Here is a 72,089-nt window from a genome sequence, read left to right as displayed (position 1 = left end):
TGCTGAAGAAAAGCAGGCCCAAACCATGATGCTGCCACCACCATGTTTGACAGTGGGGATGGTGTGTTCAGGGTGATGAGCTGTGTTGCTTTTACGGCAAACATAAAGTTTTGCATTTTTGCCAAAAAGTTTGATTTTGGTTTCATCTGACCAGAGCACCTTCTTCCACATTTTTGGTGTGTCTCCCAGGTGGCTTGTGGCAAACTTTAAACAACACTTTTTATGGATATCTTTAAGAAAGGCTTTCTTCTTGCCACTCTTCCATAAAGGCCAGGTTTGTGCAGTATACGACTGATTGTTGTCCCATGGACAGAGTCTCCCACCTCAGCTGTAGATCTCTGCAGTTCATCCAGAGTGATCATGGGCCTCTTGGCTGCATCTCTGATCAGTCTTCTCCGTGTATGAGCTGAAAGTTTAGAGGGACGACCAGGTATTCGTAGATTTGCAGTGGTCTGATACTCCTTCCATTTCAATATTATCGCTTGCACAGTGCTCCTTGGGATGTTTAAAACTTGGGAAATCTTTTTGTATCCAAATCCGGCTTTAAACTTCTCCACAACAGTATCTCGGACCTGCCTGGTGTGTTCCTTGTTCTTCATGATGCTCTCTGCGCTTTAAATGGACCTCTGAGACTATCACAGTGCAGGTGCATTTATACAGAGACTTGATTACACACAGGTGGATTCTATTTATCATCATTTGTCATTTAGGTCAACATTGGATCATTCAGAGATCCTCACTGAACTTCTGGAGAGAGTTTGCTGCACTGAAAGTAAAGGGGCTTAATAATTTTGCACACCCAATTTTTCAGTTTTTTATTTGTTAACAAAGTTTGAAATATCCAATAAATTTCATTCCACTTCATGATTGTGTCCCACTTGTTGATTCTTCACAAAAAATTACAGTTTTATATCTTTATGTTTGAAGCCTGAAATGTGGCAAAAGGTCACAAAGTTCAAGGGGGCCGAATACTTTCGCAAGGCACTGTATCTTTTTACAGCATGTGTACTGTTTGTAGAAGTGACATAATCACAGGAAGTATGTTGGTAAATCCTTGCTTTGCATAAATATTTTACTGTTATTTGATTGCCCTTATCTGATTTTCAACAATATATAAAGGATGAGTGTGTAACAGTACCAGCTTATAACGAAGACCTGCTGAGAAAGACAGACATTGAACCTACTGTCTAGAGAGGTACATTCTTTAGGGACAAATTTTAATTTGGGGTGACGGGTTTTTAATTTGGGGTGATAAATTCATGATTTGTCATAAACTTAAAATTAAAAAGGCAATGCATTATTATATTCAATTAACGTTTATGTTTTTTTTTTTTTTTTTGCTACAGATCAACTGTTTTACGTGCTACCTAAACTTATATACAAGGTAAGTACCACAAATCCCAAAGTCTATTAGCTGCTGAGCTGAATATTGAGGTTTAATTTAATTTGATGTCCTTATTTAACAATGATATGTTTATTATTATTATTACTTAAAGAAAGATAAGGAGGATGTGAATGTTTTTTTACAGTCCTGGGGATTATAAAGGGAAGGGGGTAAGTTTAAAAATTCTCAAATGTTACATTTTTGTTTCTTCTTTATGTTTAATTTTTTCTTTTTACTTTTCAAAAGTAGAGGGATATACAATATTATTTATTTTTTTAATGATATTTATTAAAAACAAGCTGATTCAGTTAAAGCATTAGGTTACATTCATAAATCTAGTATGTATTATCACCTCAATAAAACCTCCCACCTTGCTAGCACTTTCTGAAGAGCCTGGTGCTATCAGCATTGGGTGCTTTGGAAAGGGAAACTGCTTTTTTGGGTGAACCACTTTCAGGCAGGCCATAGACAGATCGACATTTGGCCAATTCTGCAGGAACCGGACAAATTTTGATCCATCTATGGGCAGGCTGGTTGTATCAACATGGCAGAAGGATACCTGCTTGCTGCCTACTTGTACGTGTGTAATTTGCCCATCATTTCGGCTGTCACATTTAGCAGGTGCACATTAATCCTATTCAATATGAAAAAAGTGACCAGTAAAAATTTACTCTAAAACACAGGATACAGGTATACCAATGAATGGTTTTAACTAATCCTCATTGTATTCCTGACATTATAAATATGGTGGAAAAAAAGACCAAAACACCTGGGGTTAAAGATTATTTTTAGCCAAAATATTTGTTTTCTTTTTATTTGCATAGAGAAGAGAAAGGTTAGAACTTTTGTCTGGCAGAGTGCCTATTGACTTATTTCAACCCTCTATATTTATATCTATTCATCTTGGTGACCATTGTCACTGGGGCAGAAAATTAGGTATAATACAACCTTTCATCCTTGTCACTTGAACAGGAGGTAAGGAGAAATCTTCAAAAAGAGATACTTGTTCTGGGGACAACTGTCTATGGAGTACTTTCTCCTTGGGGAGATTTCCTTTTTCTTCTAGCTGTAATGTTGATTTACTAAAACTGGAGCGTTCCAAAATCTGGTGCAGCCGTGCATGGTAGCCAATCAGCTTCAAACTTCAGCTTGTTTAATTAAGCTTTGACAATAAAATGTTGAAGCCGATTGGTTTCTTTGCAGAGCTGCACCAGATTTTGCACTCTCCACTTTTAGTAAATCAACCCCATTATGTCTCTGAGACTGTAAGTTAAGAGAAATGTTACCAATGAAACATAAAAGTTTTAACATCAGAGTTTTAACCATTTTCTATGGGACAGTAGGCTGGATATCTTATTCTACTTCTCAACTAAAATTAATAGGCAGACACCTGTAATTTTGGAAAATAATTGGCCGCGGCCTTTATTATTGGTTTTAAATTCTTTAATAAATAGATAATAAAAACATACAACACTTTTAACAACCTAGCCACCATGGCTCAGGCTGCATAAATACATATTTCAAACAAAGCCATCACTTCCAAACATAAAGTAAAAACCGTCACCCTTTGCTAATGCAAAGGTGACCCACCACGTAACAACAGCCGCGACAAGGGAGGGGGGGGGATGGGGAACTCCACTGGTAAGTCTTCTGAGGCAAATGAGCCCCTCTGAAGCAATCCCCTCTTTATATAGGGTCTCCAGAGAGCTCTATAAGCTTCTACAGCTGATCTTTGTCCCTATAGGTGCTCTGACCCCTGCAAAGCTACGTGACCACCCACTCCAACTGTTTCCCTCAGGATAGCCCTCTTCTCCCGGACCCTTTTTTCCCTGAGGAAAAAAGGAGGGAAATACTAACGGACCTAAACCTAACCTTCTTCCCGCCACTCTCCCATGAGGAAAAGGGGGGCTATACAGTATATACAGTATTATATATATATAATATATATACATATATATTCTCTTAAATTCTGAAAGACTAAGGGCTCTTTCACACGGTCCGCCTCCATAGGCGGATCCGTGTTGCTCAGCGGGGATCGATCCGCGATCCCCGCTGAGCCGGGCGGATGACAGCTCCGTCTCCGCTCGCAGAGCGGAGAGGGAGGTGTCTCAGCACCCGCTGCCCTCTATGGGGGATCGGATGAGAGCGGACCGCCTGTCCGCTCTCATCAGATCCGCTCCGCTCCGATTACTGAACGGATGGAAAAATAGGGTTTCCATCCGTCCAGATTTCAGCACAGGATCGGATGCGGATGGCAGCGGGTGTCAGCGGAGGAGTCTCCGCTGACACCCGCTGCCCCATAGAGCTGCATGGAGGATCCGATCAGATCCGCCTAAAAAACTGACAGGCGGATCTGATCGGACCGCCCGTGTGAAAGAGCCCTTAGTTTCCCTTTGGGAAAAAAAATAAATGCACAGATTTTTGCAGAAAAAAGCCCTACAGTTTTCTGCCCAAATCTCTGTACCGGCTGTAAGTCTGAAAGCTGCAGGGTTGGTGAAGGGCTGGAGAATGAACTATAAGAGTGCTCACCAGCTTCCTCACATGTAATTGAGAACTAGAAGCCGTCTGCCACTGTGGTAGGTGGGACTTGTAGCTTTCTTATTCCCAGAATGCTCTCAATGAATGACGCGGAGCCTCGCACAGCCATGCCAATTTTGAAATGTGGCAGTGGGGGTGGAGAAAGGAACCCCCGCCTGCTGTCATAAGGAGGGGTTAGAATACCATGTGCTGGAGCATGTTACAAGTTATATACTAAATACCTATGAACTTATCCTTTAAAGATACTGTATAAATACACTTTAAGGGCTCATTTACACTTGTGTCACTTTTTGAAGAGGAAACTATAGTGGATTACTATTCCGAGAGCAGTGCAGGCATACAGGAGGCAATACTACCACTTCCTGAATGACTGTTTTTATTTGACAGCCAAATGCTTTTTAGATGGAAATTCCACACTACAACAGCAAGCCCAAAAATTGGGTCATGAAAATGGTGCAGACTCATTCACTTGAATGGCTCACGTTTGGTGGAGGTACTGGCTGCTGACCATGGCAGGGGGATACATTTTGCTACATAGCAAAGCATCACTGCTGTGGCATGTGTGCAACCCCATCCAGCTGTCTTTGCAGCTAAAGTAAGGGTATTACAAATGCATGTCATCTCCCTTTTTTTTTTTTTACTATCTACCATCTCCCAACTACGAGTGTAAACCCAGCCTAAGAGGCATATTTAGAAGGCAGGAAATATGACATTCACCAAACATGTGGAAGGTTCACACCAGCAAATAATGTAAGATTACAGTGAATACCAGATTGGTGAATTAATCAGATTCACTGCTTTAAAAGTGTGCTTCTTTCAATTATAGATGAAAGAGTAATGCATTTTTATTTAAACAAGTATTAAAAGTTTCTGTAGCAAAAAAAAAACACTAACCTTACTAATATACTTAGTGTTTATTGACACACATACAAAGACACACAAGCACAACTACCCCAAAATGTTTACATTCTCATTTCGTATGCTAATTTCCTTTTTGTAATTTCACATTATTATTTAGATTTTTCTTCATATTGCGAATTTTCCCTAGCTGTCAAAAAAAATGTCAATAAGAGGGACAAACGATGATACTGCCAGGGGGAATTAAGCAGTGTTGTTAGTTTATTTTTCCATTTTTTTTTTATAATGAAGACATAAACCAAGTGAAGAAATGGTGACCATAGCCAGCACCACTGACAATGCTTTAAAGGGATTGTAAAGGCAGAAGTTTTTTTTTTTTTTTTTTTTTTAACTTAATGCATTCTATTTAATAGGATTGTGTCATTATAACCAAACAAAAGGTAACAAAAAACAAGAATGGTACCCACATCCCTATTGAACTGATATAAATTAAGGACTAGTAAGTCCTACCAAAAGGGAACATGAGGGCTAGGGACTTTAATGGTACCCAATAACAGGTTTAAACCACAAACCTATAAAAAATATATAATCTTTATTTCATATAATTCATAAAACTGATGTGCATAAGACAAAGTACATACAAAGACATCAAGGACATTACATATAAAAACAATTGCGATCTCTCAACATAACTTTATTTGATAAGCCAATGCGGCTAAATCCAACAGACAGTGCCCGACATGTTTTGCTGTCGCTTCCTCAGGAGCAAATAGCTGTAATGATCTCTAGGATTGTACATTAGAATATAGACATAGTATTAATACATATAGAACATATTCCGCTAGGTGGATCACCAGCACCAATGACGTACCTATAAGATCTCCCCAGGGACGAGTGCGGGAGCAGGTATAGAGATATATAGTGCATAGAGTGTATAAAAAAGATATTAGTTGTGTTATAGAATACTACCTAGTATCCACATGAATATACCGGTAGACCCACTCCCTACAGAGCAAGGTGATAACTACCAATAAAGAAATGTTATAATTAAAGATTAATAGCAGCATACCTATTTTTGAAATAATACTTGAAACAGTCCTGCTTTCCCTGTGGTACATTTCTAAACTGTTTCAAGTATTATTTCAAAAATAGCTATGCTGCTATTAATCTTTAATATTTCTTTATTGGTAGTTATCACCTTTCTCTGTAGGGAGTGGGTCTACCGGTATATTCATGTGGATACTAGGTTGTATTCCATAACACAACTAATATCTTTTTTATACACTCTATGCACTATATATCTCTATACCTGTTCCTGCACTCGTCCCTGGGAAGATCTTATAATGCACGCCCTCCAGCTATTTGTTTTTTCCATTTGCTCACTGGTGGTGGTGGTTACTTGGTGTGTAGGTACGGTGTTAATACTTACCTGAGTTCATCTTTATCCAGCGTTGTTTCAGGAGTTTCTCATCTGCCCAAGACTCCTCTCCTCATTGGCTGAGGCAGCAGCGTGGCACGATTGGCTCCCGCTGCTGTCAATCAAAGTCAGTCAGCCAATCAGGAGAGGGAGGGGGTGGGGCCACGTCATGGATCTGTGTCTGAATGGACACAGGGAGCTGTTACTCGGCTCGTGTGCCCCCATAGCAAGATGGGCACTTAACAGGAGGGAGGGGCCAGGAGCACTAAAGTGGGACCTGAGAAGAGGAGGATCCGGGCCTCTCTGCAAAACCAACTGCACAGAGCAGGTAAGTATATCATGTTCGTTATTTTTTTTTTATTTTTTTAAAACAAGACTTTACAATCTCTTTAAGTTTGTTCTAGTCCCTGTTAATTTATGCTGGATACAATAATTTGCATATAAATGTGGACAAAGCCATATATATACTGTAAAGACAATAATATTAAAAAGTGAAATTCATATCCTAAATGTTTAAATCTACAGTACCTACATACAGTAATCATAATATTTGTGATAGTGATCTTTTAATAACTGATTATTCTGTCAGTTAGAGCTTGGAAATATCCCAGCTCATATTTACACAGAGCAGTATTAAAGTTTCAGGCAGATAAAAAAAGACAAATAATGCAGCTCTGTATTTATTAAATCATTTAGAATGTATTTTTTAAATGCAAGCATCCTTATTTCACTTGGTATTAGTCTCTTGCAGTCCCTGTACAGCAGAAAAGGGTAAAACAGTACAAGGAGTAAATTAGACATGTGCAATTCAGGCAGTGGGGTACAGATTCACTAGACAGAAATGTGGTCAGTAGTCTGGCCCGGGGTTGGTAACAGAGGCAGGCAGTAAATTTGAGCAAACAATGGTAATCCAAGAGCAAGGTCAGAGAAGAAGCTGGGTCAGTAACAGGATCTCAAGATGTGTATTAGGAACTGGATCACAGGAACAAGACTGAAGGCTAGTGAGCAAAGAACTAGTGTAGAGCTCCGGTTTAAATAGGCATCTTAGCAGCAGTGGATATGCACACACGCTCATACATGTAGGCCATGATGAATGTGCAGTCTGTCCTCTATGCCCATAGAAATATGCATCCCTATGCCTATGTGCGCAAGCGCATTTGCCAGACAGTGCGTCTTAGCCTGCTGGCTGGTACCAAGGTACCATGTTCCTACCAGACACTTATAGAGTAAACAGGCAGTGACAGGGCACATATGAGAACCAAAGCCTTGCTGGCCTGCTGGATGCTGATCTTGGTGAATAGGAGACACTGATTAAAGTGATTGTAAAGGCAGAAGGGTTTTTATCTTAATGCATTCTATGATATTAATGATATCTATGCATTAAGATAAAGAGCCTTCTGTGTGCAGCAGCCCCCTCAGCCCCCCTAATACTTACTTGAGCCCTATTTAGATTCAGAGATTCAGAGATGTTGTAGAAGTTTCTTGGCTGCCCGGGACTCCCCTCCCCATTGTCTGAGACTGCAGTATGGCGCCATGGGCTCCCGCTGCTGATAATCAAAGTCAGTCTGCCAATGAAGAGAGAAAGGGGGGCTGGGCTTTGGCTCCATGTCTAAATGGACACAGGGAGCTCCAGCTCAGCCCGGGTGCCCCCATAACAAGCTGCAGGAGTGAGGGGCCAGGAGCTTGAAGAGGGATCCGAGAAGAGGAGGATCTAGGCCGCTCTGTGCAAAACCACTGCACACAGCAGGTAAGTATGACATGTTTGTTATTTTTAACTAAAAAAAAAAGTGGCTTTACAATCACTTTAAGTCTGTGATGTGTGGAATTCCCCTGGAAGATGACAGGCAGTATAGTAATCACTGGAGCAGCAAATGTGATTGCCAAACACAGGATCAGCATACTGGGGAGCGGACAGGCTCATAGTGGGGCTACAGGCAGGTAAACAGATGAGATGCAAGAGCTCAAGGTTGGTTCATGGTCAAGTAGGACAGGTCAGCAACTGGTGGGTTGATCAAGTATGGAATTAGCAGCAGGTTCAAGGTCAGGTTTCAAGCCTTGCTTGATATCAGACAAGCAGATTTTGAGCAAAGGAGCCGGCAGAAGTATGGTCATGGCCAGAGGCATAACTAGAACCTTCAGGGCCTCTGTGCAAGAAACCATGAAGGGCCCCCGACCCTCCCTTAACTCTGAGCCCAGGGTCCTTTATTCCCATTGCCGGGAGGACCCTTGTATATGTTATGCAGTGGGTCCCATTCGTGACGTCTTTTTTTTGTAGTATACACTATACAAATATTTACATCTGAACCTGCAGAGTTCCCCTTTACATCAGAATCCGCAGAGTTTTCCTTACATTTCAACTTGCAGAGTTCACTTACACTGTTAGGGGGGATACTGCAGACTCTGATGTAAGAGTGAACTCTGGGGACTCTAATTTAAGGGGGAACACTGAGAACTCTGATGTATGAAGGGAACTCTGATGTAATGGGGAACACTGCAAGCTCTGGTGTAAAGGGGAACCAGTTCCCCCATTTACATCAGAGTTCCCAGAATTCCCTTTTAATCAGGGTTCCCAGAGCCCCCCAAGCTCTCCCTTACATCTGAGTCAATATAATTATCTCTTACATCAGAGTCCGTAGAGCCCCCCTTAGATCAGAATCTGCAGAGCCCCCCTTATGTCAGAATCCGCAGAGCCCTACTTACATCAAAGTCTGCTGAGCCCCCTTTACATCAGAGTTTGCAGAGTCCCCTTACATCAGAGTTCACAGAGTTTGCCCTTACATCAGAGTTAGCAGAGCCCCCTCTTACATTAGAGTTAGCAGAGCCCCCCTTACATCCAAGTCTGCAGACTTGTGAATGTAAAGGGGAACTTTGATGTAAGCGGTGCTCTGGGAACCCTGATTTAAGGGGGGACTTTGATGTAAGGGGGAATTCTGTGGACCCTGGTGTAAAGGAGAACTCTGATGTAACGGGGTCTCTGTGCACCAAAGCCCCACTTTCATCAGAGTCCACAGAGCACCCTTTACATCTAAATCCCCTTTACATTAGTGTACTCAGAGGCAGGAGAGAGAAGAGAGGGGGAGACTTCATTCACAGACAGGGGATGGAGGGTGAGCTCACTCACCCACAATGGAGGGCATTGGTTGTTGGCACCTTTCATCATCCAGCTGCGGGGCTTCAAACTTCCCACCCGCACATTCCCTTTTCTGAGGCACAGTACTGCTCGGTAATTGGAGTGGTGAGGCAGACACAGGAGGAGAGGGGAGGGAGAAGGAGGAGCAGATCAGCTCTCTCTCCTCTCCAATCTGTGCGAGGGAGGAGGGGGGATATGTCAGTGCTGGCTCTGGGCTGTGTAAGAGAGACACCCTCAGCTCAAAGCCCTGCAGCCAGAAACCCCACTGGGGAACTGGAGTCCAGGCTCCTGGAAACCTCAATGGTGGCGGAATTCCAGGGCCCAGTTGGAAGTGTGACCTTCCAACTGGGCCCTGGTAGTTCCTCCACTAGTCATGGCGCAAGCCAAGGTCAATAAAGGCAGATGAAAGGAGCAGGTCAAGACAAGCTGACTTGATATCAGGAAATAACGGACACAGGTTAATAGGTACTGCTGAAGACAAGTCAGTAACAGCCATGTGCAACAATATGGTTTAAATAGTTCACTTGCCACCAACAATAGCAGTATGTCTTTACACAGACTTTTGTGTATATGGTGGAGCACAAGCTAATTGGCACCTGTAAAACAATATAGGTGTAGCGCTTAGAATTTGATATAAAAAAGAACTACACAGTCCTTTGATTAAAACAGTCCACATATATAAATCATCTTGAATAAAAATTCTCTTCCAAAAAGGATGAAATATGTGCTCCCAAAGACACTCCAAAAATCGATGTCCCAGTGCAAGAAGTACCACCACCAAAAGTTGAGATTGGCCTCTTACCACAGATAATTGATCCCCATGACAGGGATCAAAATCAGCATGTATAAAAATCCACTGACAGGTCCTGCACCGGCTCCCTCACCGATCGTATCCACTCCTCTCAGAATACGTAAGGAAGGGAGACAACTACCATAGTGTAATACCGCTTAAAAGGCTTTATTAACATACACTAAAAGTGGCAACTCACATTTGGGTACAGTTTAAAAGCGTGTGTGTCTCGGAGTGTCCTCGAGGCACGATATCGAAACATGTGCCAGCCAACCTGTGCATTGATGCTCTTACAGATGCGTTTTTTTTTTATATATATATTTATAATATGTATATATGTATATTTATATGTATATTTTGTATACATTCTATATTCCTATTGAGCTGCAATTATGCTATAATAATATGAAACACTGTGTTTTATTTTGAATTTTACTGTGAGTTACTATGTTTTATTGCACATTTTGCTGCATTTTTGTGTATTTTGATAAATTATTCCAAAGTGATACATAGAATAAATATGTAGTAAATTCCATGCTATAGGGCAGGACAGCACATAAAAAAAGCTTTGCACTAAAATGCAACAATATGTAAACTACAAATGAGCAAACCAATTCATATAACTGCAACTTGATCTGCACAGGACAAAACATATGGTTGGAAAACAAACAGTACACACTATACGGGATGAGGATTCTTTGGTTGAGGCATTTAGATTACTTTTTTTCACCAGTCTGTTAATACCATATGCTGGCTGAATTAAAGTGGTTGTTAAGCCACTTTTTTCTTTTCATAGTTCCCTCTATTAGATAATATTGAGCTCCCCAGTGGATGACATTTATAAAAATATGCTGTATAAAACCTTATTTACAAGTGCCGCTCAGCGCTCATGTGACTGCTCACTGGTCTGATAGCTGCAGGGGGAGGTGCTGGGAATCCCCCGCTGACGTCAGCCAGGACAAGGAGGAGAGAGGAGGAGACCAGTGGGCAGTCACGTGAGCACCGAGCGGCACTCGTAAATAAGGTATTATACAGTATATATTTATAAATGACATCCACTGAGGAGCTTAATGTTATATAACAGAGGAAATTATAGAAAGCGCAAACAGTTTTTTTTTTTACAGCAGGGGGGGAGGATCGGGGAGCTGACAGGCAGGGAGGGGAGGAGGACACAAGAGAGCATAGAGGAGAACTGCAGCTGACAGAGCCACGTAAACTGACCATGGTGTCAGGGCTCAGCAGCCATGATATACTGTGGTCAGTTTACATAGGGGAGGGTATAGCCACTCAGGATCAGCCATGTACTACAGGTGTTACAAGGGTCCAAATGACACAGCACAAGCACTGTGCTGTATAACATGCTTTAAAGGAACAGGATCTAATTTTTTTTTTTTTAGGGTAACAAACACTTTCAATATCCACTCACTCATAGAATGGCTTTCCTTTTTCCACTCATGTGAATCCAGTGTGGTTTTGGTAAAATTCTTAGTGTTTAGAATTCAATAAAGCATCAGTAAGGAAGTTTTAAATACCAGTGCTTGCACAGTAAAATTTTCTGTCACTCATTTAATCCCATTTCAGGATATTTCTAAATGTGTTTCATGATCTGTTTGATATTCTATAATTGGCTGACATTCTGTAGCCTTCACCTGTATCTCTTCTCATTGCAGGATGATCTCAAAATTATCTTCACTCCTAATATTTTGTATCTTCCTCTGTGCTCTCCATTTGTCTGAATGCCAAAATTGGAGCTCATTTAGAGCAAAACACATTGCTCGTTCTTCAAACATTAATTGTACTAATGTCATGAATCAATACCCATTCAGAAATCAACACAGATGCAAGCAACTGAACACTTTCATTCATGCTCCTGCAAATGTAGTGAAAAATATTTGTAAAGATGTCATTCGAACCACAAACACAACAAGCACTGTACCCTTCAGGTATACCAACTGTGTCAACACTTCCCACCGTGGTCATCGTTGTATCTACAGTGCTAGAACTGGCAGAAATGTTATTTGTGTAACATGTGAGCATAGGGCACCTGTGCACTTCGTTAAAGTAGGCCGATGCTAACAAAGTTTTTTTGTATAACACATAATATACTCCCTACATACAGTATATTTTGTCTGTAAAAGTTGTCATGATGACACTTTTAATTCCTGTTACAATAAATTGCAACTTTTGAACATTATGTTCTGGAATCCATGTTTTTTTTTGTTGCCCCCAGAATTTGCCAACAAGTTATTTTAATGCAAATCACTAACATCAACTTCAATTTTAGTTTTTCAACAAAACAGAGTTCTTCATAGGGAGAAGAAAAAAAAAGATAAACAACAAAAAAGCCAAGCAATGCAACATTCCAAATATTAAAATAATATAAAAATGGCTACAATTTTAATTGAACGAACATGATACCAACTTAATTGCACAAAGTAAAGAAAACAAAATGTGTCAATATAAGGGCCTGTGTTGCCAGGACACACACAGCACAATGCTGTTTCACAGTACATCTGCTTTTCTTCCAATACAAGTCTATGAGAATATGAAGGCTTGAAGCAAGGCAAGTGCAGGTCAAATGCAAGTCAAATCCAGGTCAAATGCTCCTGTCAATGAATTCTGATGTCAAGAGCAAATTTATTAGCAAAATTAAAAAAAAAGCCCAAAGTCGATTATTACAAACACTTAAAAGGATTTTGTAACCTTAAAGGTTAACTTCATTCTCATAGAAAAATATAGCAAAGAAAAAAATAATATAGCATATACAATTGCTATATAAGTCATGTAATTTAATTAAAATTACCTTTTCTATCTGCAGCTACTGTAATGTTCTGTAAAATTCAATGCAATGTGCCAACCTGGAGGCGTTCTGTTTACTTTTGGTGCACCAAACATCCCCAGAAATGTTATTTTTCTGCTTGTGCGATTGGCACACTGATCTTCCCAGAAGTCTGCACTAAGATACAAGTCAAATGTTAGGCACCCTCTGCAATAGAAATTTTAGTTAGTTCAGATACTCCCCAAGAGTTAACCACTTGCCGCAAAATTACGTACCTGTATGTCATTCTGCTTTAAGTGGTTGTAGTGGGGTGCAGGCATCACCCTGGTACTGTTTTTTAGAGCCAACAGTCGGCTTTATTGTAATGACAACCGATGCAGCTAAGCAGCCGCTCAACTGTTATTACAAGCAGTGGTGGGGACCTCCCCCCCTCCTGCCGTCTTCTGCCACTCTGTCCGGGATCTCCCATCACACCAGGAGACCCGAGTGACCAACCAAAACATCCGCTTGCTGGCCAGAGACCCAAATAAAGCTGGAATTGGCTTTGATCGGGTCTTCAAAGTAGGAACTCGGCAAGCGATGTCACAACATCACATCACATTGTCACTTCCTGAGGAAGTCACGTGATGTGACGTAACGCGTAGGAGGAGCCGCCAGACTACCGGAAGTGACGTTGGAGATCGGAGCGATATCGCTCCCCACGCTGCATTCTTATATTATTTGCGAATGAATGATCTACAAATTGTAAGTGCAACTATGTTTTTAACAATAAACCTGATTTGATATACTGCACCATGATTGCCCTCTATTTTAACTGAGCCCGAGGTTACGATAAGGAGTTTAAGGACGTCAGAAAGCTTAACACCCCAAAAGCTGAAAGGACAGGACAGGAAAACACCCGGAGGTCGAAACAGGAGATTGGAATTAGCAAAAGCCTACATGTTACCCGGAGGCTAAGCTTTACATACAGGCGCAATATACACCTTATTGAGGTGAGAATATAGAACACCTAGATGTGACACCTGGTGGAGGCAGCAAGTCACAACACCCTTACTTCTTGCATGAGAGCACGTTTTTTATTCTTTGAAGTTATTGAAGGGAATTGTACCTGATTTTCGGATTTTTATGAATGGACACCTTGAACAGTGCACTTTATTTATCTATTTCAGAAAGCACAAAGCACCTTTAATTGGTTTTTGTAGTTCCATCTATATATTTATACTTTATTAACGGATTATTTATTTACTGATTTTTTATGAAATTGAAGTACTCAGCACTTTTTTTCGTATAGAAGATATATTGTAATGTTTTATTTACATTTTATTTGTTTGATCACCACGGCATAATTTAACGACAACACAATTTTATCACAGGAACACGTCTTTATTTTATATATTCACCATTTTAAGCCATGTTTTAAGCCACACCCTTATAAGTTACATTTTCACTTCTGAAGCGCACCACCCACCCAAATTGCACTATTGTATTGACTGGTTCCTGGTACCAGTACTGTGGTGCAGCAGCAGGAAGGGAAACATATACGACCTCGGATAGCGCAGGAACCACCCATACATATAACACATGTGGTATCGCCATACTAGCAGAATGTATTTTGGGGTGCAATTTTTGCTATGTACATGCTATGTGTTAGAAATATTGCATAAATGGACAGCTTTGTGTAAAAAAAAATGTGTTTTCATTTTCTTTCCACATTTTCCAAAAACTTGTGGAAAAAAATTACATATTCAAAAGACTCATTATGCCTCAAAAATTATACGTTGGGCTGTTTGTATTCCAAAATGGGGTCATTTTATGGGGGTTTCCATTGTCCTGGTGCTCCAGGGCCTTCAAAAGTGCAATAGGTTGTCAGGAAATTATATGTGTAATTTGTGCTCCTAGAATGCCGGACGGGGCTACTTGAATGTTAGGCCTCTGTATGTGGCCAGGCTGTGAAAAAGTCTCACACATGTGGTATCGCCATACTCAGGAGGAGTAGTAGAATGTGTTTTGGGGTGTAGTTGCAAGTATACATGTGCTGTGTAAGAGAAATAACCTGGTAATATGGCAATTTGTAAAAAAAAAAAAAAATAAAAATCTTCATTTTGCAAAGCATTGTGGGAAAAAATTACAACTTCAAAAAACTCACCATGCCCCTTATTAAATACCTTGGAATGTCTACTTTCCAAAAAGGGGTCATTTGCGGGGTATTTGTACTTTCCTGACTTTTTAGTGTCTCAAGAAATGAGCTAGGCCTTCAGTACATCAGGTGTGATCAAGTGTGATCAATTTTCAATGATTCGCACCATAACTTGTGGACTCTATAACTTTCACAAAGACCAAATAATATACACTTACTTAGGTTATTTTTACCAAAGATAAGTAGCAGTATAAATTTGGGCCAAAATTTGTGAAGAAAAATGACTAATTTGCAAAATTTTATAACAGAAACATGCGTTTTTTCACGATATTTTCAGTCTTTTTTTATTTATAGCACAAAAAATAAAAAACCCAGTATTGATCAAATACCATCAAAAGAAAGCTCTATTTGTGTGAAAAAAAGGACACAATTTTTGTATGGGTACAGTGTTGCATGACTGAGTAATTCTCAGTCAAAGTGTGAGAGCGCTGAAAGCTGAAAATCGGTCTGGGCAGGAAGGGGGTGAAAGTGCACTGTAGGCAAGTGGTTAATTAGTACCTATTTCATAGGTAACATTCTCAGCAATTTTGCACAGAAAAGCTAGCACTTTAATTTGAATATTTACAGCCTCATTTGCATACTAGCACTAAGCACGCTAACTCCTAATCCAGTGCAAATAATATATCTATACCAGCGCCTTTTTTACTTTTCTACTCATCATAACTACTGTATTCATACAATTAAAGGGGCAGCAGGTAAATTATAGATTTAAATAACAAATAGAAAAATAACCAAGCGCCTTCACACTAACAACAAATCATTTAAATGACACATGTGAGGTATCACTGCGATTGGTAGAGCGAGAGCAATAATGCTAGGAGTTGACCTCCTCTGTAAATCTAAACAGGTAACCTGTAAACATTTTTTAAAGCATCAGCTATGGAGACTTTTAGGTAGCGTAGTTTGTTGCTATTCCTCTAATATGCGCAATTTTAAAGTGTGAAATGTTGGGTATCTACACTGAACAAAATTATAAACGCAACACTTTTGTTTTTGCCCCCATTTTTCATGAGCTGAGCTAAAAGATCTAAGACTTTTTCTATGTACACAAAAGGCCTATTTCTCTCAAATATTGTTCACAAATCTGGCTAAATCTGTGTTAGTGAGCACTTCTCCTTTGCTGAGATAATCCATCCACCTCACAGATGTGGCATATCAAGATGCTGATTAGACAGCAAAATTATTGCACAGCTGTGCCTTAGCCTGGCCACAATAAAAGGGCACTCTAAAACGTGCAGTTTTATCACACAGCACAATGCCACAGATGTTGCAAGTTTTGAGGGAGCGTGCAATTGGCATGCTGACTGCAGGAATGTCCACCAGAGCTGTTGCCTGTGAATTGAATGTTCATTTCTCTACCATAAGCCGTCTCCAAAGGCGTTTCAGAGAATTTGGCAGTACATTAAACCGGCCTTACAACCGCAGACCACGTGTAACCACACCAGCCCAGGAGCTCCAAGATCGTCTGAGACTATCTGAGACTAGCCACCCGGACAGCTGCTGCAACAATCGGTTTGCATAGCCAAAGAATTTCTGCACAAACTGTCCGAAACCATCGCAGAGAAGCTCATCTGCATGCTCGTTGTCCTCATCGGGGTCTCGACCTGACTGCAGTTCCTCGTAACCGACTTGAGTGGGCAAATGCTCACATTTGATGGCGTCTGAAACTTTGGAGAGGTGTTCTCTTCACGGATGAATCCTGGTTTTCACTGTGCAGGGCAGATGGCAGACAGCGTGTATGGCATTGCGTGGGTGAGCGGTTTGCTGATGTCAACTTTGTGGATCGTGTGGCCCATGGAGGCTGTGGGGTAATGGGGTAATGGTATGGGCAGGCATATGTTATAGACAAAGAACACAGGTGCATTTTTATTGATGGCATTTTGTATTCACAGAGATACCGCAACGAGATCCTGAGGCCCATTGTTGTGCCATTCATCCACCACCATCACCTCATGTTGGAGCATGATAATGCACGGCCCCATGTTGCAAGGATCTGTACACAATTCCTGGAAGCTGAAAACATCCCAGTTCTTGCATGGCCAGCATACTCACCGGACATGTCACCCATTGAGCATGTTTGGGATGTTCTGGATCAGCGTATACGACAGCATGTGCCAGGTGCTGCCAATATCCAGCAACTTCGCACAGCCATTGAAGAGGAGTGGACCAACATTCCACAGGCCACAATCAACAACCTGATCAACTCTATGCGAGGGAGATGTGTTGCACTGTGTGAGGCAAATGGTGATCACACCAGATACTGACTGGTTTTTGGACCTCCTTGGACCCCCCCAACATAGCTAAAACTGCACATTTTAGAGTGGACTTTTATTGTGGCCAGCCTAAGGCACACCTGTGCAATAATCATGATATGCTACACCTGTGAGGTGGATGGATTATATCGGCAAAGGAGAAGTGCTCACTAACACAGATTTAGACAGATTTGTGAACAATATTTGAGAGAAATAGGCCTTTTGTGTACATAGAAAAAGTCCTAGATCTTTAACCACTTGCCGACCACCGCATGACTATTTACTGCGGCGGTCAGCCCCGTACAGGCAAAGTGACGTAGTACTACGTCGCTCGCCTGAGAGCCTCTAGGGGGCGAGCACACGCTGCTGGAGGTGCGCTCCCGCCCCCGATCGTTCCCTGACATGTCCGCGCGTGTGACCAGCGGACCCGATGTCCGCCGGTCACTCGCGATCTCCCGGTACAGAGGGAGAAAGGCATGCGGCTAATGTAAACAAAGCCGCCTGTCATTCTCCCTGATCTAACTGCAGAGATCATACGATCCTGCTATGTAGGATCGTATGTCTCTGTGGTTACATCACTAGCCACACCCCTTTACAGTTAGAAGCACGCCCTTGGGACACACTTAACCCCTGCATCACTAATAAAGTTAACCCCTTCCCTGCCAGTGTCATTTTTACAGTGCATATGTATAGCACTGATTACTGTAGTAATGTCACTGGTACCCCCAAAAGTGTCAAAAATGTCAGTCAAGGGTCCGATCTGTCCACCGCAATGTCGCAGTCCCGCAAAAATAATCGCAGATCACCACCATTACTCGTTAAAAAAAAAACAATAAAAATGACAAAAATCTTTCAATTAGTTAGTTGCGCAAACCAATCAAAATCCGCTTATTGCAATTTTTTTTACCAAACATATGTAGCAGAAAACAAATTGGCCTGAAATGTTAAAAAAATTTGATTTTTTTGGGGGAATTTCATATAAAAAAATGTGAAAAATATTGTTATTTTTTAAAAAATTGTCGCTCTTTTTTTGTTTATAACGCAAAAAGTAAAAATCGGACAGGTGATCAAATACCACCAAAAGAAAGCTCTGTTTGTGGGAAAAAAAGGATGTCAATTTCATTTGGGTACAGTGTTGCACGACCGCGCAATTGTCTGTTAAAGTCATGCAGTGCTGAACCGCAAAATAGGGCCTGGTCAGGAAGGGGGTAAAATCTTCGGGGGCTGAAGTGGTTAAGTTCAGCTCATGAAAAATTGGGCAAAAATGTTGTTCAGTGTATTTTACTTGGGGTAAAAATCATCTTTCACATTATAAAAGAATTGGCCAAACTTTACTGTTTTTTTTTTTACTTCATTAAAGTGTATTTTTTCCCAAAAAATTGCGTTTGCAAGACTGCTGCACAAATACAGTGTGACATAAAATATTGCAACAACTGCCATTTTATTCTCTAGAGTCTCTGTTAAAAAAAACATAATGTTTGGGGGTTCTAAGTAATTTTCTAGAAAAAATACTGATTTTAGCAACACGTGTCAGAAAAAGGTCTGGTCTTCAAGTGGTTAATTAGGGATGCAGACCCTGCAGCTTTTGTCATCAGAACAGTGAGAGTGCACCAGCCGATTATAATGAATTAGGACCTCCAATTCTGATTCAGACTGCAAAGGGCATGGTAAAACAAACGGCTATTCCTTCAGAGCAATGACTGTAGGAATCAGCTACAGTGTTTGCTTAAATATCTGCTATATACATTGATCGCTCAGAGGGTATTGTTTTTTCCTTTATAAAAGTAGAGATAGGTACACATTTCAGGCATCTGGAACAGGGTGCTTGCACATACAGTAGGTGCAGAAGCTTTGGTGCTTCTGCTGTGTGCAGAAGCTGGGACATTCAAATTTGGCACCTACTGATAGTAAAAAAAAGCCCTCCTGCCCTCTCCCTTCTGCCACACATATAATAATAGAAATGCAGGGGGTGACAAGAAGTGCATGCAGACAGTGTAATGACTACAGTAATCCTTTTAAGAAATTAGCAAAATAAAAAAAATATTTAACAAGACAGAATTAATGGAAAAAGGGAAAGGGGTTTCAAGAAACCCATTTTCTTCCTTTTTCCTCATGGGAGGGCTGCGGAATAGGCAGTTTCTAGTTCCCCCCCCCCCTGACTGGGGGAGAGGCAGGTAGTGCAGGGGAAGAAGAAGCGGATTGGTCAAAATAGCTGCCTGCGAAAGTTCATGTGACAGAAGCTTCTGGAACCGAGGTAGGCTATAAATATGAGTGTGAGCCGGAGCGCGTGGTCAGTCGCCTCAGGAGAGCAGCAAGAGCGGAGCTTCCAGAAGAAATGAAGACTCTACTGCGACAGCTACTGGAGAGAGCCGAAGCAGAAGGCGGGGAGAAGTGGCTGAGACGCTGCTTAGAGACGTCCTCTGAAGAAAGAAGAGAAGAGGCGGGACAAGAAGAAAGAAGTCCGGCGGAAGATTTGAAGAAGTCAGCAGCGGGAAGCGTCAGCGGTGAGGAGAAGAGAGGCGGGAAGAGAGGCAGACCGGCGGGAAGACAACGCGGCAAAACAGAGTCGGGTGGAAGCGGAACGGCACGGGAGCACAACGGGTCGGAGTCCATGGGGGCGGAGTCTAGCAGCGGTGCAGCAAAGGAAGAGCTGCAGAAGAGGAGAAGGACACCGCGAAGGAGATTCAGCCCGCCGGTTGAAGAGCGCCCAGCGTGTCAGAAGACAAGAAGACATAAGGCACCGAGAACAGAGGAAGCCAGCACAGCAAGGTGGCATTCGGAAGCAGGGGCTGTTGAAGGAAGGTCCGGTTTAGGCCCTAAGGACAGCTGCCTGCAGGATGACAGAGAAGTAAGCCCGCTATATTGGCCAGCAGAGGACCAAATCCCTTTAGAGGATCAAGCTGCTGGGCCGGGTGAGTGTAATTTAAATATCTTAGGTAATCTGAACCAGTCTTTGAATCAAATTGCTAATTCCCTACAGATGCTACATAATAGGGTTCAGACAAGAAATGTATCGTCGGTATGGTTGGACCCGGATGAGGGGAAGGTAGTGACCGATAGGGTAACGGGCTTTCAGGAAGTGGGTGTGCCAGAAATTAGTCTTAAAGAAAGCATGCCTTGTTCCCCATCTCCTTTGGGTTTCCATCTGGGTATGAGTATCAAGGAGAAAATTTGGAATGGAGAATTTATGGACTTACTGTCATTACTGCCGTCTAGTAAAGAATTTCTGAAATCAGATAAAAATGAAGAAGACAGGAGAAGACCGGTGGCCAAATCTTTTAATAATTGGCTGCAGGCCTTCTGTATATATGCGGGTGTATTGTGCGAGAGACACCCTTACAAAGCAGTGGGCCTTTTTCATCATGTGGAAATCATATTAGAGGCATATAAGAACTTTGGAGGCTTTGGATGGTTTTCATATGATGAATCCTTTAGACAAAAATTATCCGTCCATAAAGATCTTCAATGGGGATGTAAGGATGTGGGTTTATGGCTTAACCTGCTAATCCCACAAAGGCCACAGATTTCTAGACCAGTGGCTGTGGCCGCTCAGGCCACAAGTTACAGGAAAGGCATATGTTTTGCATTCAATGAGTCCAGTTGTAAGTGGTTGCATAATTGTCGTTTTAGACATGAATGTGCCTTCTGTTCTGGAGCTCATAGTGTGTCAAAATGTTTCAAAAAAATGGCAGCTAGCTCTCAAACTGTAGGAAAAGAGCCATTTCTTAAGGGGCAAGCTGCTGGTGAACCTACAAGAAATGCAAATTTGGCTACGCAAATATCCAGACCAGCGGATGGCCAGCATGCTCTTTAAAGGGTTTGCAGAAGGTTTCAGGCTACCTGTCTTTGATGGAGAAGGTTGTGTATTAGTGAGAAATCTAAAATCAGTTAATGAGTTGCCGCATATTGTTGAAGAAAAAATTGATAAAGAAATTAAGGCAGGTAGAATTGCGGGTCCATTTCTGAAGCCACCATTCGCTAATTTTAGGATTTCTCCTTTGGGTATCATACCAAAAAAAAGAACCAAATAAATTTAGACTCATACATCACTTGTCATTCCCATTCGGGAGTTCCCTTAATGACCAAATAGATCCAGGGGATTGTTCGGTGGAATATGCTTCATTTAAAAAGGCGATAATATTGTTGAAGGAGTTGGGTACTGGAGCATTGATGAGCAAGGCGGATGTTTTGTCAGCATTTAGATTGCTGCCAATACATCCGAGTTGTTTTAACTCACTTGGTTTCATGTTCGACAAGAAATTTTATTTCGACATGTTTCTACCGATGGGTTGTTCTTTATCGTGCGCTTATTTTGAAGCCTTTGCCACCTTTCTCGAATGGGTATTACAATCGGAGGCGGAGTCAAAATTTACACTTCATTATTTAGACGATTTTCTTTTTTTGGGTCCCAGGAATTCCGGCAGATGTTTGAGTTTGTTACAGTCATTTCAAAACCTGTGCTCTAGGTTTAATATTCCTCTAGCGGAAGAAAAAACGGTGTATCCTTCTCAAGAGCTGGAATTTTTGGGAATCATTATTGACTCCAATAAAATGGAATTCAAACTACCTAAAGAGAAATTAGACAGGATTTTCAATTTAATTATCATTCTGATAAGAAAAAAGAAAGTTCTGTTGAAAGAACTGCAAAAATTATTAGGTAATTTAGCATTTGCTACTAGAGTTCTTCCAGTTGGGAGAATTTATTCCAGAAGAATGTATTTGAAGATGTCAGGCTTAAAGAGTCCATATTCCCATATAAGAGTGACTCAGGACATGAGGGAGATATGCTGCTATGGTCAAAATTTTTGCAGTCATTTAATGGTAGAGCGATAATTCAGGAAGATTTCATTACTGATTCGGATTTTTGTTTATTCACGGATGCTGCTGGATCAGTTGGTTTTTCAGCCATATGGAAGCATGAGTGGTGTGCAGGGAATTGGCCGGTAAAATGGAAGGAAAAAGGTCTGTTAAAAAACATTGTTTTATTGGAACTTTTTCCTGTCATAGTAGCAGTAGAAATATGGGGTCTGAAATTCAAAAACAGGCGCATCCTGTTGAGTACAGACAATAAAGGAGTACTATTTGCGATAAATTGTTTAACGTCTAGATCTCCACCGGTTATTTCTTTGATTCGCCATTTAGTCTCCAGATGCTTGCTTCATAACATTTGGATAAAGGCTCAATATGTTCCGGGTAAATTAAATGTTATTGCTGATGCTCTCTCCCGATTACAGATGGGCAAGTTCTTCGAGCTGGTACCGGGAGCAAACAAAGTGGGTATGGACTGTCCAAAGCATCTATGGGATATAGTTTAGTACAAGAGAACATTCGTAACTCCCTGGCAAATTCAACGTGGAAGAGCTATTGTAGCTCCTGGTCATTGTGGTTGTCTTTCTTAAATGAGACCAATAATGACCAGGGGGCAATTTCAGAAAGGTTGGTATTGGGTTTTCTGGAGAAATTATTAATGAAGAAATTGTCCTGGTCACATATTAGCAAAATATTGTACGGGATCTCTTATTTTCTGAAACTAAAAGGTTTAGAGTCTATGTTATCTTTCTTTTCAGTTCAGCAAGTCCTTAAAGGTTATAAGAAAAAACAGGCTAGAGTGGATTATAGAGGTCCAATCTCGGTCACTAATTTAGTGGATATTTGTAAGGCAACGCGAAAGGTTTGTTTTTCGACCTATGAAACAAGGCTGTTTAAGGCTGCATTTTCGGTTTGTTTTTTTTGCAGCCTTTAGAATTTCGGAATTAGTCCCGAGAGCAAAAAAGGATGAGGGTGGGCTGTTATTGGAAGATGCCATAATTGAAAAGGACCAGTTAAAATTATTTTTGCGCAAATCCAAGACAGATCAGTCTGGAAAGGGGACGTGGATTGTATTAGGAAGGAGTTCGTTGCGGTCCATATGTCCTATAGAAGCGTTGAGTTCTTATTTGGAATTGAGGCCGAGGGGAGAGACTCGTCTTTTTGTTCATGAGAACCGGTCTCCTCTTACTGGGTTTCAGTTTCAGAGAATTTTGGCAAAAATACTATCTGTTTTGGGCATGCGCAATTTGGGTATTTCATGTCACTCGTTCAGAATTGGGGCAGCCACAACAGCAGCTAGATCGGGGATGGGAGAAGATGCAATAAAGAAAGTGGGTAGATGGAAGTCAAATGTCTATTTGAGATATGTGAAGTCTAACAATGTATCTTTTGCTTCCAGGTAAGAAGTTGATAGTTTGGATCGTCGGGCACTCTTATGTCCGATGGGCGCACAAAAGAGCCGAAAGCAGAATTTACGGCACTAATCTGGATCTGGATCCAAGTTTATTTGAACTATATTGGTTTGGTAAGGGTGGGTTGATCTGGGATAATCTGATGACTGAATTGGGTAGGCTGAGTTATGGTTGGCCATTGCCGGATATTTTGTTAATCCACCTGGGCGGCAATGACATCGGAAAATTGCAAACAGTCAGGTTAATCTTTAAAATATGCTTTATCATACAGAAGTGGAAGTCATATTCACCAGGTACAGTCATCATTTTTTCTGAGATCATCCCTCGTCTCATTTGGTTAAAGGATAAGTCGGGGAAGGTTTTTGAGAAAATGAGAAGAAGAGTAAATCATAAATTAGAAAAGTTCATGAATATGGGTTATGGCTTGTCCTATAGGCACGTAGATTTAGAGGGTGGTATCTCGGGCTTATATTGGAAGGACGGGGTACATCTTTCGGTTATAGGTCTGGATATAATGAATCTAGGCTTCCAGACAGCAATAGAATTGGCCGCGGGCTGGTGGGGTAGTCAGGAGGTTAGCACCTCCTGACTTGGTGGAGGTTTATTCTGTGGTTAGTAATAACCCGAGCGGCTAAGCTGGGTTGTCGTGTTATGTGGTGTGAAATTATGGTAATGTTTAAAGTTAATAATGGTTTATTCATGGTTTAATGAGTTAATAAAATATTGGAAAAAAACAATAAATAAAGGCCGTGGCCAAATTATTATCCAACAAAGCTGTCTGGTGTAAATTATTTAAGGGTATTCAATAGATGCTTGCCATCCCATGAATGGAAAAAGGGAAAGGGGTTTCAAGAAACCCATTTTCTTCCTTTTTCCTCATGGGAGGGCTGCGGAATAGGCAGTTTCTAGTTCCCCCCCCCTGACTGGGGGAGAGGCAGGTAGTGCAGGGGAAGAAGAAGCGGATTGGTCAAAATAGCTGCCTGCGGAAGGTCATGTGACAGAAGCTTCTGGAACCGAGGTAGGCTATAAATATGAGTGTGAGCCGGAGCGCGTGGTCAGTCGCCTCAGGAGAGCAGCAAGAGCGGAGCTTCCCGCCCCCCCTCCCCCCTTTTAAAAAAAAAAAAAAAAAAAAGATGTTAACGTCACGGCCTTAAAAAATGTATGTGGTTGGGTCACCTTTGAAGAAAGGGGGACGTTTATGTGGAGGTTTATTCTGTGGTTAGTAATAACCTGAGCGGCTAAGCTGGGTTGTCGTGTTATGTGGTGTGAAATTATGGTAATGTTTAAAGTTAATAATGGTTTATTCATGGTTTAATGAGTTAATAAAATATTGGAAAAAACCAATAAATAAAGGCCGTGGCCAAATTATTATCCAACAAAGCTGTCTGGTGTAAATTATTTAAGGGTATTCAATAGATGCTTGCCATCCCATATATATGCTGTCCTGTCTAAGATGATTGCTAACATAAGGCACAGGAGATTCTACTGCTGGCGACACACCACCAATGAAAGGCTTCCACGTATCTTAATGGAATCACTACCTCAATGTCCTGGAATGCTACCAAATCCCACTCACTAGTGAGTGAATCTCACTGGTCAGGTTAGCAAGGGAATGACTCCTTAGCAACAGCTCGTTTTTGCAAGGATAAAATCCGTTCTAAAGAATATTTTCCAATGATTCAAGTTTTCCAGGAGCCCAAAGAAAGGTTGTGCTGGTGTCAATAGCATCTAGGCTACAGGGCCAAAAGCTAGAGTTTACAGAAGGAAACTTTTAATATTTATAGCTTTTTTTTTTTTAGCTAATTTATAGTGGACTTACAATGAATAAACTTAATGTGGAAGTGAAAGGTCTATCTTACCCCATCAAGATATTCTTTAATTTTGTGGGCAAGGGAAACACATCACTCTGCTCAAAAGCAGAGGACTCTTAGGGGCAATGGAAGATGAGCATTGACCATACATACTCTTTCCCTGAATTAAATTTCCTGTTTATCTCCTGTTTTCCCTCCTTAGACCCTTCTCTTGGGCACTCCTGTTCTCAGTCATCAGCTAGTGTTTTCCTTGGATAGGTAGGGACACAGAATACAGATAAAATGATGATTTCAGTGACTTCTCTCTGCTTGGCCCTTACGTGACATACATTTCAACAGGATTTCCTGCACATGGGTTATGCCTTACCATTTGAAATGAATTTGTTGTGAATCTGACTAGTTAACTTTACACCAATGCTCAGGAATATTACCTAATCTGTGATACTATTATTAGCGCCATTTTGGAAACATTTATTTGTTTGTTGAGACACTGGTCTCCTTATCATCTCCATTAAGCTCACTGACCTTGGGAAAAGATTGCCCACCATCTTCAGGAGCTAGTAATCAGGGGTCAATTACATTGATAAACCCAAAAAGAACCCTGCAGATAGGCTGTTATTCAATGTGTTATGTGATGAGGGAAAGAAAAGATAAGCAAAGATAGCATGTGTCAGGCAGGCTGAGGGAACATATACAGTACCAAGATAGGACTTGTTAAGAGCCAAGGCACCACACCCCTAACCTTGCATATTCCAAAATAAGTTATAGATATATAGGTATATTGGGGACTTTTAGAGTACCAAAACAAATAAATAAATAATCTGAATTGAAAAGATCAATGCTTTTATTTGTACAAAACAGACCATAAAAGGCACAGAGGGCCCATATTCCCTATTAACATTAATATAAGATTATAGTTTTCCAACACATATTCAAATCAGTGGCGGATCCAGGGGGGGGGGGGGCAACGGGTCAATTGCCCCCCCTGAGCCAGCATCACTATGCTCTGGGATGGTGGGTCGGTAAGCCCAGATTGCGGGATCCCGACCCGCCATCCCCGAGCGCTGCGGTCTGTGAGGAGGAGCCGCCGCACTGTAGAAGAAGCCGCTACTTCCTCTATAGTTCCGGCTCCTGTCACAGTGCACTCCGCCTGTGACAGGAGCTGTACAGGAAGGAAGCGGCGGCTCTGCTCTCTCCTCCAGCCGCCTGCTTTGAGCGCCGCTCCTGTCCCAACAGTGCCAGCAGTACCAGAAATGCCAGCAGTGCCAGCACTACCAGAAATGCCAGCAGTGCCAGTACTACCGGAAATGCCAGCAGTACCACAAATGCCAGCAGTGCCAGCAGTACCACAAATGCCAGCAGTGCCAGCAGTACCAGAAATGCCAGCAGTACCAGAAATGCCAGCATTACCAGCAGTACCAGAAATGCCAGCAGTGCCAGAAATGCCAGCATTACCAGAAGTGCCAGCAGTGCCAGAAATGGCAGCAGTAACAGAAATGCCAGCAGTGCCAGCAGTACCAGAAATGCCAGCAGTACCAGAAATGCCAGCAGTACCAGCAGTACCAGAAATGCCAGCAGTGCCAGCAGTACCAGAAATGCCAGCAGTACCAGAAATGACAGCAGTACCAGAAGTGCCAGCAGTACCAGAAATGCCAGCAGTAACAGCAGTAACATAAATGCCAGCAGTACCAGAAATGCCAGCAGTGTCAGCAGTACCAGAAATGCCAGCATTACCAGAAATGCCAGAAGTGCAAGCAATACCAGAAATGCCAGCAGTACCAGAAATGCCAGCATTACCAGAAGTGCCAGAAATGCCAGCAGTACCAGAAATGCCAGCAGGCCAGCAGTGCCAGCAGGCCAGCAGTACCAGCAGTGCCAGCGAGCAGTACCAACAGTACCACCAGCAGTGCCAGCAAGCTGTGCCAGCAAGCAGTACCAGCAGTACCAACAAGCAGTACCAACAGTACCAGCAAGCAGTACCAGTCAGCAGTTCCAGTCATCAGTACCAGTCGGCAGTACCCGCCATCAGTACCAGTACCCACCATCATTACCAGTACCCACCATCATTACCAGTCAGCAGTACCCGCCATCAGCACCCGCATTAGTATCCACCATCAGTACCCATCAGCGGTACCAGTCAGCAGTACCCGCCATCAGCACCCGCATCAGTACCAGTCAGCAGTACCCACCATCAGTACCACTCAGCAGTACCCGCCATCAGCACCCGCATCAGTACCAGTGAACAGTACCCACCAGCAGTACTAATGACATGACAAGTGACAAGCTGAACCTGGTGGCAAGTGACAAGCAGCATCTGGTGGCAGGTGACAGTGGCAAGTGACACGCTCAGGGCTCCCACTGATTCCGCATTATGGTGAGTTGAACTATTTAATTTTATATTACATTCAATAGAAATAATGCGCTTCAATCATCCTGACACCCTATCAAACATGGTGCCTTGATGATTGAAACGGCAACACCAGCCATTGTTCAGACAAATTGCCCACGTAAAACCGCACTGCCCCTCCCGAGACTAGACTCTGGATCCGCCCCTGATTCAAATATCAAAAGAAATGATTTAATTGGCTGTATTCATGTGGCTCCCACCTCACCACTTATAGTTGTTAACTTTACATAGAAGATTGATTCTAGAATGGTATGAACAATTTGTATCGTAATAAATAATAGGATTAGGATGCTGCCAGATTTGATGCATTTTGCACTTGGCTTCCACAGGATAAAACAGGATAAACAAGGGCTTATAATAATGCAGGTTAGGAACAACAGGGTAGGTGTTCAGTGCCACAAACAGGGCAGGCATTGGGGCCCCTAAAAATGGTCCATCCAGGGTGAAGAGGGAGAGGGAAAACCAGATACATGGACAGTAACCATCAACCTGTCCTTCACTGTAGAGTCATCAATATTCCCGATAGTGTTCCCCTATAGCAAGAAAGAAGCCAGGGCAGCTGCAGTTGGTCAATCTTCTGGTACAACATCTGCGGGAAAAACATGTTCCAAGAAAAAAGTGTTTTCGGCCTCTCACTACTATTTAGAGCTTATCACCAGTGCAGCCCTACTACAGATTACTAAGATTGCACCACTCTCCTCAGCTTCACTCTAGAAAACAGGATACACATGTAACCACAGTAAATACAGTATATTTTTAGGGGAAGTACATATATTATACGTTTTACAGTATATGAATATTTATTTTTTACTGCTATAAGTTCTTGTTGGTACTGTATTTAGTACACTTTGGACACTTTTGCTTATGCTTATTATTGTGTAGGAACCCTGCCCTAAGCTGGAGTGTCTAGGTAAATATAGTGCTTTTTTTTAATAATTGTATATTTATTGAGTTTTGCAAAGATAATACAAGGAAGTAGAGGATAACCGGTTTACTTAGTATAAAATAAATATACAATTAGGTATATAACATCAATATCAGAGGTTCAAAAAATTAGTAACTTAAAAAAACAAGTACAAAAAATGAACATGAAAATAGTTAGGAGACATAACTCTCTTGGCAGGTAATAAGATAAATGCAACCAATCTTTTGGCGTACTTGGAGATACCAGAGACAGGGAGACCCAATAAAAAGTGGATGGGATCTAAATGGAAATCAGTCCTAAAAAGGTTCTGAAGAAGGGACTGCACCGAGTCCCAAAAAAGCTGAATTGCGGGACATTCCCATAGTGGTTTTTTATAGCTGGGCTGTAAACCATTCTGAGCTTTGTGCTTGTTGTGTTTTTTCTAAGTTCAGGACATTGGATTGTCACCAGTAGTTAGTGTGAGAGGTAACAATGTATTAGTTACATATATTTATACATGTTAGACAATTACTAAGGGTTTTGGTCCAGTGGTGTGGGCTGAGGGAATGTGATACATTTTTGGTGCACACTTTCCAGAAGGGTCCTCCCTACTGGGTTTCTGCATTATGAGGATGCCATTGTGAATTGGGTCTTTCTCTTCTGATGAAATAGATGAAGATCCATTGACATTTAACAACAGTTAGTGACTACTCTCACAGAATTATTGCAATCTGCTTGGCTGGTCTTGAATGGCCAAGGACAATATTAACTGCTACTAGAATATCTGAGGTAACTTGCTATTTCTTTTTTTTTTTTTTTTGGGGGGGGGGATCCTGTGCCCTCTAACCCTCATTCCAGAGTTCATTGAGTAAATAAATCTAAAACTCTAAACTTTTCCAATACCTTACTGTAAGCCAAGGATCTTACCCTGAGGGTTCAATGCTAGCCTGCAACATTACTTTAGGGGTCATCCTACACTGACCAGAAAGGAGGAGTGCTACATATATATAATCAGTGCCAGATTTCCATAACTTGAACCCGTAGGCACTCACCTTTTTGCACCCTACTAAAACCCTCTGCTGGGATTTTTTGTTTGATGCTTCTCTGCTCACAATTGAAAACCTTCACTTGGAAGTTATTCAGTTTCATTTTAATATCCAGCACACCTGATTTATATCTCTGTTAAATATATACTGTCACTGGAAACTGGGGGAAAGGGAGAGGAAGAGGAGTGCCACCTGATCTCACAGATCTCTGCTGTCAAACAAGGTCCTGCCTCCTGGACCGGCTCTTATGATAGGCACCACACTGGTCCAGTGCCAGGAAATTGAAGTAGTGTGACAGCTGTCATAGGAGCAAGTCCAGAAGGCAGGACTTTGTTTCACAGTGGGGATCCCCTCTCTATGCGATCTGGTGGCACTTCTTTTCCTCTCCTCTCCCTTCCCATGAGGCTGCATTGATAGGTACAAATAGGCTGTGCTGATGGGCACTGGTAGCCTGCAGAGATTGGCATTGATAGGCTGCATTGATGAGCACTGATGAGGCTGAATTGATGGGTACTGATAGGCTGCATTGATGGGCACTGATAAGGCTGCATTGATTAGCACCAATAGGCTGCATGGAAGGGCACTGATGAGGCTGCAATGATGGCCACGTATGAGACTGCACTGATATGCTGCACTGATGAGGCTGCATTGATGGGCACTTATAAGGCTGCATTGATGAGCACTGATAGGCTGCATTGCTGGGCACTGATAGGCTGCACTGATGGGGCTGCAATGATAGCCACTGATGAGGCTGCACTGATGAGGCTGCATTAACGGGCACTGATGGGACTGCACTCATTGACACTGAAGAAGCTTTTATTGATGAGCACTGATAAGGCTGCATTGATTAGCACCAATAGGCTGCATGGAAGGGCACTGGTGAGGCTGCATCGATGGGCACTGATAGGCTGCATTGATGGGCAGCATTGATGGGCACTGATAGGCTGCATTGATAGGCACTGATAGACTGCATTGATGGGCAATGATTGGCTGCACTGATGGGCACTGATGAGGCTGAATTTATAGGCACTGGTAGGCTTCATTGATGGTCACTGATGGGCACTGGTGAGGCTGCATTGATGGACACTGATGTGTCTGCACTGATGGGCACTGATGAGGCTGCATTGATGGGCACTGATAAGGCTGCACTGATGGGCACTGATGAGGCTGTATTTATGGGAGCTGATAAGGCTGTATTGATGGGCACTGATAGCCTGCATTGATGGGCACTGAAAGGCTGCACTGATGGGCACTGAGGAGGCTGTGTTGATGGGCACTATTGAGGCTGCACTGATGAGGCTGCAATGATGGGCACTGATATGGTGCACTTATGAGGCTGAATTGATGGGCACTTATAAGGCTGCATTGATGAGTACTGATGAGGCAACACTGGTGGGCACTGATGAAGCCTTATTGATGGGCACTGATAGGCTGCATTGATAGGCACTGATAGACTGAAATTATGGGCACTGATAGGTTTCATTAATGGGCACTAGTAAGCTGCACTGATGGGCACTGATGAGGCTGAATTGTTGGGTACCAATAGGCTGCATTGATGGGTACCGATAGGCTGCATTGATGGACACTGATGGGCACTGGTGAGGCTGCATTGATGGGCACTGATGAGACTGCACTGATGAGACTGCACTGATGGGCACTGATGATGCTGCACTGATGGGCACTGATAAGGCTGTATTGAAGGGCACTGATGAGGCTGTATTGATGGGTACTGATAGGCTGCACTGATGGGCTCTGATGATGCTGTGTTAATTGGCACTGATGAGGCTGCATTGATGGGCACTGATGAGGCTGCAATGATGGCCACGTATGAGACTGCACTGATATGCTGCACTGATGAGGCTGCATTGATGGGCACTGATGAGGCTGCAATGATGGCCACGTATGAGACTGCACTGATATGCTGCACTGATGAGGCTGCATTGATGGGCACTGATGAGGCTGCAATGATGGCCACGTATGAGACTGCACTGATATGCTGCACTGATGAGGCTGCATTGATGAGCACTGATAGGCTGCATTGCTGGGCACTGATAATCTGCACTGATGGGGCTGCAATGATAGCCACTGATGAGGCTGCACTGATGAGGCTGCATTAACGGGCACTGATGGGACTGCACTCATTGACACTGAAGAAGCTTTTATTGATGGGCACTGATGAGGCTGTATTGATGCGCACTGATGAGGCTCTAATGATAGGCACTGGTGAGGCTGCATCGATGGGCGCTGATGACACTGCACTGATGGGGCTGCACTGATGGGAACTGATATGCTGCAATGATGAGCACTGATGAGGCTGCACAGATATGCTGCACTGATAAAGCTGCATTGATGGGCACAGATGAGGCTGCACTGATGGGCGCTGTTGAGGCTGTATTGATAGGCACTGATGGGACTGCACTGATGGGGCTGCATCGATGTGCACTGATGGGGCAGCACTGATATGCTCCACTGATGGGAACTGATATGCTGCACTGATGGGCTGCATTGATGGGCACTTATGAGGCTGCACTGATGGACACTAATAAGGTTGTTGTTATTATTTACTCTTATAACTTAATTCTGCATAAAAAAATGTACAGTGTCATTTCATGAGATAATTTATGAGTGCATGTTTAAGGGCAGAATTAGGGGGAGGGCAGGGTAGGGGTTGGGTGGGGCAACTGGTGGCGTGTAACACTTAAGGCCTGACTAGTGGCTTAGGACTTGAAATTTTGGGTCCTGCAATAACAGCAGTAAAAGAGGTCCAGGGGAACCCATTAAAGTTGCTAAACCCGTTATGCACTTCAGTGCTCTTAATAGTTAGCCAGTTTTAGCTTTTTTTCTTTTTTCAATTAGTAATGACAGCTTTTGTATTGCTCTCAATAAAGGCTTCCTACAAAATTATACGCATGTTTGCCCACTACCTATACCTAAAAGCATTGTTTCCATATTATTTGCCGCCTTTATATAAGTAAAATGCTACATAAGATTTAAGCCAAAATGTAAACATTGTGTATGAATACTTCTGGATCCCCTACTGTTGCATCCAAGCTGATGACACCAGGAAGCGGTTGTAGAAGGAAACCTTTCAAGGGAGCATGGATAAGTAATGCAAAGCAAATTGACAAATAATCTGATTGGAAATGTGTTTATTACAATAATGAACTGACACTAGGGCTCCAATAATGAAACTAAACCAGGGCATACTTTATAAATAGCATATTTTTGTAAAGGCACACATTACATGCTTTGTACATTATTGCTAGCTAAGTAACCCTTTCTTAGGGAACCAGGGGTAAGATACAAACTCCTTTAGGGCCGGTTCACACTCTTGCGAGTGCGGCGATCGCATGTAATATCGGAGCGCACTGCTCCTTCATTACATGCGATCGGATGTGCGGTGCGAATTCAGCCATACAATTTGTATGGCTGAAATTCGCACTGCACCCGCACAAAAGACGCACATGACCCTTTTTTCCAGCCGCATTAGGATCGGATCGCACAGTGGTTCACACTTGTGCGATCCGATCCTGTGCGAACTGTCAGATCGCACTGCGATATGCGATCAAACTGGGGGTGTCGTTAACATTTAATTGACACCCCCTGCGTATCGCATATGGCAGTGTGAACTGCCAGATGTGCGTTTGCGATGCGGGAACAGGCTGCGAATTCGCAGCCTTCCCGCATCGCACAAGTGTGAACCGGGACTTATTGTCCCCTTGTTTAAAGAACAATACATGTAATTCTTGTGGTTGGTTCCCTCTTCTGGTGGACCTGGGGCACATGCTTTATTTTTATTTCTTAGTACATATTAGGAAGTAAGTTTGTTGTGATGTGATTGCAATGTTTCATAACTGTAATAACACATTTTATAGACACTGAACCAAATACCCTTTTGAAGATAGGAAATTAAGATATAACAAGAAATAAAAATAGTTACAAACTGAAAAATACCCAAATCACTACATACTGTCAGTGTCTTACTCGTAATACATTTGAACATAGCTCAATACCACATTCACACATTAAGCATTAAGTTTACATATCCATAAAGTCTGAATATGTCCCATGTTCCTTACAGCTTCAATAATGCCTATTTTATCCAAAGAAAATACATGCTACCTTGCTTAGATTAAGGCAGAAGATATGGCAGAGATATTGGGAAACATTTAGGTGAATATTTTACTTCTATTCCACTTTTGTCCTAAAGCTGCTTTTACATCTTTATTTTTTAAACTATAGATCAGTGGATTGAGCAGAGGGATGGCAACGGTATTAAACAATGCAAACAATTTCTTTGAATCCAGTGAGCTTGTTGAACTTGGTGTCAGGTATTGACTAGCAAGAATCGTATAGAGAAGGATGACCACTGTAAGGTGAGAGGAACAAGTGTAGAAGGCTTTACGTCTTCCAATGTTTGATTGGATCCTCAGTATGGCTGCTAATATAAAGATGTATGGAATGAAGGTAAGAAGAAATGGGATGATAGTGAAAAGGAATAAACCTTCTATGAAGAATAACACATCCAAAAGGGAAGTGTTGCTACAAGTAATTTTCATCAAGGGGACAATGTCACAGAGGAAGTGATTGATTTCAACTGATGAGTAGCACGAGAAACTAGATAATATCCCCACAAGAGGTGCAACAAGTAGGAAACCCAACACCCAACAGAGAGAGGCCAAAAAAGCACAATGTCTCTGGCTCATAATCAAATGGTAGCTCAAAGGGTTACAAATGGCTACATAACGATCATAGCTCATTGCAGTCAGTATAAATAGTTCATGAACTGTTAACGATCCGGCCATGAAGGTCTGTGCCATGCAACCAAAAAATGAAATTCTTTTATCCCCAGTAACAAAGCTCATCAGGATCTTATGTAATGTGGCAGTAGTGCAAGTCATATCCACAATGGACAAATTCGCTAAAAAGAAGTACATTGGGGTATGAAGACGGGAGTCCAAGCAGATCAAAAGAAGTATGGTCATGTTCCCCACAAGAGTGATGAGATAAACCAAAAGAACTATGATAAAAATTGTAATTTGTATTTCAGGAACATCAGAAATTCCTTTAATGATGAAATAGTTTGTGATAGTGTGATTCACATACATCTGTAAAGCTTTCTAATACCTGAAATGAGAAGAAAGGAGGCCTACTTACTTACTCATTTACTTAACATCATATTTTATTTTGTGGAAGTAATTAGCTAGCTAGTATGCTAACTGTCATAATGTATTATTGGTTAACAAAGTGTCACATTTTCATGTAAAAGTGTCATATTTTGGCACAAAAAATAAATGCACGTTTGCTAATGTAAAATAAGAAATAGTTTTATTACAAGTAAATAAGCTTGCCACTGTCATAGTGCAAGACTTTTTGATCTTTAAGTCTATGTACATTTCTTTATAACATTGGCATATGTAGATAAGATACAAAAAAATTGCTAAAAATACAAGCAAAGAAGGACCCGTAAACATAAAAATTGTACATAATGAAATGTTATCATTTTTTTATTGTATGTATTTATGCACACTGAATTTTTTAAATTATTTTATTTAAATAAATGTTATCCTTGAAGGAAATATCCCTTCACTTACTTTACAAAACTTAGGGTCCTTTCACACGGCCGCTCCGTGTGAAAGGTCCGCTGCGGGACTTTTTTTATTTTTTTTTCCACGGAGCCGATGACATTTCTGTCATCCGCTCCGTGTGCCCGCATATCATCTCATCCGTTTGCGGATGATATGCGGACATAATGTAAGTATATGGCACTGCGGATGTCAGCGGAGGACACCGCTGACATCCGATTTTCCTTCCTTTCCGTTTTTTACACGGAAGAAAAAATGGGGTTCTGTTCCATTTGTAAAAACGGAACAGAACTGAAAGGAGGAAAATCGGATGTCAGCGGATGGTATTCCGCTGATATCCGCAGTGCTATTCACTTACATTATGTCCGCAAATCATCCGCAAACGGATGGGATGATTTGCGGACACACGGAGCGGCCGTGTGAAAGGACCCTTACTTAGCCTTGGTCTTTGCTTTCCCTCTTATCAATAAACATTGTTAAAAGAAAGTTACTTTTACCACTGACTTTATTCAGTATTATGCACAGCCAATACAATTTCTTCAGATACTGACCATTAGTTAAATACTTTTATAACTGTTGAACACCATGTACATGCTGATGATTGCTCCTTTCTTCCATCTTTCACTTTTTTTCTGCAGAATAACAACTATTATATAGCAATGTAGATAGACAGGGCTGTACCCACATTACTGTGCATAGGAATACATTACCATACTTTTAATGATTCCAAGTCTTTATATCTGTGCTGACATATTGTATAAATTAAAGCCCTGGTCATCCATGAAGCTCAGTCAATTGAATATATGCAAGAAAGAGCATCTAAGTGCAGGTCTATGGGCCATGTGAGTCCTTTGCACTATCACATCATTTTGCATGTGTTGAAGCTCAAAAAAGCCCAATCCCAGCAATAACTTTCTTTGTGTTGTGTTTCATGTAGCGGAAGGACTTAGACCTTATAGGGGAGATTTTGCTTTACTAGTTATGTAATCAATAAGACAAGGAGCAAGGGGAAGTCTATCCAATGAGGATTTATAGAGTGGGAAAAGCCATTGTCTAAATCCCCTAGTGTAATGAAGTCCAGTGGTGAGATCTGGTCTCCCTGCAGCCTTTGGATTTTCCTCTTCTTGTTCAAATCCTGTCCTTCAGTCTCTGCAATGTAATAATAAAGTCTATCTGGAAAAAAAAAAAAAAAAAAAAAAAAAAAAATATATATATATATATATATATATATATATATATATATATATATATATATATATATATATATATATATATATATAATGTACCACAACCACATATATATATATATGTGGTTGTGGTATATTATATATATATATATATATATATATATTTTTTTTTTTTTCCAGATAGACTTTATTATTACATTGCAGAGACTGAAGGACAGGATTTGAACAAGAAGAGGAAAATCCAAAGGCTGCAGGGAGACCAGATCTCACCACTGGACTTCATATATATATATATATATATATATATATGTGGTTGCTAGTCCATAGCTGTGGTGACTTTATTGACTTTTTTGAAAGTGTTTATTTTTTTACCTGCTGATCCTGCCAGTAACACACTCCTTGTCCACAAACGCTCATTGCACTAGATCTGCAGAGGAGCAGTGCTTACCCTAGGCTGCTTTCATTACTTGAACTGCAAACACATGCCTTTCTCTTCATCTCCAATACAAAGGGAGATATTTGGAATTCTGGCAGGCTCAACAAGGGTTGAATAACATTGGGAATAACAAAGGCAGACATGTTTAAAGTCCAGTTCATCAAACCTTACCGCACAGACATCCATAGATAACCTTGTGCAGGGTGGGTGCATGGCTAGTGGTACTGTACAAAATCCAGTAATAAAAGAAAAACCAGTACACTGAGAAGTAGACTCTAAAGTAGTGTTTAGTGAAGTCCCATATGAGCAAAAAAGTGTGTCCCTGTCTTGGTGTAAGTTTTTTTTTTTTTCTAATATAGGACTTTAGTAAATCCTGCTTCAGAATCTACTTCTTGCTGTGCTGTTTATCTTTTGAACTGGATGTTTAAAGTCAAGCCTGGGTGACAACCATGGCTCCCTCTATAGATACATTGGAGGACTGAGCAAAGCCACCCAAGCACAAAAAACCATGTTGATGATAATATTGCTAGGAACTGGTAAATTGCAATATATTTTATTTTTCCTTTGTTTAGATACTCCTAAATGAGAAATCTATCATGGAAAATTAAACCCTAAAATATTGCATTATGAATAACATTATCAAATTCTTTTTTTCTCATTAATTTAGATTCAAATTATTTAGTTGTTCATCTCGGCAGTGGTCAAGTCCTACCTACAGAACCCACAGCCTGTCTCCTCTGTGGTAACACTGGTCTTAGCCAGTTCAGGAGGAGAAGTTGGTTCCTACGGACCCTGGAAATTGTCGTGAACCCTAACTTCCCACCCTACCTTCTGTGTCTGGCAATTGACTGACTAAATAAAAATGGTTGATTTAAAAAAAGCGCTTTAGTTGATATGTTAAAAACTGGCTTACAGTATTTATGACAATCCTATATTTCTACTAGGAAGCTAAAACAACTGTGTAGCACTAATGGTGTATATTTCCTCTTACCTCTTCAAGCAGAATATTTTCCTGTTTTAAACATATGGTCTTTTGTCGCAAAAAGGACTCCATATAGCTGGATAACAGTTGTAGCCATAGTGCTGTCTACATTCACTCATTGTATATTTAACTAACAGCAAGGGATACATATATATATATATACTGGGTATTTTGGATAGCCATTCTAATTAAATCCCCAGGCAATTGCCAGTGACAGACGGGGTTAATATACTGCTCTTATTAGCTAATGATCATTACTTGGTTCCAGGTGTCACGTGCACTAAAATAATGAACTGTTAGAGATACCATTGTAGCTACAAAGATGGTTAACGCAACTTAAAATGTTATACTTTAGCTCCTGACAGGATACCTGATTAGTACTATAGCATGTTATAAACTTTAGGTATCATTGAAAAGATAAAGGGCAAATTATAAAGCCAATGGATCTTCCTTAAAGCATATCTAAACCTAAAAACAAACAAAAGCAAAGTAATATATTGCAGATTACCAGTCCTTAGATGTAGTATCTATAGTATCTATGGAAGGAGCTGCCATGGGTGCTACCGAGCCTTGACTTATACATAAATGAGGGTTGATGGGATTATTCGCTTATAGAACAAAGATTACACTTGTATTACATTTTTGGCCTTTGATTTAGTTATCCTTTAAAGAACCAACTGGCAAAAGTCTGGCCACCTCACAAAATGTTGAAGGGAAGACAGACCTCTTCCTCACTAAGGATTTGATATTCATTATAAGATTCACTTGATTGATGCTCTGTTGAGTTGATATTGATAACTGCAAATTTCTGAAGCTGGTGACATGGCCAGCTGCCACCTTTTCCCTGGTGTCAACTAAGGAGTCAAACATGAAAGGAATATAAGCCCTATCAGCTAACTCTACCTAAAACAAAAAGGCTTCCTTTTGAGATTGGGAATAAAAGTTTGCCATACTCCCCATAAATTAACCTAGCTCTCTGTTAATGTTTATCTGTTTTTGAGTTTTATGTTGTTAATCTAAAAACATTTCAGCCTCAGGAATGCATGTATTATTTTCCACTTCTCCCATTCTAAAGTTCCCTGTCCACCTATTCTGTATATATTTATAGGTTCATTTCAGAAATACATCTATAAGTGATCACTCACGGTAATTTACCACTGTAATCCCTGGAAGTCTACAACCACCACACAGGGATTACCTCTGCTCTCCAGTAAGGTACAGAGCTTATAGCGATCTTTAGGAGAGCCATCTTCAACCTCTTTTATTTTTTCTACCCCCCCTCTTTCTCACTGTCCTCTGTCTGTCCCAATACCCCATCTTTTCCTACCTTCAGAGTAGGGGGTTTTTTTGGTGTCTCAAGCCAAAATGTTGGGACTTTATGGGCAATTAATAAATTAAATGCAATAAGTAAAATAATTTGGATTTATTCCATTATATATACATAACATACATATCAATGATGTGATCATTGGTGTTTGGGTATAGGCCCAATGTGATAAGATTGAAAGAAGAAAGATTCTAGTGAATCTGTGACATGTGTGGTAAATTGTGACATAAATCGGAATATAGTCTCTGTGTTTCCTGTGGAATTCCCAGGAAAAGGTGGTTCACAGAGTTCATCCGTATTCTGACGCGTTTCGGCTGTTTATAGCCTTTTTCAAAGAATTTTTGTCACCCAGCTGTAATGTATAAACAATAACATTTTCGTTATTGCAGATATACATATAATTAGAGTTTCAAAAATAAGTAAAGGAAAAAATAGGGTATTTGTACATACATAGTTTTACTTTGTTTCAGCAAAAAAACTTTTTCTCTGTATCCTCAACAACTGCAACAAGGAACCGTGGTGTACCTTGGTCTGGAAAGATATATATTGTATATATGGGTTTAGGTTATATTTGGTCTTCACACCATGTGAAATTGCATTTGTTCATTTACTCACAAATTTGGTATATACGTCCATATAAGGGTAACCCAATGGCTTGCAGCACTATCATAGGTAGTTCATTCTGGAAGGATTATATATATATATTTGATTAGGATGCTTCTTGCATCCAATTTATAAACATAACTTGTATCAATCATGTAGGATAGCTGGTAAGGGTTTTTATGCCCGTTGTGACTTACTTTTGCCAAGTAAAGGACATGGGAAGGTGTTTTTCAGCGCCACAGGCAGGATGCAGCTCTTTTCATATATACCTTTCTAAAAGAGTAATATGGATGGTTTCAGTGCTTTTACATAGGTAGGTGTGTTACTGCACCTATTGCCCCCCTGCCCCCTGGCCCAGCCCTCCCCTGCTAATCAGTGCAGGATGAACAGGAGTTAATCCAACTGAGAAATAAACTTAAAGACATGAGCCTCATTAGAATTAAAGCAACTTTATCCAGGTGCAAACATACATTTTTTGAATACATAAACAAATGTGAGCGGCAACTGGAAAATGCCCTATGTACTCACAGAAACAGTACCTACATTTCCTATATTTCTACTGTCACAGGGAAACTGACATGTAACTTTGATAGAACTGCAAACGCATTTTGCAACTTCCACCAGGTCTTATAATATTTCTATCCATTGGCTCCTCTTGTGCTGGTAGATCCAAAACAGACAACATCAGATCCTATTTACAGTGTTCTAGAATACCTACTATTCCTTCCACTATGCTTAAATTCCTGGACAAACTAACAGACCATGCTGAACTTTCCATTGCTTGACAGATATGGACACTAATAAAGCCGTGGGCCGGATGGCCTAAGCTTACATTATTATAAGCAGTTGCTTCCCCATCTTGGTTCAACTTTTTTTGGAGGCATTAAATGGCCTCACAAAAGGACATTATTTACCAGAGGCCATGTTGCATAAATCAGAAGTAGACCGACATGCCTCCTCAGCTGTGACATTAGGATATTTGCCAAAATCCTGGTAAACCTCCTTAAAGCCCTCTTGCCTAACTTTATTCATTTGGACAGGTTTTACCCTCATCAGAGAAGCTAGGGACAATACCACTAGAACCCTAGATCTGCTCATTCTAGGTTGAAGGTTATTCCTTTGCTCCTGATTTTGATAGATGCAGAGAAAACCTTCAGCTGTGTGATATTGGAATAGCTAGACTTTTCAACACAAAGGCTTACCCCCCCCCCCATATGCTGCATCCAGCAGCAATCAAAAATAATGGCGTTTCATCCAAACCATTCACTATTGAGAATGGCACCCATCAAGGTTACACACTATTGCTTTTTGTTTTTTATCCTAATTGTAGAACCATTTTTACAACAAGTTAGGGTGAATATAGGTAATTAGGGACTGAGAATAGGTAATACTACCAATAAGACAATGTTGCCTGCATACAATTTACTGTTGTATGTTACAAAGCCCCTCGTCTCATTCCCTTTGCTCCTATAAGAAATACAGATATACAACCCTGTTTCCAATGACAAAATTACCCTGCAAAAATTGGATGGAAGCCCTTAACCTCTTTTTATGGACTTATTTAGTTTTTAGGATTTACATGCTCAGATGTTTCACTATTAATATATTTAAAGGGCAACTCCACTTTCGTGGGGGGGGAAAAATAGCAAATAAAGAAAATACAATATAGCATATACAATTGCGATACCAATCATATTGTAATTGAATGTTATTAAAAATTACCTTTCCTTTTCAATCTGCAGCCGCTGTCATTTTCTGAAAATGCAATGCAATATGGCTACCTGGAGCTATTCTGTATATGGAATGTGTACTGACCACACCCCAGAAACATCATTTCCTGCTTGTGTGATTGGCTCACCAATTTTCCCAGAAGTCTGCCTAAGATACAAGTCAGATTTATGGCATCCCCTGCAACAAACATTGTGATGCAGACCCAGCAGCTTTAATAATTAGAGCCCTGCAGCTGCCACAGCTGATAGATAATTATGAAACCACTCCCATTAGACCCACTCAGCACAGAGGCACAGAGGAACAAACAGGGATTTCTTCAGAATAACAAAAGATAGGAATCTGCAACAAAGTTTGTTAAAGACCTTGTGATGTACATAGATCACCCAGAGGGGGATGTTTTTTTTTCTCAACAAAAGTGGAGTTATGCTTTAAATCATTTTTAGGGGTTAGTCCTACTGTACTTTGCAACCTGTCATTTGTTTTGAATTTTTTGGGCTTTGATTTCCCTTTTACATATTCTAGTTCAATCTTTTTAACTTTGAATTTATTACAGTGTTTTTGTATTTCTACAATTTTTTTTCTAAAAATGATTTTCTTATTATTTTTTTTTTTTTTTTAGCCTCTTAACCTCCCTGGCTGTATGATTATTTCTGATTTTAGGTGCTGAAAGCGGTACCATTATTTTGCTAGTAATTCTTAAGGATGAGCAGCCCAAACCAACTATTTATATATGATTTCTTTTTACTGTGCGTTCTTCTTTATAACATCCCGGGTATGATAAAGTTTGAAACACAAAATCCTAAATGATAATATAATAAATAACTATAAAATAATAACAAATAATAATATAATAATAATGATAACACTTTTTTTTCTCCAAAAAATAACACTTTTATTCAATAAATTATAGTAAATAACGTAATCAAAAACACTGACATTTTTTTTGTCAAACAAAGATGCAATATATATATTTTTTTCCAAAAAGGATGCAATATTAGTGGTCATATTGCTTCAATAAACGTCCCGGGTGTGGAAAATTTTGAAACAGGGTACAGCACAAAGTCCAACGTCAAAGTCAGGACAGTAGTACCGCGTTTCTTTTCTGATTTTCCGTCCAGTGTATTCACGCTTGGAACAGCAAACCACACACATCCTTGTGGGTGCAGACTTCTTTTCCATTGGTGGAATGTGGTCCATAAAATGACGACCGGTCAGGCGTTCGGGGTTCACAACACCAGCAGCACGGCGTCCGGATCTACTTACTGTTGGTGTTTGGTGCCTGAGAAATATGAGCTCAGCAATTTTCCACAAAAAGTCCGCATGGAGCACAGGCCTGTCACTCTTCTTTTTTAGGAGAATGAAGGCATTCCACAAACATTGTTCCAGGAGGTGCCTGAATATTTTTGTATAATATTTTTTTTGTTGTTTCCGCATTGCCGGATAGAAAGTCATGGCCTGGTCAGCTCTGTCCACACCTCCCATGGTGTTGTTATAATCCATGACCAGTTGCGGTTTCATAATATCTTTTCCACCTTTTGTGTGTACCATGACAGTAGAGATGTTATGGATGGTGCTCATCAGGCAGACATCTTTTTTGTCGCGCCATCTCAGTGCCAACATTTTTCCTTTCTGCCAGGCAACTATTTCTCCGGGCTTGAGCTTTTTGTTGGCAAAGGTGGGGGGCATGTCACGCCGGTTAGCTCTAACGGTCCCATACACATCCGTCTTTTGTTGTAGAAGGAACTCAAACAGTTCTGGGGATGTAAAAAAATTATCTGTGGTGACACAGTACCCCTGATTCAGCAGAGGCTCAATCAGCGTCAGAACTGAAGCGGTTGCCATTCCATAGCTGCTGAACCTTTCGTTGAATTTGGTTCCTCTCCCGGGGTATAGGACCGAATTCCAAATATATCCAGAGTTGGATTCACACAGCATAAATTACTTTATGCCAAAGCGTGTTCTCTTGGACGCAATATACTGTATCCAGCTAAGTCTCCCTTTATAGGCCATTAGACTTTCGTCTATACAAATGTCTCTTTCTGGGACATAGGACTGCTGGAAATTTTTTTAAATTAGTTGATAAATGTCCCAAATCTTTTTGAGCTTCGGAGCTGGATGAGAAGTCTCATCAAATTCGTCATTATTTGTAAAGTGCAAATACTTCATAATGAGTGAAAATTTGTACTCCGACATAACCGTGCCAAAAAAATGAGCGGCCAATAATTTATTGGTGGTCCAATACCACTTCTGCAGGGGTTTTCCCACCACTCCCTGCAGAATAATTAGGCCCAGAAATTTCCAGATGTCCGCTCTGGTCACGGGTTCCCACATCCTGCTCCTTGAAAACCGCAGATGCGCTGCGGCTTGTTGCTGCTGGTACCGATTAGTTTCCACAACAATCTTTTCAATAACCTCATCGGTCAAAAAGAGTTGCAGGTATGCCAAGGGGTTGTCATCCTTAACATCCACTTTGATACCAGGTGCTCCGGTAAATGGGAACCTTGGGGGCGCTACGTGCTCCGTACCGCAGTCGATCGAGCACCAAGTCCGCACACTGCTCGGCACAGTCGCAGCATCATCGCTGAAATTGCTTTCTGCGTCCGATGACGAACTTCCCCACGAATCGCTATCACTCCACTCTGCAAGCGATTCTGTATCGCTGTCGCCCAGCAGGTCATATACCGCTTTTGAGGTTGTGGCGCGCTTGTTTGATGCCATGGTCGCTCAAGACACATGGTACAGGAAAAATGCAGGAAGTGCAATGGAGAAAGCACTGGGGGGCAATCAAAGGTCAATTTATTTTATTTTGGCAATGTAATCCAATAGGATTACAGTGTATCAGTGTGTTTGTGCATTTACTTTTTGAATTTGCCGCCGGTTCCACCCCCTGCGAACGTCACGTCGCAGGAGACCGAAGCCAGGGCTCACAGAGGATCAGGAGGAAGCTCCGTCGCTGCACACCGCCGAGATACATCACTGGATCCCAGTGATAAAGGTAAGTAACCCCTCTACCAGGATCCAGCGATCTTCCTAGCGGTACCCCAAGTGTGGCTCGGGGTTACTGCTTTTGGCACTGAAATTTAACCCCGAGCCACGCTTACTTATTACTTGTGGGAATACATTTTGCAGTATGTTTACAAACAGTCGATGTAAAGAAAAAAGGAAATACTCTTTTCTGTTCTGTGTTCATCATTCCTATCTAAATCTTATTTAGAAGGCCTCAGCCGTGGCAAATTTGCTCTAATAATATTAACTGTTTTCATCTCTCAGTATGTGCTTGTTTTTTACAGCTAACATTAAATGAAATCATGTTATGGTCACTGATACCCAGATGTCCTTTCATATGAACATTAGTATTAAAGTAGAACTATAGGCAAAACATTTTTTTTTCATTTTGGATAGAGTAAGGGAGGGTATAACCCCTGTCCTTTTTTTTTTTTTTTTACCCATCTGTGTCCCATTTAGAAGATTTTCCTTTACTTACTGTCCCATAGCCAAACAGGAAGTGAGAGGAAAACTCAGCAAAGTAAGGGAGTTTCTTGGGAAACCCCTGGTCACCAGAACCATTGGAAGATTTTCCCTCTATTACTTTTCTATTACTTTTCTGGGGACAACCCAAAATTTGGGCTTTTATTTTACTTTCACATTTAATGATAATGGTAAACCGAACATGTAGAAAGGGTGAAGCTCCCTAATGGGGGCACAGACAGCATTAAAAAGTGACAGTGGTCTAATCCCTCTGCACTCTATCTAAAACTGAAAACAGACGTTTTGCCTTTAGTTATACTTTAACCGGTTCCCGACCAGCCGATGCCTATTTACTGCGGCAATGTGGCTCTCCTGCGCAAACCGACGTAGGGCTACGTCGGTCGCGAGCAGGAAACTAGGGAGCGAGCGCACGCCGCTGGCGGCGCGCTCCCTTTCCCACTCGTCAGCGGGGAAGCCGATGCAGTGGGCAGATGTCTCCGATTGCCACCTGACACCCGCGATCGCTCCCCGCTGAGAGAGAAGAAAGGTCAGCTGTTGTAAACAAAGCTGACCGTCCTTCTCCCTGAAATGATCACAGAGCCCCTGTGATCCTTCTATATAGGATCACATGTCTCTATGGTCATTTCAGAAGCCATGCCCCCCCCACAGGCTCACATTTAACCCCTTGATCACCCACAATGTTAACCTCTTCCCTGCCAGTGTCATTATTACAGTAACAGTGCATATTTTTAGTAATGATTACTGTAGTAATGTCACTGGTCCCCCCAAAAGTGTCAAAAATGTCAGTTAGGGGTCCGATCTGTCCACCGCAATATCGCAGTCCCGCTAAAAATCACAGATCGCTGCCATTACTAATGAAAAAAAAAAAACAATAAAAATGACATAAATCTTTCTCGTAGTTAGTAGACACGATAACTTTTGCACAAACAAATCAAAATACGCTTATTATGATTTTTTTTTTTTTACCAATAATATGTAGCAGAAAACAAATTGGCCTAAAATATTAAAAAAAAATATTTTTATTTTATTTTTTTTGAGAATGTTATATATCAGAATCTGAAAAATATTGTTTTTTTCAGAATTGTCGCTCTTATTTAGTTTCTAGCGCAAAAAAAAAATCACACAGGTGATCAAATACCACCAAAAGAAATCTCTATTTGTGAAAAAAAGGACATCAATTTAATTTGGGTACATCGTCGCATGACTGCGCAATTGTTCGTTAAAATAACGCAGTGCCGAATTGCAAAATATGGCCTGGTCATTAAGGGGGAAAATCTTCCGATCCAGAAGTGGTTAAGCTGTGCAACGTTTGAGATTACCGGGTCCAGCACAGCATCATTTCTCGTTGGGGCTTCTATAAACTGTACTATAAAATTGTCTTGAAATAGGTTTATAAATTTTCACCCTGCTAGTGTTTTAGTTGTGCAATTACTCCAGTTAGTTTCAGTTTCCCCCAATATTTATACTGTCCCAGCTCTTACAGCGATTTCTATTTGTGCAAGTTAAGTCTCCTACTCCTTACCACTGGATTGCCTATAACAGTCTCCAATATTTAACCACTTGACCTTTCGGAAAGTTTTACCCTCTTCATGACCAGGGCATTTTTTCTATTCAGCAATGTGCTACTTTAATTGGCAATTGCGCAGTCATGTGGTATTTAATCATCACTGTTTTTTTTTTTTTTTTATATATAAACTAAAAAAGACCAACCTTTATTTTGAATTAGCACCAATAATAAAAACACTTTGAATTCCAAGGTCTTCAGTCTTGCTCGTGCTCATTAGACCAACCCTGGGTCTCCTAGTTAAGGCATACTTCATTTTTGTATAGAGCTGCTTCACCAGAGTCACTGTGCCTCATTTGAATCTACAACAATGCTTTTCCTAAAAAAATCCTTCTATTTTTTTGCGCAAGCTGCTTGCCCAGGAGTAGCTATGAAAAAACTAAACTGATTAAGGTTCATACAGCAGAAATGTAGGTAGGAAAGCACATTTGTTATAATGTAATTACAATATATTGCACTTGTCTGGATACAGAGTTATCCTGGGTGCAAACCCAGCAACATTACTATGGGGGACATTTACTAAAACTGAAGCATTTGGAATATGGGGCAGTTGTGCATGGCAGCCAATCAGCTTCTAAATTCAGCTTGTTCAAGGAAGCTGTGCCAATAAAACATGGACGCTGATTGGCTACCATGCAGAGCTGCACCAGATTCAGTGTGCTCCAGTTTTAGTAAATCTCCCCCAATGCATCAGTTAATGTGACAAAAACTCTGACTAATTTGCCTACCTAAATCATTTTTACATTGCACATGGAAAAAGAGCAGCAGTAACATGTCTGTATTACAAGAAATACCTACACAGAGGCAAAGTGAAGAAATGTTTAAGGCTGTACTGTATTACTGCGCAACATGTCAGATTTAAACAAATTCTAGAAAGATTTTAGCTTTAAAGTTTTTTGAACATTTGGGAATAAAAGCAAAAGAGGCAATAATTGGCATGGTAAATAGCTACAAATATTACATTATACATGCTTTATTTGAGATTACATTGCATGTTAAGTGATATCATATGTGTACAATGAACACAACATCCATATGCAATATATATAACTGAGATATCTCTTTTTCCTTTAGAATACAACCAACATTTAGAGGAGAGAATCCCTTTGTCATATTTTTACTCTATTAGATCAAGGTAAAATTCCCAATGTTACATGTAGTGCCAACCGATATCGGACTGACAGAAATGTTCACAGAATGATATGTAGACCGAGCTGGCGTAGTGAGCTCCTAATAGGGAACGTCACCCTATCCTCCCCACACAGTTTGTGCCCATGTGGGGTGCAGGGGGGAGAGGGGTGGCAGGCTCCCGGGGGCGCACCGCCTGACTCTTCCTTCCAGGGTGTGGACTTTATCCTTTTTGCTTGATATTTGTCACTCCTATACATGCTCCTTCTCTACGGCAATGTCTAATCACATGATACCTGAATATTGTGTTGTTCTTGTTTTGTCCTTATTTGAATTCCATGTTTACCACTGTACGTTGCATTGGCCTGCATTTGTTCTGTTATGTTTTTGAAATCAATAAAAAAAATTTCAACACTTAAAAAAAAAAAAGACATTTTCACAGAAATTAGATTAAAATATAAAATCAAGTGATCGCTTCACCTGAATTCAACTTTCGTCTTAAAGCTGCTTTCACGTCTTTATTTTTTAAGCTATAGATCAGTGGATTGAGCAGAGGGATTGCAGCTGTATTAAACAAAGCATACAGTTTCTTTGATTCCAGTGTACCTGTTGAATTTGGTGTCAGGTATTGGCTAACAAGCGTCATATACAGAAGGATGACCACTGTGAGGTGCGAGGAACAAGTGTAGAAGGCTTTACTTCTTCCAGTGTTTGAACGTATTTTCAGTATAGCTGCTATTATAAAGATATAAGAAATAAGGGTCAGAAGAAATGGGCCAATAATAAAAAAAAATAAGCCCTCAAAAAAGAACAATATATCCAACAGAGAGGTGTCGTTGCAAGTTATTTTCATCAAGGGGACAATGTCACAGAGAAAGTGATTGATTTCATTTGATGAGTAGCAAGAGAAACTAGATAATATCCCCACAAGAGGGGCAACAAGTAAAAAACCCAATACCCAACAGAGAGAGGTCAAGAGAGCACAATTCCTATGGTTCATACTCAAATGGTAACTCAAAGGGTTACAGATGGCTACATAACGATCATAACTCATTGCAGTCAGTATAAATAGTTCCTGTACTGATAAAGATCCAGCCATAAAGGTCTGCACCATACAACCAAAGAATGAAATTGTTTTATCTCCTGTAATAAAGCTTGTAATGTTGTTGCAGTGCAAGACATATCCACAATGGACAAGTTAGCCAAAAAGAAGTACATGGGGGTGTGAAGACGGGAGTCCAGGCAGATGAGTAGAAGGATGGTCATGTTACCACCAAGAGTGAAAAGATAAACCAACAAAACTAAAACGAATATTGTAATTTGTATTTCGATAAAATCAGAAATTCCCTTAATGATAAAATATCCAGTGATGGTTTTATTTAAAAACATCTGCATACCTGATTATTGGAATCTAAAAAAAATCACACACATCATACTTGTTTTGTTTACATGTAGTTTTGTTTTGTTTATATAATATTAATCAATTTATAGTTTTAATTAAAAAATACTTTTTTTTAAAGCTGAGCACCAGGCACTCAAAAATATTTTAGTTGCAAAATTAAAAATTGGGCTGTATGGAACAAGTATTTATTCTTCTATTAAAGAGATAACCTGGTATTGCACAGCGAATAGTGTATATTTTCACTTACTTCTTCTAACAGAATGCCTTAATTTTAAAATAAATAAAAATTGAAAAATAATTCAAGCTATGGCCTTATTGAAAACAGAGGTCCCAGCTCCGCCAGATGATTGTTATCATCTCAGTGTTTTCTACTTCCAGTTAGTCTGTACTGAAGAGTGGGGGGTATATATGCAAGTATCCTTTTGTTGTTAATTATAATTAGCTCCCCTGATGCCTGAAAGAAACAGATGGGGTTAATCTAATGTACTTATTATTACAATTTCTAAGTTACATGCAAAATATATACTGCAATGGTACACTCTAAATGTGTGTACCCTTTCATGCCCAGAGGTCATTGAATTATAGATGCCCAAGTCAAATTAAGCAGCATCAGTTACCATCAGTTAAATTAACTATAGCACTAACTAATTTGCCTATGCAAAATATTTATACAATTTACAGACTTATATACAGTAGATTTAACTTGGCATGCTATTTTAATACAAAATGTACATTTTTTTTACAATATTAATTAATTTTATTATTTTTAATATTATAATTGTATCAAACAATTACAGTATTAAACAGAGGCACACTGCTGTCTACCTGCTGCAGTGGCATCTTCAAACTGAAATATTTTTTTCTAATGATGCTCTAAAGAAAAAATATTGCTAGAACCAAAAAATCCTTGTAAAGAATCTGGTGCTGGTGGGGCTGTGTGATTGATCTGTTAGCTGGCAGTAAACATTGCCCCACCCTGACAATAGTATAGGATTAAAAAAAGGGGTGTGTAATTCTCGCGCTGTCTGATAATTATGTCCACCTAAATCCTTTAACACTCACATCGATTACGTCTTTCACAATTGCATAGCAGATACGGGTCAAAGGATGCCGATACGTCACTTCTGGTGCTCTATCCTACGCGTTACGCTGCGTGCCAACGCAGCTTCTTCCAGAGATAACCCGCCCACCGCTGTGACGCCCTTTTTATAGCACTAGCTAGTGCTATAAAAAGGGCGTCACAGCGGTGGGCGGGTTATCCCTGGAAGAAGCTGCGTCGGCACGCAGCGTAACGCGTAGGATAGAGCACCGGAAGTGACGTATCGGCATCCTTTGACCCGTATCTGCTATGCAATTGGGAAAAGACATAATCGATGTGAGTGTTACTCTATATTTTTTTAAATAAAATACTGGCAATACTTCACTATATTGGCCCATTTATTTTGGAGATCTAAAGGTCCTCCCTACATTTCCTGGCAAAACCGATCCCCAAATAAGGAGAAAAATTGGTATCCAGCAGCCTTTCAAGTGGCATAGAGGAGTAAAGAACATATCTCAAAGACACACAGTATAAGTTGTATTATGGAAGGAATGGAGCTCTAAAGGTCCTCCCTACATTTCCTGGCAAACCGATCCCCAAATAAGGAGAAAAATCGGTATCCAGCAGCCTTTCAAGAGGCATAGAGGAGTAAGGAACATATCTCAAAGACACACAGTATAAGGTGTATTATGGAAGGAATGGAGGTGAGCGCTTAGGACACCTAGTGGTCACTGCACTGAAGAGCACCTGCATGCATTTTTAAGAGGAAGATTTTTGATCACTGTTCAACATTTTTAAGGACACTTATGCACTTTAATATATTTATATATTTGTACCACCTATTATTAAGATTTATAATAGTTGTGATATTAGCACAATAATTTATTTATTTATTATTTCACATTCATTGTATACACAGATGGAATATGTATGTATATAAGAGTTGCATACACTTATTAATCAATGAGATTTTTTTATGAGGATACATATATTATATGAATCACTGAAGCACTTAGGCACTTTGAATATAAGATTTATATGATTTATTTTTATAATTAGAACAACACACTATCAGTTTAGCACAGAAGCACCTTTAAAGCGTGGTACTCCCCCCCCCCCCCCCCCCCCGTTATAATAGTATAGGATTAGTCAGCACTGGCAGAACTGTGTAATCAATCTGCCAGCTGCAGGAATGGCAATAATGCAACCCAAAGTAAACATTCCACTGCAGTTGCAATGATCAGACAGCACTGGTGGAAGTGTGATCAATTTGTTAGTGCAGTGAATGTTTACTACCACTGAGCAGATCTATCACAAAGCCTGGCCAGCACTGACTAATCATAATAACTGCAGGGAAGTGTTTACTGCCAGCCACATTTACTGAAGTAACAGAACCCCCTGCTGTGCTCCATAATGGCACTTGTGCACCTTTTTCCAGTCACCAGTGCTGTAAATTAGTGCGCATTAGGTATTTGTTTCCTTCCCTTGGAGAGGGGTAGGCGGGAAGAGAAAAGGGGAATAATGAAGGGAGAAAAAAGAGAGGTAACAAATGAAAGGAACATAATCTGAGTATTATCCACAGTAAACTGACCTATATAACAGCAGATTCGTCATGTAGATCAACCTGGGGGAGAGAGTGTTACCCACAGCCACTGTGCACCTCACCAGGGTAAGGAACAACTTCAAGGTAGTTCTTGCAGTATACTAGAGATTTCTATACCCCAAGGTCCCCTTGTCTGTAGCCAGATCACCTTGAGGCCCCTGGGGAGTGTGTACTGTATATAGTAAAAAGTAAAGCAGTGCAAGCACAAAAAAAAGATAAAAAAGTGAGAGGGGGCAATATACATAAATCTTGGTAAAGTAACTGAGATCATAAAACCATTAGAGAGTATTTAAGTATTCAAGGTAAAAAGGGCTTAAAGAGGTCCCAAAGTACTTGCAGACAATTGCCATTCAGTATAGAGATCTGAACTGACAGGGAATGGGGCTGTCACAGTGCTGGAGATTACATAGTAACAAAGATTCTGGTGTATTGCACTATTGTATTGTTTGTTATGTAGCACTTATCCCTTGAGGGCTGCTAGTTAATGGATGTTCCTCTGCACTCACCTGACCCTGAGAATTATCCAACCCACTGGACACCTTAGGTTCCAACATTTCAAATATAATCTCCAAGAACACAATGACACAATGAAAATACTATTTTGTTATTTTACTTCAAAAGATTAATCAAATCGGGTGCTGAAGTCCCTATCCTAGCAGGGCCTTGCTAAGTCTTCCCTGGCAGTTTATAGCACTAGCTAGTGCTATAAAAAGGGCGTCACAGCGGTGGGCGGGTTATCCCTGGAAGAAGCTGCGTCGGCACGCAGCGTAACGCGTAGGATAGAGCACCGGAAGTGACGTATCGGCATCCTTTGACCCGTATCTGCTATGCAATTGGGAAAAGACATAATCGATGTGAGTGTTACTCTATATTTTTTTAAATAAAATACTGGCAATACTTCACTATATTGGCCCATTTATTTTGGAGATCTAAAGGTCCTCCCTACATTTCCTGGCAAAACCGATCCCCAAATAAGGAGAAAAATTGGTATCCAGCAGCCTTTCAAGTGGCATAGAGGAGTAAAGAACATATCTCAAAGACACACAGTATAAGTTGTATTATGGAAGGAATGGAGCTCTAAAGGTCCTCCCTACATTTCCTGGCAAACCGATCCCCAAATAAGGAGAAAAATCGGTATCCAGCAGCCTTTCAAGAGGCATAGAGGAGTAAGGAACATATCTCAAAGACACACAGTATAAGGTGTATTATGGAAGGAATGGAGGTGAGCGCTTAGGACACCTAGTGGTCACTGCACTGAAGAGCACCTGCATGCATTTTTAAGAGGAAGATTTTTGATCACTGTTCAACATTTTTAAGGACACTTATGCACTTTAATATATTTATATATTTGTACCACCTATTATTAAGATTTATAATAGTTGTGATATTAGCACAATAATTTATTTATTTATTATTTCACATTCATTGTATACACAGATGGAATATGTATGTATATAAGAGTTGCATACACTTATTAATCAATGAGATTTTTTTATGAGGATACATATATTATATGAATCACTGAAGCACTTAGGCACTTTGAATATAAGATTTATATGATTTATTTTTATAATTAGAACAACACACTATCAGTTTAGCACAGAAGCACCTTTAAAGCGTGGTACTCCCCCCCCCCCCCCCCCCGTTATAATAGTATAGGATTAGTCAGCACTGGCAGAACTGTGTAATCAATCTGCCAGCTGCAGGAATGGCAATAATGCAACCCAAAGTAAACATTCCACTGCAGTTGCAATGATCAGACAGCACTGGTGGAAGTGTGATCAATTTGTTAGTGCAGTGAATGTTTACTACCACTGAGCAGATCTATCACAAAGCCTGGCCAGCACTGACTAATCATAATAACTGCAGGGAAGTGTTTACTGCCAGCCACATTTACTGAAGTAACAGAACCCCCTGCTGTGCTCCATAATGGCACTTGTGCACCTTTTTCCAGTCACCAGTGCTGTAAATTAGTGCGCATTAGGTATTTGTTTCCTTCCCTTGGAGAGGGGTAGGCGGGAAGAGAAAAGGGGAATAATGAAGGGAGAAAAAAGAGAGGTAACAAATGAAAGGAACATAATCTGAGTATTATCCACAGTAAACTGACCTATATAACAGCAGATTCGTCATGTAGATCAACCTGGGGGAGAGAGTGTTACCCACAGCCACTGTGCACCTCACCAGGGTAAGGAACAACTTCAAGGTAGTTCTTGCAGTATACTAGAGATTTCTATACCCCAAGGTCCCCTTGTCTGTAGCCAGATCACCTTGAGGCCCCTGGGGAGTGTGTACTGTATATAGTAAAAAGTAAAGCAGTGCAAGCACAAAAAAAAGATAAAAAAGTGAGAGGGGGCAATATACATAAATCTTGGTAAAGTAACTGAGATCATAAAACCATTAGAGAGTATTTAAGTATTCAAGGTAAAAAGGGCTTAAAGAGGTCCCAAAGTACTTGCAGACAATTGCCATTCAGTATAGAGATCTGAACTGACAGGGAATGGGGCTGTCACAGTGCTGGAGATTACATAGTAACAAAGATTCTGGTGTATTGCACTATTGTATTGTTTGTTATGTAGCACTTATCCCTTGAGGGCTGCTAGTTAATGGATGTTCCTCTGCACTCACCTGACCCTGAGAATTATCCAACCCACTGGACACCTTAGGTTCCAACATTTCAAATATAATCTCCAAGAACACAATGACACAATGAAAATACTATTTTGTTATTTTACTTCAAAAGATTAATCAAATCGGGTGCTGAAGTCCCTATCCTAGCAGGGCCTTGCTAAGTCTTCCCTGGCAGTTGGAGCTCTTATCACTATTCAGCGTGATATTTGTAATCCCAGGGTCATAGTGTATGTGTGATCCTATCTGCAGTCAAGGATGGAGATTTATACTTGTGAGTTGGATGTCACCAGGCACTCTTCCGTTTTAGTGTCCATTTGTGTTTATCCTGCAACCCAGGCGATGCGCTCTCCAACGCTCCTGTGTCACTGGGAGTGATCGGTACTCGGCTATCCCGGTCAGTCAGTTCAGCTTCACCCACTATCTACTCAGCTCCACGGGATATATCACCGCTGTGTGATTACCAGCATCCGCACCGCTGAGGATGGGCTCTGCTCTCACTAGGCCTCCATCACCAACAGTGTCCCTCCACACCTCTCCGGCTGGTCTGTCCTCGCTGAGTCCTGGAAGCAAGAGAGCGTGAATTCTGTGAAGCAGATAGATATATAATCTCTCCCATGATCCTTCACTCTCCCATGGCTCCCTGGGAGAATAGTTCCTCCGGCAATCCAATCAACAGTCTGCCTTCAGTCCTCAACTATATCTCCCACAATCCAGTTCATCCATTTCTGGAAAAAGCCGATCCTCCCTTGTAGCAGCCTTAACCACTTAAGCCCCGGAAGATTTTACCCCCTTCCTGACCAGGGGGTTTTTTGCGATTTTTTTACTGCGTGACTTTGACGGACAATTGCGCGGTCGTGCGACACTGTACCTAAACGAATTTCACGTCCTCTTTTTCCCACAAACAGAGCTTTCTTTTGGTGGTATTTGATCACCTGTGCGATTTTTTGATCATGCGCTATAAACAAAAAAAGAGCGTAATTTTTGCAAAAATAACAATATTTTTCACTTTTTTTTATATGAAATTGCCCCCCAAAAAAATGTAAAAATCAAAATTTTTTAACATTTTCAGCCAAATTGTTTTACGCTACATATGTTTGGTAAAAAAAATCGCAAAAAGCGTATTTTGATTGGTTTGCGCAAAAGTTATCGCGTTTACTAACAAAGGGAAAGATTTTTGTCATTTTTGGTGTTTTTTTTTTTTTAACGTGTAATGGCGGCGATCTGCGATTTTTTTGCGGTACTGCGACATTGCGGCGGACAGATCGGACCTTGACTGACATTTTTGACACTTTTGGGGGTACCAGTGACATTACTGCAGTAATCAGTGCTATATATATGCACTGTTACTGCAAAAATGACACTGGCAGGGAAGGGGTTAACTGTATTGGACAGGGAGGGGTTAAGTGTGTCCTAGGGGCGTGATTCTAACTGTAGGGGGACAGGTCCCCTAGTGTAAAAACAAAGATCAACGGTTCTACATAGTAGAACCATCTGATCTTCATTTTTACACAGGGGAGAATGACAGGCGGCTTGTTTACATAAGCCGCTCTGTCTTTCTCCCGCTGTACCAGCGATCGTAGTGTGACCGGCGGACATCGGGTCCGCCGGTCACACGCCCGCACTCCTCTGTGAACGAGCCGAGGCGGGCGCGTGCCTCGGCGGGCGCGTGCCTCGGCCGCGCTCGCCCGCTATTGGCTCTAAAAGGAGTGACAGGCGAGCGACGTAGACCTACGTCACTCTGCCTGGCCGGGGCTGACTGCCGCAGTAAATATACTGTGAGCAGTCGGCAACCGGTTAAAGGAGCACTCTGACAACATCAATAATAACGGTAAACCGTAATGTATATATTTGCAGCATGTATGGCACTTTTCCACTGCAAGTACCGGCTCGGCTCTACTCGGCCCTGCTTGGCCCTGCTTGGCCCGGTTTGCTTTTCCACTGCTGGTACCGCATGGTACGGTGTTGGAACGGTTCGGTACGGTACGGTATGGTTTGCTTTTCCACTAAAGTAGTACTAAAGTTAAGTGGGTGGGATAACAACGGGGTGGGTGGGATTCTCTGACCAATCAGTGGCTAGTAGTGACTGCATGCAAAAGATTGTGGGATATGGTACCAGTTTGGTACCTGTTGGAACCACAATCGAGTAGGTACTGTTTTTTCAGAGCCGTACCGTACCGTTCGGTTCCATGCAGTGGAAAAGCGCCGCCGTACTGTACCGTACCGAACCGTTCCTACACTATACCATGCGGTACCAGCAGTGGAAAAGCACAAAAGCGGCCGAACCGTTCGGTTCCATGCAGTGGAAAAGCGCCAATATATATATATGGTAATCCAGGCTTGGCAACAGTTAGTGTGCTATATTTCAACAAACTGATCGGGGATGCAGGATGACATTATTAATCAAATATAGTCATCACTATACTTAGCAATTACAACACCCAGGATCCCTCTTTTGGTTTGTTTGCAAACACCAGGCAACCAGGGAACTAGGGTTTATGGCAGTAAATTTACAGAATTTTTGTTTGCCAAACAACAGATGGGGATTTGGACAGGTAAACTGGTCAAATATGACCAGTTTGTTCACCTGTTTTCTGAACTGCGAATAGGCTGGTTTGGGTGGAACCCATGTTCAACCTGAACCCGATGCTTATCCCTAGTAACATAGTTAGTCAGGTTGAAAAAAGACACACATCCATTTAGGTCAACCATAAATAAAAAAGCCTTCATATACAGAACCCTACACTCACAGTTGATCTAGGAGAAGACAAAAGAAATCCTTGAAAAGCATTGTCCAATTTGCACCAAAAATATCCTTCCTGATTTTAAAGGCAAGTGGATATTCCCTGGTTCAACAATCTCTGGTGTTATTACATAGAAATGTTACAAGTTATATTCTGTGCATTTAGTAGAGAACCCTACTTTTTATTTTAAATAATCATCTGAGCTGGGTAAAACTAGTTTCTTAGGTAGCCTGTTCCCAATGTTTAAAGCTGTTATGAAGAAGCCTTTCTGTATGTAAAGATTAAACTTTTTTTCCTCCAGATGTGAGTCCCCCATGCTCTTTGCAATGACCTTAAAGTGAATAAGTTTTAACCAATTTCCTAAATCACTATATGGAACATTTGTTGTTTATACTTGATGATCACACTCCCCCTTAAAATGCTTTTTCTCAATGTAGAATGTACCCTTTTTGTGAACAAGTGCCCAAAACTGAACTGGATTTTCCTAATGGGGTCTTACTAATGATTTGTACAAGGGCAAAATTATGTCTCTTGCTCTAGAGTTTATACCTCTTTTAATACCTAAAGGTCATTCTAGATGACTGACTTCCCAAGTGCATAACCTAAATCTAGAGTTCATTTTGGGGAAATATATTAGCCATCTTTTGGTAAAATATAAAGGATGAGGTTGCACCAAGTAAATAACATTTTTTTACTAAAACTTTATTTATATTACATAGGGGACAATAAGACCCTTTCATGTAATAATGTCTTTTTGACAGGTTCTCTTTATTGAGACATCAGGTGATGTCTCCCCTGCCATCACTCTCTCCATTAGCTTCTTCCTTGGGAACAAAGGCCAGGGAAGGTGACACCCAAAACCCGAAGTGACATTACAGGTGGAACAGCAGAGTTTGGGAAGCATGGTCAGAGGAGGGGGTCATATGGAGGGCCACACTTTCGAGGGTCAGAGAAAGTGATTAGGTAAGCTGTACAGTCTTATGCATTTACAAGAGTGCTCTGCTCATGTGTGTAACCTTGTGCATTTCTGTTTCCAGCAGTCATTTTAACCTTTCTTCATTAGAACAGATGTTCTCTGCAACCACTTGCGGATGACTAGCCTCCCTGGCGGTATCCCCGAGCGTGACTCGGGGTGGATTTTTTAGGTTAGGATCGGTATCCCCGAGTCACGCTCGGGGTGGATGTGCAGAGCGCGCAGCGCTGTCTCTTACCTTCTCCTGGCGATCCAGCGATGATCTCCCATTGCTGTGATCGCCAGCCGAGATCCCCGCCGCTCGTCCGTCGGTGTGACGACTTCCTAGTTCCATGCTGCATGGGAGCAGAACTGGGACGGAAATTCAAACGTTGCACAAAACACAAACAAATAACACATTTATATTATATATATATATATATATATATATATATATCTATATATATATATATATATATATAGATATATATAGATATATATATATACACACACACACACACACATATACTGTATATATATATATATATATATCTATATCTATATAGATATCTATATAGATATATATATATATATATATATATATATATATATATATATATATATATATATATATATATATATATATATATATATAACGCATGAATTATAATCTAATCAATAATATAATTTTATTATATATATTATATAATAAAATTATATTATTGATTAGATTATAATTCATGCGTTTGTGTTTCAAATTTATCTCATCTGGGATGTCTACTAGACTCTTGTTTTGGTCAGGTTTAAGTCAGTAATTACTAAGAATTGTAGGCCTATAATACATAACGCCAAATTTCCATGAAAAAAATTCTATCGCTTTTGGTACATAATTCCTGACATAATCATACCGCCAGGGAGGCTAGCAGATGGTGAAGACTCAACGCTGATCCTCACATCAGCATATGAGATGCCATACACCTTGTGCATGAAAAAGTATCCAGTGGTAAATATATACCCATATACTGCCACTTTTCCTATGACTGTTGTTTTGCTTGTGGCCTTTAAGATTACTTTGCGGTAGGAAGCATTTAAAACTCTGTAGTGTATTAATATTTGATTTACTCAGCAGAAAGGGAGAACATACAACTGCAGGAAAAACAATTCATAGCATACAAAGTATTACAAAATATGCCTACAACATGCACAAGCTAATTATCTTTTCTAGCAAATAGGCATGTTCCATGTATGTGATAGGCATAAGTATGCTAATAAGCTACTTAACTTGGGTTTCCTAGTGATGTAGAGTCTTCTTAATGGCTCCTTGCTCCAGCACAACTACTTTCTCATCTGTCTTCCAACACAACTTCCTCTCTGTTCCAGCACAACTGTTGGTCATTTGTTCCTCAAGCACATGGCTGTCCAAAGTTATTTTCCCCTCCCCTCACTTTCTGCTTTCTCATTTCCTGCAGGGAGCTTCACAGGGTAGCCCAGCAAGTTCCATAGTATATCAATAGGAAAGGCCTAGCTTCTAAAACCACAGCACACAGTCTTAAAATCTAACAATTCACATATATCTATGCTATAAAAATCACCATAAAATAGCCACAGCAACACAACTGTATAGTGTATGTTTTTGTTAACATACCTTTTGTCCTAGAGCAATGATTTTATTTTTTTATTTTTTTTTACTTAAATGTTGACATACACATTGGATAGTGAATGTCACTGGAACAGAAGACAAAAAGGCAGATTTATCTGGATGTGCAATGTGCATGGGCAAACTAGGACCATACTATACACAGTGAACAACAAAGTACCATCAGCATAAAAGTTTAATTGATCTCAATGACTATGTGTCCTCCATATAAGCAGCCTTGCTATGCAAGCAAAATTCTACCTCTTACAATACAGAACTTCTGTCAATTACCAGAAATGGGATGCCAGAAATCTGACTTGTATCTTAGTGGGACTTCTAGGAAAATCAGTGAGCCAATCACACAAGCAGGAAATTATGTTTTTTGGGGGTGTACAGAACACCTCCAGGTAGCCATATTGAATTGCATTTTCAGAAAATTACAACAGTTGCAGATTGAAAAGGAAAGGTACTTTTTAATAACTTTAAATTACAATTGCGATTTGTGTCGCTATTTTATAAACGATATTGTTTTTCTTTATTTTCTATTTTTTTCCCCCACGGAAGTGGAGTTACCCTTTAAAGTTCTTAAAAATCTCGAATTAATTGCCAAGCATCTAGATGGTAGTGATTGTGTGGGTTTGAATATGATCTGTTTGGTGTTATTGTTCAGAAACTCAAATCTCATCTCTGGAACAGGACAGCTAATGTGCTGAAACAGCACCTGCCAATCATTCAACTCAAGATTCACTAAAGGAGTCCACATTGGATCATAATTAATGGTCCTGTGAATGTCTTTAAGGAGCAGAGCAAGGTTACTGTTCAAAGAATCGTCGTTTTAGATACACACGGATATACTGCTGTATATTATTATATACTATTAACAAGTGTATCTATTATCTCATATTTCAGTTACATGAACACAAGCTCATTGTTCTCAAGTGAATACAATATGTTTGCTAATCTGTAGATGGCAAAGATTGGCATTAACAGATCAATATTACATAAACAAATTATTCCTACTCACCATACTTGTATAAAAGAAACTGGGAGTGACCATCTTTACCATTTTTTTTCTAAAGATGTGTGTATATTAGTATGTGTATTGTGTGTATGTGGTCTTTATGTCTCTTTTTACAAAGTAAAAACCAACAAAACTCTGAAAAAACATAGCTGAAGAAATTATATTGTACCAGGAATACATCTTGGCATTTAAAGCTGATGTCCAGCTTTACTTTCACTCTAAATAGTTGGTTTGGGCCACAATGGCCCAAATGAACTATTTCCTACACTAACATGTGATCCCACTAAGCATGCTGTATAAACTGTATGTAAACACCGTGTTCTGAGTGTGAGATGGACCTTCCTGGCTCACAACCAAAACAAAATAGAGTCAGGCTGAGCTAGGTGAAACAGAAGGTGGGAAGCAGAGCGAGGTGAGAGAAGAGGGGACAGAGCTGAGCACAAACAAATATGTGTAGACTGGAGGGCACATGTGATCTTAGTGCCATCTTGTCTGGTCCACACAGACTGAAGGGCATATGAGAGCTGAGAGCTGGCTGGGAATCTGTTACTAAATCTGTGATTGTCCTAAAAAATTTGGACAGTAGCTTAGCATTCCCACAGCATGGCACAGTGTTCATGCAAGCATTACCAGATTGTGAATGTAAATGGTTTGCGGAAAATCAGTTTAAAATTGTAAGGACACACAGGAGGACGCAAACACCCTAAGGAAGGGGGCTGGTCTCCCCGAAACATGTCAGCTTTTCAACTACAGAGATCTGGATATCAACTATTCTGGAGTTGTGATTTGATGTGCTTTGATCTTCTCATGTTTGTGAGTATATTTTGGCTTTTTATTCAATAAAAATGGCGTTGGTGGTAATGCACTAGGCATTTATGTCCTGTGCTTTGAAGATTCCCCGTTCGAGGACAGCAGAATTGCTTTAAGCATTCCTACACAGAGGCAAGGAGTTGTTCCATGCTGAATTATTGCACAACATGTAAGACAAAGAACAACAAAATTCAAGCAAGAATACACATTGATTTAATATTTAGACAAAATAGTTTAGCCCAGATTATAACTTTAAAGTTTTCAGATCATTTAACAGTAAAGGTAAAAGAGACAATGACTGACAAGATAAAAATTAATATATAAATAATACATACCGAAAAGCTAAAAATATTGTACATGTCCTATTTCAGAGAACATTGCATGGTAAATGATACCATATGTGTACAATGAACACAATATTACCAATATAATTCAATGTGTAGCTGAGACATCTCCTATTTCTTTAAATTAGAACCAACTTTTAGAGGAGAGAATCCCTTCTTTGTATTTCTACTGTATTAGATCCAGGTCAAATTCTCAATGTTACATGCAGTAAAAAACCCATATGGAATTGACAAAAATGCCCACAGAAATTAGATTAACATAAAAAAAGAATTCAAGCGATTACTTCACCTAAATTCAACCTTCGCCTTAAAGCTGCTTTCACATCTTTATTTTTAAGCTATAGATCAGTGGGTTGAGCAGGGGGGTGGCAGCTGTATTAAATAATGCATTCACTTTCTTTGATTCCTGTGCACCTGTTGAATTTGGTGTCAGATATTGACCAACAAGAATCATATAGAGAAAGATGACCACTGTGAGGTGTGAAGAACACGTGTAGAAGGCTTTACGTCTTCCAGTGTTTGAACGGATCTTCAGAATGGTTGCCATCTTAAAGCTATGAAAAATGAGGGTCAGAAGAAATGGGATGATAGTGAAAAGAAATAAGCCTTCAAAGAAAAAAAAAAAAATATCCATCACAGAGGTGTCACTGCAAGTTATTTCCATCAAGGGGACAATGTCACAGCAAAAGTGATTGATTTCAATGGATGAGTAGAAAGAGAAACTAGACAATATGCCCTCCAGAGGAGCAACAATTAAAAAACCCAACACCCAACACAGAGAGGCCAAGGTGGTACAATTCCTATGGTTCATACTCGACTGGTAACTCAAAGGGTTACAGATGGGTACATAATGATCATAACTCATTGCTGTCAATATAAATAGTTAATGGACTAAAAAAGAACCAGACATGAAGATCAGTGCCATACAACTTAAAAAGGAAATAGTTTTATCCCCTGTAACAAAGCTTGTGAGATCCTAGGTAATATTGTTGCAGTGCAAGACATATCCACAATGGACAAGTTAGCTAAATAGAAGTACATGGGGGTGTAAAGACGAGAGTCCATACAGATCAGTAGAAGAATGATCATGTTACCACCAAGAGTGAAGAGGTAAACCAAAAAACTAAAATAAAAATTGGAATTTGTATTTCAAGAGTATCAGAAATTCCTTTAATAAAAAAATATCCAGTCATGGTTTTATTTAAAAACATTTGCATATCTGATTATTGGGATCTGAAAAGTGGAAAATCATTGACATTTAACTTATGGTTTATTGTGGTGTGTTTATATAATTTTAATCAATTTACTAAAAATTACCGCCATTGTAATTGAACAAATTTTCCAATAGTACGCTCAAAATGAAAGAGACGCAAATGGTCTCAAAGCTCATATGTCCACTAGACCACCGGGGAACGACATATGAGCTTCGAGACCATTTGCGTCTCTTTCATTTTGAGCGTACTATTGGAAAATGTGTTCAATTACAATGGCGGTGAACTTTTGAATACTGCATGATAATCCATGTGCCCAATTTTGCCAATTTTGGTGAATCAACTGCACATTCATTATAATCAGCTTGGCTGTCACCCTCTCTATGGGTCAACTTTAAGAGGTTGGATGTCTCGGTTCCCCTCCCCCTCTGTGCTCGCTTGGGTGGCGTCACCTTTATTGCCTCCACCTTCGGCATAAGAAATGGTTCAGGTCATCTCAAGAAATGTTCACTCTCGAGAAATGTCTATGAAAACTCCTGAAGAAGCTATTATGAAGATGGCGAAACATGTAGAGTTGATATTTTCGAGTGCATTTTCTTGATTTTATCATTTTATATTGATGTACTGTCTTGTCCTCACCTCCTATGTGTAATAAAATGTATAATTTTTGAGACTTCAGATTTTTCTCCATCATTTTGCACCGTTAAAAGTCCCACTTTACCCCCCTCCATTGTAGCTCTTCTATCAGATAGTTTAAATGGTATTGACAATGACTGGTGTACATTTCCAGTTACTTCTTCCAACAGAATGTCCTAATTTTCCCTAATTTTCCCAGGATATGACCTTACTGCCTTACCAAAAAAAGCAGAAGTCCCAGTTCAGCCAGAGGATTTTCATAATTTCAGTGTTTTTTGCTTCCAGTTAGTTTTGCATAAGAGCGAGGGTATATATAAGATTTGATCCCCAAGCAACACATGACTTTGTGCTTGTTAACAAGGGTTTCTCCACCAAGTACTGAGGTAAGACATTTCTTGTAGTTGGTGACCAGGTTTGCACACATTTCAGGAGGGATTTTGGTCCACTCTTCTTTACAGATCTTCTCCAAAGCCTTAAGGTTTCTTGGCGAGTTGAGGCAATGTCAAAGAGCCCAATTTAGGTTGCATCTGATCCCAGCACTTTCTCCCAATCTTTCTCTGTATCATTTAGATGTTCATTGGCATGACTGTACATATGCCTTCTTGAGGAGGGGGACTTGCTGTGTTTGGAGGAAGAAAAATGCTGACTATGACCCTAAGAACACCATCCCTACAGTCGAGGACAGAGATGGAAACATTATGATTTGGGGCAGTTTCTGTGCTAAAGGTACAGACTGACTTTGCCGCATTAAGGGGCCAATAGATGGGGCCATGTATTGTAAAATCTTGGATGAGAACCTTCTTCCCTCATCCAGTACACTGAAGATGGGTCTTTCAGCATGACAAAGACCCAAAACACACCGCCAAGGCAACAAAAGAGTGGCTCAAGAAGAAGCACATTAAGGTCATGGAGTGGCCTAGTCAGTCTCCAGACCTTAATCCTATAGAAATTGTATGGAGGGAGCTGAAACTTTGAGTTGCCAAGTGACACCCAAGAAACCTTAAGGATTTAGAGAAGATCTGTAAAAAGAGTGGACCAAAATTCCTCCTAAGATGTGTGCAAACCTGGTCACTAACTACAAGAAACGTCTTACCTTTGTGCTTGCCAACAAGGGTTTCTCCACCAAGTACAAATTCATGTTTTGCTTGGGGATCAAATAATTATTTTACTCACTGAACTGCAACTCAAATAATAACACTGTATAACATTTGTATCATGTGTTTTTCCTGGATTTTTGATTGATATTCTGTCTCTATCATTTAAAATACACCTACAATAAAACTTATAGACCCTTAATTTCCTTGTAATTGGGCAAACATACAAAATCTGCAGGGGATCAAAAATCAATAAAAATAAGTTAAAAAAAAAAATCTGCAGGGGATCAAATAATGGCTTTTTTTACATTTTTAATTTTTTTTAGTTTTTTTAATTTTTAATATAATAACTGTGTCAAACAATTACCATATTAAACAGAGACAAATTGCTGTCTACCAGTTGCAGTGACAGCTGCAAGCTGAAATATATATATATTTTTTTCTAATAAAGCCTTATAAAGAATAAGTTAGCACTGGCAGGGCTGTGTGATCTATAACATATCTGCCAGTTGCTAGTAAACATTGCCTTGCACTGACAGTAGCAAAGGATTGATGTGCCAGCTGCATGAATGGCAATAGAACATTCCTCGCAATTAGGCCCTGTTCACATCTAGGCGTTGCTATTTTTACAGGTGTTTTTTTAGGCGTTTTTGCAGTGTTTTTATGCAGTGACGTGGATTTTGTTTAAGGCGACAGAAAGCTCAGATGTGAACAGGGGCCATTGAAATGAATGAGATTTGTCTTGTTGGGCATTTTAAGAGCTGAGGCTTAGAGCAGAAAATCGCCCAAAATTGCCTAAATGTAAACGGAATCTAACAATGATCAGTCAGCTGGCAGCTGGGTGATCATTTTGTCAATGCAGTGAATGCTTACTAGCATCTGGCAGATCTATCATAAAGTCCCACCAGTGCTGACTAATCATAAAGGTGTGGGAAAAAGTTTACTTCCAGCCACATTTGGTATTCCGATACATATCTTCTGTGCTGACCCCTCCCCTTGCTGTGCTGAATAATGGCACTGGTGCAACTTCTGAAAGTTGCCAGAACTGTCAATAAGCGCTCATTGATTATTTGTCTCCTTGTCTCATACAACAGTGGGGGGGGGGGGGGGGAGAGGGAGTGCTCTGCCCAACTAATTGCTCAGCTTAAGCACTTCATAGAAAGATGGCCCACAAGCACTTTGTCCCCTGGGGGGATTAAAGTAGAAAAAGTCTGGTGAAGATTTTGTATAGTCTTTCATGTGATCAGTGTATCATATTTGACATTGGAACTGTGATTAGAAACCACTTAACTGGCTCACTTAACTTGACACCTAGCAGCTACCTGAAGCCCTGTTCCATGGCATTCTCGCTGTAGTTGTCATTCCTCTCTCCCACACTGCGGTGCATGTGAAATGTGTGGATCGGCAGTGCACTGCCTCTTTATTGTTTAGTGTTTTGTGGTACCCGTGGTACCCACCGCCAGGCCCCCCTCTATGATTTTCAATGGTCTGAGAAAGAAAGCAACAGGAGTTCTAAAATGTGCACCATAGCAACCAGCTCGCCCCAGGTGCGAAATCACATCCTGCCTTGTGTCCTACAGTGGCTCTCCTCACCTACTGGAACATTGGACTTAGTTTCCCCACTGACTACACACTGTTTGCCCTCACAAGTGGCTCTTCTGATGGACGGCTTCCATCCAATGTGGCATGCCTGCAGATAAGCTCTTTATTTTTATATTTCTGTGAGTTACATTTGGCTTTTTAATTGTAATAAACCCATTGATGCTGCAATTAGCTGGCGCCCCCTTGTGTTCCTTTTTTGTAATTTCAGAGATTTGTTCCTGTCTCAGATGGAGATGCCTACTGAAGTACAACACTCTTCCTATGGAAATTTTATGAACTGCTTATGATCATTTTATGAACTACCTATGCTACACAAGCGTATCTTTACATTCACCCAGGGTATAAAGGCTAACTCATGTGGATGGTGCATTAGCATTTGTCTGCGCCACAATTTTCGATTGTTGTTTGTCCTACTAGATCTGTGAGTTACTTCCAACGCATACACTCGGCCCCAATGATTAGAATTACTCTGGCCAGTGGGAGGGATTTGGAGAGACTGAAGAATATTTTAATAAATATATATATATACGTGTATGTATATCTGCGCTAATGGATGTGGTAAGAAATAATAAATAAACTACGTGAAATAGTGAATAATACACGTGAGGTTGCTGATCCTTTAAAAGGTGTCGTGCCTTAAATCTTATACATATGTGTAAAAAGGGCGCTTCCACTATGAAAACCTAATATGTGTAAACAGTAACATAAACCCATATATATATACACACACAATATCAAAGTTCAAAAATCAATAGAAATCAAAATCAATAAAAGTCCATCATATTGGTGAAATGAAAAACAGGTGCACTAGATGAGCAACAATGAGACAGCCCTCAAAACAGGAATGGTTTTACTGGGTGGAGGCAAATTGAATTTTTTTTCCCCTGCTCATCTTTTCTGACTGTTTTTCACTAGTTTTGTATTTGGATAGTCAGTGTCACTACTGGTAGCATGAGGCAATACCTGAACCTTATAGAGGTTGCACAGGCAGTCCAACTCCTCAAGCATGGCACATCAATACGTGCCATTGCCAGGTTTGCTGTGTCACAAGTCTCAAGAACATGGAGGAGATTCCAGGAGACAGGCAGTTACTCTAGGAGAGCTGGGCAGGGCCAAAGAAGGTCCTTAATGCATCAGCAGGACCGGTATCTGCTCCTTTGTACAAGGAGGAACAGGATGAGCACTGCCAGAGCCCTACAATATGACCTCCAGCAGGCCACTGGTGTGAATGTCTCTGATCAAACAATCAGAAACAGACTTCATGAGGGTGGCCTGAGGTCCTGACGTCCTCCAATGAGCCCTGTGTTCACTGCCCAGCATCAATGAGCTTGATTGGCATTTGCCATTTAACATCAGAATTTGCAGGTCCACCACTGGTGCCCTGTGATTTTCACAGATGAGAGCAGGTTCACCCTGAGCACATGTGACATACGTTAAAGGGTCTGGAGAATAAGTGGAGAATGTTATGCTGCTTGTAACATTGTTCAGCATGACCTGTTTCGTAGTGGGTCAGTGATGGTCTGTGGAGGCATTTACATGGAGGGATGCACAGACCTCTACAGGCTAGACAATGCAATCCTGACTGCCATTTGGTACCAGGATGAAATCCTTGGACCCATTGTCAGATTCTATGCTGGTGCAGTGGGTCCTGTGTTCCACCTGGTACACGACAATGCCCGGCCTCATGTGGCAAGACTATGCAGCTAGTTCCAGCAGGATGAAGGAATTCATACATTGAATGGCCCCCACGCTCGCCTGACCTAAATCCAATAGAACACCTCTGGGATATTATGTTTCGGTACATCTGGTGCCGCCAGGTTGCATCTCTGTCTGTTTAGGAGCACAGTGATGCCCTGGTCCAGATCTGGGAGTACCATTTTGAGTTGCTGCAATGAAATTTCAGCAAAATTGACTAGCCTGCTGTATCATTTTTTCACTTTGATTTTTGGGGTATCTTTGAATTCAGCCCTCTGTAGGTTGATAATTTTTATTTCCATCAAACAATGTGGAATCCTTTCATTCCTAACACATTGCTCAGTCAATATCAGTATAGATATCCAGCATGACATTTTTCTCCATTGAGACCTGATCTGTTTTCAGGGTGTTCCTTTATTTTTTTTGAGCAATGTTTATATGAGTTTTTGCTACTGTTTACACATATTCGTTTTTTTTTATAGTGGGAGCGCCCTTTTTACACATATGTATATGAAGAACCTTTTCGCTTCCTGCGCTGTCCCTTTAACTAGTTTTCCCCTAGATTCAGGGTTCAGGTGCAAAATGGGGGCTTATCTGGGATTTCCTGTTCTGTGAGTAAAGAACAATAGCTACCACATACCCAGAAGCCACCATGGAGCCCACTACAGCTGCCCAGGGGTGCACAGAGAAAAATGCTCTCAGTATAGTTCTGGATGTCCCTTGTGTTGCCTGGGAAGAGGAATAGATTTGACAGGAAGTAAAGGCTTCAGCTCCAGAACAATGGGTGTCCGTGCTGGACCGTAAAGTGGACCAAGCAAACTCCAGCACCTACATACTGTTATAGTGGAGATACACACCCAGGGCTGGTGCAAGGATTTTTGACATCCTAGATGAAACCTCATTTTGTCACCTCTCCCCCTTGGCTTCACCCCTGACTCCACCCCCTTCACCCTGCCCATGTATATGCAAATTATTAAATTTATAATTTGTTATACCATTGGTGCTACACTTTTTATGTTTGCCCTTTTTTACAAATCCAGTATACTGCTTGTTTGTGAAAGCTGCCATCCAGATTTTTTAGATCACAGCGCAGAGACCTTTTCTGTTATTATTTATCTGCTACTGTTTATTACTGGTTCCATTTTGCTGTTGTAAGGTTCTTTAATTCCTAATTAAAGCATTCAGAGATTCAGCTAACAGTGAAGAAATTATTTGCAGAAAGTGATCTACAAAATACATTTAAGACAGTAATAAAATAAAAGTGTATTAAATAAAAAGTACATCTTGCTGGGTTTTTGAGCCAATACAGTGTATGGATCATTTGCATAGTGAGTTCAATCTGATATGGCAGAGCCACTGTTCCTAAATAACTATTAGTATTCCTTCACAGTTTTGATGGTAAAATGAGAGCTCAGAGTTATCAAATACAAAAGCTCTTAAAGTGGTTGTAAATCCTATTCATGAAATCTGACCTATGCACATATTTCTGTAGTGTTTACTTATCTCTCTCCAAAGCTCTAAGTGCAGTGTCTTTCTGCTGCTTCCTTCCTCTGTTATCAGCATGATAACTTCTGAAAAATTCTCAGACACAGGAGATAAAAGCAGCTGAAAATTTGTGTCGGGGAGGGTGCTTAGAGATAGATTAGCAGAGAGCTGGTCTATTCACAGTAGAGCTCTGCAGGTTTCTTTGTTCCTCTGCCTATGTGGAATGGAGGTGTGTGCCTATCCAACAATCAGCTCACACAGTGTATGGCCAGACTTCCCTCCCACTGCTAAATGAGGAAACAAGATTTGTAACACGATGTGCACTTTCTAAACAGTGTAAAAAGCTGAAGACAGCAGATTTGCAAGTAAAACTTATGTAGAAGGATTTGTTTCATCTATGTGTATCATCTGAGGCTATTCACTTCACTCGGTATATGTGAGGGTTTACATCCACTTTAATGTCTGAGGGGAATGTTGAAGGTGTACACTAACACTAACACTAACACTAACACTGTTCGGTTCGCACCAGAACATCTCGAACAGGGAAAAGTTCTAGCGAACATGCCAACTCCATTAAAATCTATGGGACACGAACATGAAAAATCAAAAGTCCTAATTTTAAAGGCTTATATGCAAGTTATTGCCATAAAAAGTATATGGGGACCTGGGTACTGCCCTGGGGGACATGTATCAATGCAAACTTTTTTTTTTTTTTAATGATCGTTGTTACAGGAGCAGTGATTTTAAATATGCTTAAAGTGAAACAATAAAAAAGAAAAAAATTTCTTTAACCATTTCCATACCAGGTCATAGTAAAATGACGCCAGCAGAAACCTTTTGTTGATCCGGGGCGGCCCCCGGGCGCGCAGCGCGGCAATCAAGGACAGAGCCCATCCCGACCAAGGTAAACAGCCAATGAAACAGAGCCCATCCCTGTCCAATCACAGCCGATCACATGAGCGGCTCCAGCGCAAGCCGCTCGTTCTCTCCGCAATGCGCGCCCCCGGGGGCGCGCAGAACGGCGATCGGGGACAAGGCTCGTCCCTCGGACAGAGCCCATCCCCGATCTAGGTAAAAAGCCAATGAAATTGGCTTTTTACCATGTGACCGGATGTGTCCAATCACACATTGGTCACAAATGTCAACAAAGATGTGGTAACTCACTGTTACCAGGTTCTCCTCCTCACACACCGATCCAGTATGAGGAGGAGATCTGGAAACAGTGAGTTACCACAATACTATGAATATTACTGTGCCCTGATTGCCTGATTGCCCCCACCAAATAAAGAGGACCTGTCACCAGAGTACCTGTCACCTGCCCATCAGGGTACCCGAGTACCTGTCCCCTGCCCATCAGAGTACCCAAGTACCTGTCACCTACCCATTAGAGTACCAGAGTACCTGTCACCTGCCTATCAGAGTACCCAAGTACCTTCCACCTGCTCATCAGAGTACCTGCCACCTGAATTACCCCAGTACTTGCCGTCTGCTCATCAGTACCCGAGTACCTATCACCTGCCTGTCACCTGCCCATCAGAGTACCCAAGTACCTGTCACCTGCCTATCGGAGTACCCGAATACCTGCCACCTGCCTTTCAGAGTACCCGAGTACCTTCCATCTGCTCATCAGAGTACCTGCCGCCTGAAGTACCCGAGTAAAAAAAAAGGTTTTCATTTTTTTCCCACATTTCCCAAAAGCTTGAGGAAAAAAATGACATGTTCAAAAGACTGATAATGCCTCATAGAATATACGTTGGAGTGCTTGCTTTCCAAAATGGGGTCATTTTGTGGGTGTTTCCATTGTCTTGGTGCTCTAGGGCCTTCAAAAGTGTGATAGGTAGTCAGAAAGTTATATGTGTATTTATGCTCCTAGAACGCCTGAAGGTGCTACTTGGATGTTGAGTCATTTCAGGGCCTCAAGAAATGAGATAGGCCGTCTGTGGGATCAATTTTCAGTAATTGGTACCATAGCTTCTAGACTCAATAACTTTCACACAGACTAAATAATATACACTAATTTGAGTTAATTTTACCAGAGATATGTAGCAGTATAAACTTTGGTCCAAATGTATGAAGAAAAATAATTTTTTGCACAACTTTATAATAGAAACTAAAAAAAAGTGGGTTTTTCAAAAGTTTTGCTCTTTTTTTGCTTATATCACGAAAAAAAAACCCCAGTTGTGATCAAATACCACCAAAAGAAAGCTCTATTTGTGTGAAAAAAATGATAAAACTTTTGTTTGGTTACAGTGTAGCATGGCTGAGCAATTGTCATTCAAAGTGTGAGAGTGCTGAAAGCTGAAAATTGGTCTGGGCAGGAAGGGGGTGTAACTGCTCTGTATGGAAGTGGTTAAATACCATGCATGGAGGGGTCCCCTTAATGTGCCTGTAAAGTGGCCCATCTGTACCATGTATGTAGCCAGT

At 40.7% G+C, this 72,089-nt stretch overlaps 1 protein-coding gene and 2 pseudogenes across 3 annotated transcripts; all 3 read right to left on the bottom strand.

Annotated features, from left to right (window-relative positions):
• Positions 1-33,903: 33,903 nt before the first annotated feature.
• LOC309560489 (olfactory receptor 8A1-like) lies at positions 33,904-34,842 on the bottom strand (the record flags this gene model as incomplete). The annotated part of the gene is made up of 1 exon (XM_082264121.1): positions 33,904-34,842. The coding sequence occupies one exon, from the start codon at positions 34,840-34,842 to the stop codon at positions 33,904-33,906; it is 939 nt and encodes a 312-aa protein (XP_082120247.1).
• Positions 34,843-48,229: 13,387 nt separating this feature from the next.
• On the bottom strand, positions 48,230-49,161 carry LOC309560488 (putative olfactory receptor 2W6; annotated as a pseudogene). The gene has a single exon. The product of its transcript is annotated as a putative olfactory receptor 2W6 (transcript).
• Positions 49,162-62,214: 13,053 nt separating this feature from the next.
• Positions 62,215-63,135, bottom strand: LOC309560486 (olfactory receptor 8D1-like; annotated as a pseudogene). Its single transcript has one exon. The product of its transcript is annotated as an olfactory receptor 8D1-like (transcript).
• Between the last annotated feature and the right edge of the window lie 8,954 nt (positions 63,136-72,089).

The sequence above is a fragment of the Pelophylax lessonae genome (assembly GCF_965119305.1).
Source record: "Pelophylax lessonae genome assembly, chromosome: 7".
Classification (NCBI taxonomy): Eukaryota; Metazoa; Chordata; class Amphibia; order Anura; family Ranidae; genus Pelophylax; species Pelophylax lessonae.
Note: the sequence above shows the minus strand (reverse complement) of the source record. Positions and strands in the feature narration are given on the sequence as shown.